Below are 72,089 nucleotides of genomic sequence, written 5' to 3' on the forward strand. Positions count from 1 at the left end.
GAAATTTGGAAAATGGATGTCAAGACAACCTTTTTGAATGGTCATCTTGATGAAAGTATTTATATGTAAACTTCGTTCCTGAGGTTTCCAACCTTTTTGAATGGTCATCTTGATGAAGAGGAAGAAGAAGAAAGGTGGATGCAGCAGTTACCAACCCTTTTGCTGGCACTTACTGCCTATCTTACCTGTTAAATCTTGCTCAAACCCTGAATACATACATAATAACTCATAACTTAACACATTTACATTATAGGGTTTCGCAACATTGTTTACACATAGATAATACAACCTAGTGAGCCCCATCAAGAATACTAGTCACTAGACAGACGCATGTGTACTAACTAATACAGGTCTTCAATTACACTTCCTTTAACCTGTGTCTTGAGTGGCAGAGCAGCAGCAGAAAAGTCTTTTAAGAATTGACCGCTACCTGAAAAGGAAAACATTTAAAAACGTGAGCTAGAAGCCCAATGAGTGACTTAATAAAAATATAAATCTCATGCTTTAAACCGAAAGCTTGAAAACATAATACTGAAACTAAAATATACCAAACAAACGTGTACATAAAACCTTTAAAACCACCATTTAAACATCAATGTTCCTTAGTTGAGAACGAGCATACATCGCTCTAGCTCCTAACGTCTATTACCAGCCAAGAGTCCCATAATTCGGCCTCCCTTTGCTGGTATATAGCCTAGGAGACCCATACTTCGACCTCTCTTTATCCTTAGTTGAGAGTGAACTACTAGATATAACCCTCAACGTCAACCTTAGTCAGGGAGAACCCTTTTGCTCAATCTCTCAATGTCAACCTTGGTCGAGGAGAACCCTTTTGCTCAATCCCTCAACGTCAATCTTAGTCCGGGAGAACCCTTTTGCTCAATCCCTCAATGTCAACTTTAGTCGGGGAGAACCCTTTTGCTCAATCCCTCAACGTCAACCTTAGTTGGGGAGACCCCTTTTGCTCAATCCCTCAACGTCGTATTACCAATGTGCACGTGATGTTTTCTATGTACCGTCAACACCTTCGGTACATTTATTCAGATACCTTCCTTAATTTCAGTATTCGGCTCACTTAAGCTATCAAGTTCTCGAAAAGCATTAAAAGAATAGTTTTCGAATATAGTATAGAAAACTCATTAGGATACCTTCCTTACCTTCAGTATCCCTTTTCATTTTGTTTAAGAATACCAACGCATGTACTTTGACAACCTTAGGTATTTAAAACATAGTACATCAAGCTTTATTCAACCTTAGCTTTAACCCTAACGCATGCTTCATACTTTGTGAAATAAGTTGGCTTAAAACATACTGAACTAACTTGTAAAAACCACTAGCATGCGTTAGACATGGAAAACATACTTGGAAAACCCATACACTAGTAAACATCAAGAAAAATGGAGTTAAGACATGCTGAAAGTATTTGGACAAGATAACATATTTAACTCACGTCAAATCCATGGAAAACATGCTTTACTTAGCATGAGAAACAGTTTCACAAATACTTACTTGGTACTTCATTTTAACACTTAACATGAGGAATATCTTCAAAGAAATCATAGTTTCTAACACTTGGCATGAGAAATAACTTCAAGGAAATCATAGTTCCTAAATCATTAAAACACTAAATCATCACATAGTCACTCACTGCTTGTTGGCCTCTAATGGGTTATACGCCCCTTCTAGCTTTTCTTGGCCTGAAAGGACATAATTCCCGGTTAACTACTTAGAGTTCTTAGCAAAATACCTCAAATAGTTCATTTACTAATGGAACTTTCATCATCAAAGACAGCTTTACTAGCGAGATCCTCCTCATGAGCGAGATCAAGCTTTTTCCTAGCAACCTTTCATTCTAGCAATACTAACCTTACCAACGATACTCAACCCAATTTCTAGAGAGATCTCCCTCTAGAGCGAGATCCTCATCACAAAATTAGCGAGATTTCCTTCATTAGAGAGATCATCATTCTTCATATGAGTTGTTTGCTTGTTCTTCCCAAGCAGCTGTCTGCTTATGCACAGCTTCTCTGTTACAATTTCAAAAATTCATAACTCAAAATCCAGCCCTCTTTTGAAGAAACTTTCTTCTACAAACATGTTTAGAATCGAGTTTAACTTTCTTACCATAAAATTTTAGCCAAAAATTCCTTATATTTTGGCCCAGAGCTTCTAATCTTCACCTCGGGTCCTGATTAACCCGAGATTCTGTCTCTTCTGTAATTTCATCACTTTCTGTTCTTCTTCTCCTGCAATCTTTCTCCGGCAAGACAACCTTGAAGATTCTCCCAGCTTTCAAATGACATTGATTTCACTAAATTTACTCATGTAGATTGCCGAAACCAAGCTTTCAAAGTTCCTCTTCCTTTTAATCTTCCGGCCGCCTCCCGAATTCAAGGATTAGCCGCCACGTGCCAAACCAATAAGTGAATTTCCTTATTTAATATGTTTCTCTTTTCCTTTCTCCACAACTTCTATAACTAACATGAATTTTCACTTATTAAATATTTAATATATCATTCCTTTTGGCTAAACATACTTGTTTAAGAACTTAGAATTCGGGGTTTATACTTAGCTACACAAGAGCTTATTTCTTCTTGCTTCCATCCTCTAACCCTCCTAAAACATGGCTTCATTTAACTCACTAGAAGACATCACATTACTTACTCTTACTTAAAGTAGTTAGGGTTCGGGTTTTACACTATAGACCATTTTGGTCATCACTTAAGACATGATCCACTTGTATGTCTCCACATACATGCTTAAGTTACAAACGATAACCAGGGATTTTAGTTTATTGGTTTGTGGTAAAGCAAATAAAACATCCAATGTTCAAAGACAATAAGTGAAGAAAATATCATATATTATACATCACAAGCGTTTGTTCAAAACTGTGTTTATAAATTACAGGACACGAGAGTTTAGGGCATCATCCACAACAAACACTATTTCAAAATCCCCGTTTACTACAGTATTTACTAGTTGCTATAGTTTTTACTTTTTTACATTCATCATTTTTTTATTCTTTACTATAATGTTTATCATTTTATTTTCAAACTAAAATAGTATACACTCAAACACATACTATTATAACCTAGACTAAAATAATCTATATCCCAAACACAAACTATTATAATCCAACTATAATAACCTAGGAATATAAAACCAACTCTTTACCCCAAATACCCCCTTAAATGTTCAAGATCGAGGTCGAGGCTCAACCTTACCGATGGAAAGTTGAGTTACTCAAAATCTAGAGATAGTCTAAGGTTGAGGTTAGGTCAAAAAACACCATTGAGACCAAAAGGTCAATTAGAACCTTGAAAGATGATGAGACTGAATGATGTGTGAACACCCGTGCAGAAGCGGATCGTGTTTTACTTTTTATACAGAAACGTAAAATTCAAAGGACATGAACAATTGATATGCATCTAAATTATTGCATGTTTATACAAGAACAACGAGAAGAGAAATAAGAGTTTGGAATTACTTACTCTTGAAGACTAGATTCTTCACGTAATTCCCCTTCGATCATGATCCCAATCTTCTCCTTGGAACACGAATAGGCAAGAAACACAATAACCCCAATAGACTCCACCACAATGAAACCTTGGTATTATTCTCTATAGGGTGAGAACCACGAGAGTGTGCAGGCTTCGAGATAATTTTGGTAGGGAGGGAGGGCAAAAATTTTAAAAGGAAAAATAATTCACATAACTTTTCTGTGTTTTAATGAGGAAAAAAAAACTTTAGAAGCAAGAAACTAGGAATCCTTTCTTATAGTTTATGATATTGCATATAATATACTTATAGTTTATTAATCACTCAAATAACCTATAGAATTAATATGAATCATATTCAAATTAATTTTAATCTATAGTTTTTTATATGAATCACATTCATATAATTAATATTTGAATCATATTCAAATATTTTTTTACTCTCAAATAAAACTTCATATTACAGTGTATCAAATAGATTATTAATTATATCATATATAATTAATTTCCTCAGTTAATTTGAATTATTCAAATTAATCTAAAATTAATTTGATTCTCATTAATTCCATTGAGCTAACGAGAGGACCTTATGAACCTATCGGTTGAAGCTTCAATGGTACTTGTTTAATTAATTAAACTCTTTAATTAAATTAGCCAACTTCCATTAATCGTTGGTCACTCTAGACTGACAACTGTACTCTTCGCACTATATATATATTTTTTGTGTTCATTGAATAAAACCAATCAACGGTGCGATGACCCTTCACAAATTACTCGTAAGTACAGTTGGGTCAAAAATATTGTGTTGCCCCTGTAGTTACATTTAACTCTTTAAGTACCACTAATCCTTCTAATGAACAATAAGTTATAGTCCAACTATGACCAAACCCTTCTCGAGCCAGGAGAGGTTGTGGCACTACATTGTTCAAGGTCCAAAAATAGCTCTTAAGGGAACAATTTCTCTACTTTCTCTAACAATAGGGAATGAGTGAATTCCTTCTTGTAAAGTTGGGTTCCCAGCTCCCCAGTCATATGGATCCCCAAAATGGAAGGCATATTGAGTCGGCAATACAAGCCACTCTCACCTATGTAAATCTAATGATCGCCTTTATAGGCAGGAGTTAACAACTTATGTAAGATTCAGGTCAAGTCACCTATGGTCATCGTGGTGAAATGTAAGTCCCTTCTATCAACAATGTTATATAGTGGGACTATTTATTTCATGGTCCGGTCTTATACAAACTCTTCGTATAGAACACCTCTACTCGCATGTCTCTACATGGATGATCAGAATCAGATCATTTATAGCACTTTACAACAATTGTAACAACTACAAAGCGGGTTGTATACATAGTGTCACCAAGATAAGGTACCCAACCTTATTAATTTACTACAGACTATTTAGGTTATCACTTAAACACGATCCATCTGTATGTCTTCATGTACATGTTTAAGTTACAGAAGATAACCTTGGATCTTAATTTATTGGTTTTGTGTGTTAATGCTACTAAATATCAAATAAAATGTTTTAGATTTTATTAGATAAATAAATTGTTTGTAGAGTACAATTACAAACTACAAGACCCACGAGATTTAGGGCATTAACCCTAACAGAGACAATCGAAGACACATATGTGAAGCTTAATTGAATAAAAGCCGCCATCCAAGGTTGATAGCTCGAATTGAGGCCGAGGCCAAGCCGACCAACCAAGTTTCAAGCCAAGCCCATCTTAGGAGAATTGTTTTCTTCAAGATATTGAAGTATCATACTCGATAAAAAAATTTCTTTAAGTAAAATGTTTCTTGAGTAAGGGGCTACAAATTGGATATGCTTCCCTATCAAATAAAAAGCAAACAGGAGATATGCTTCCCTATCAAACAAAAAGCAGATTTACAGGGGATATGCTTCCGTATCAAACAAAAAGAAAATTTACAAAGTATATGCTTCCCTATCAAACAAAAAGCAAGAGTCACAAGGAATATGCTTCCCTATTGAACAAGATATCCAAGTCTAGCATCAAATAATTTCATTAAACTTCAAATCCAACAAAAGTTGGGGGCTTCTAAGGCAAATAAGCTAAAGCCAATGCCATCCAAAGAATGATAAGTAGATGTAACGATAAGCCACTTGACCAATATATAGATAGTTAAGGTCAAGCTCAGTCGAGGTCAAGGCAAAGATTGATTCATCCTTTTTTAGAAGTTATACACACATCATGCATTCAAGTGTTTTGTTGTAGTCTGAAAGCTCATCCTTGACAAAGAATAACAAATCATGAGACAGACATTGAATTAAAGCCTAGGCACACATGTCGAGGCCAATTTTTTCTAGATTCTTCTATTGCTAGTATGCACCCACACATTTTCCCACGTTACATGATCATTGTGCATTCTCTTAATCAGGATCATTATGCCTTTTTCAGTCACAATCTAACACATGTTCAAGAGTATCCAGAAAAGTTACGCAAATTGTCAAACAGTTACAACTAGAGCAAATCCAAATAATCAATATTAGAAGATCTTTACAAACATTTCAAACAAAAAGCAGATTTACAGGGATATACTTCCCTATCAACAAAAAGTAGCTTTACAGGGGATATGCTTCTATATCAAACAAAATGTAGCTTTACAAGGGATATGCTTCCGTATAAAAAAATTAAAAAAAAAACAAAAACAAAAACAAAAAAATAGCTTTGTAGGAGATATACTTCCCTAGCAAACAAAAAGCAACTTTATAGGGGATATGTTTCCTTTAAACAAAAAGCATGTACAGGAAATATACTTCTCTATCAAGCTCTAGAGATAGCCATTTACTAACCACCTTACCTCTCAGAAATCGAGAAAGTCTCAAGCTCCAAAAATGATCATGTGTTGACCGCCTCACCACTCAAAAATTGTTATTTTATCTTTCTTGAGAAAGGTGCTCATAATCTTAAGGAAACCGATTTTCACCTTTCTGAAAAGATTCAATACAAGGCTAATTCCTCAAAAGAAGATTGGCTTCAAAATTATAGCACCTGGGGGAACCATAAATCTCAACCCTATTGACAAGGTGCCATGGCTCATCCCCAAAATAATCTAGGAACCACCCTGGAACACTGCCGAGGTAACTTCAGGGCTTAAAGCACTGTCCAATGAAGTACCTAATATCAATTTTAAAGGTTTGATAGGTCACTCTGTGAGCACCTCATTGGACACCCGTGAGAAGCTCAACCTTACTGAGAGCCAACTGATAGAGTCACAAAGTATTACAAGTTAGAATAAATTATACTCTTAAGTTAGGCCTAGAATGTGTAGCTCAAAACTGTAGGTAGACAAACCTCGAGATCCAACATGAGTGGGGGCTAATGTTATGGGTGATTTTGGACCGAAGGGTATAATTGCATTTAGGAATACCAGAGTCAAGAAGAAACATGGTATGGCTTGAAAGTGTCAACTAAAGACTAAAATTGTCTTAGAAAAATGGGGCTGGTTTGGCCCTGGCCTAAGCTAGTAACCTTGGCCTCGAGCTGAGACCGACCCTCTCTAAATACCTAATAGGGCATGTTTTACGTATGCCCTGATAAAAAAAAATAGCATTTTAGGTCCAAGATATAGTCTAAGGGAAATACTTGGCCTTGAGCCTGAGCCAAACATGAAACTGGATGCACTACTTGGCCCGATTAGTAATTATCATAACGCAATTGGAAACCCTAGATAACACCCTAGGTCAACTTCTCTATAAATACATCATTATAACTTCATATGAGGTAACTTGAGTCTGACTCTTAAACTTTGTAGTTTCCACATTTTTTCACTCTTTGACTTAAGCATTAGAGTGTCTGTGGCAAGCATCACATCGGTGTGTAGGTTTTCTCTTTTGCTGGCCACGTTCTTCTCCCCTTCAAACAAATTCACTGTTAGTGTTACATGAAGGTTAGATATGTTCACTCCTGTCCAAAATTTGGCATCAACAGATATAATTGTACTTTTGTGACTCATAATTTGTTTGGTATGCAATTTTAATTTTCTTTTCAACAAATATTTATTTGGAATTTTTTATTTTGAGAACTTTTGTTAGATTATGCATTTCAAATTGCAAAAAATCTGAAAAGAACATTTTAGATTTTATAATTTAATTATATTCAGATTTTAAATTCGAAATTTAAGAATATATATTTGCATTAGGGAAAAAAAAAACTAAAGTCTAATTTCAGATTAAGAACTTATCACACTTTTTCTTAAAATAAAAATAGGTAAAACATTATATATTATATATAATATTCTAAAAAAAATAACAGTACAAAGTTTTCATGTTTATAACATGAAAGATGTTTAATGCTTTAAGATCCAACCAAATATTTTAGTTACTAACTACAAGTACTTTTACTATTTTATAAGTATACTGTCAAAAACCTTATGGACAACTTTTAAAATTGAAATCTATCTTCAAATTTACTATTATACGCATTACTCAAAAACATTAAAAAAGAGAAACGAAAACAATTATGTTTTTTTTTTTTTTATTGAAATTTTATTTTCAAATCACTAACCAAAATGCAGCCTTCAGAGTTGTTGGCATGCTGCTCTCATCCAAGTTGTCCGTCTTAGGGCAAAACTCCTTCAATTTGAGAAATTTGTCTAACTTGCCCTACAAGAAAATTCGAATGAGTGTGTTGCTATGTTGGAATACACTCTAATATTTAAATTAGTATACGAAGTCTTTGGTTCGACTAAACATTTATAATATTGTCTAGCACTTGAGGTAAGGAAATGAGACAATTTATGGAGCCTGTTGTTGACATCCACTTGGGATATATGCAATGTTAACGATGTCAACATAGTTCTAGTCCCTAGATGTTAGAGGATTCTAGCCAGTGAGCTCGGTTAGATTATTATCCTCTTGGTGATATGAAGCGAATTCGACAAGACCGATCCAAAACTTGAGGATTTGACTCTCTTTTGGGATGCACTGACTCCCAAAGTATCTTGCCAAATTAGAAGAAATAGCAAAATTGGGGGGTGCCTTTTGATTTTTGTCAATGGAAATAATAAGATTTTTGACAAAAACGTGTCAGGCACATGACATATATTCTTTTAATCCCCAAATTGCCCATGGTATGTTGATTAACAATTTTACGAGTATTGTGTAATTGTTATACCGTGTATAAATTCTCAATAGAAATACAGTATAAATGGAATCATCTGTTATGAGACCTGTATCAATTTTCAATAGAAATACAATGTAAATGGAATCATCGGTTATGAGACTTCAACCTAACGGATTCAACAGATAAATATGTCGGATTTTTATCCCATTTTAAAATTTAAATTGGCGGTTTTATATCTGTTTGATTTGATTAACCACTTTTCAAAAATATCTGAATCTTTAATTTGTTTATCACCATTTTGATTTTAATTTATAATATATATTTAGATTTTCCATTATTTTATTCGTTTTTTTTATTATTTTAAGTTTGGATTAATTTTTTTTTATCCTAATTAGGATTTTACTTCATATTTTATACATATTATCATCTAATGAGCGGTATATTTCATTTAAATTTTATCATTTTTTTGTATTTTTTTAATTACCTTTTATTCCTTATCATCTTATTATATTAGTATACCATTAATTTGTTTTTTTTTACAAACAAAGTATTCACTTTTACCATCTTACTGTTTTTGTTATGTCTCTACAGCAATTTAGGCTTTTTTAGTAAGATTTATGGTCGATGGAGTTATAAATACGATGTAACTATTAAAGCTTGAATGAAAATAGAATTATGAATACCCTATAATTATAAATATTCGAGCTCCCTTCTTTATTTTTCTCCTCGAATTATATTTGAATTTATATTTTATTATCAAATTAGATTTTATCTAACTATTTATCGAATTAATCACAATAAACAAAAATTTCTTGATTTTTCTCTCCAATTTATATTTGAATTTATCTTTTATTATCAAATTTGATTTTATCTAACTAACTTTCTATTTGTTTAGATGTTTGTTACAAATTCAACTATCAAAATACTTTTTTCATTGTTTTATACATGTTGTTATCAAATTAATTTGATTTTTTTTTTTTCATATTTTCGATGTTTTCAATTTTTCATATAGAAACATATAAAAATGTCTTGTGCTTAAAAAGAAACATATAATTGGGAATTAAATGTTTGAAACATGTGCGTATATATATATACATACTTGTTCAGTCTCATCTTGTTCATCTCCTTCACTTAGTTGCCCCAAAATCTCTTTTTCTCCTGACTAATCTCATGTCTACGATTGTTGGTTCAGCAACTCATTCTTGAATTCCATCGTCTTGGCTAGCTTTTGATGACCACCCTCGCTAGGTCGCTGACCTTTTTCACTCGCACAAATGTTTCCAACTTTTATTTCTACTTTGAACATCTTTTTCAACAATGACGTTCTAGGATTGATATGTTTAAAGTTGGTTTTCAAGATCCTATGAACAAATAATGGTCACATGAAATGAAGATGATGAAACTCCCTACAACTGGTTTGGTGAAACGCAATTATATTTCCAGTAGTCACATTGTGTTGAAGTTGCAATTCCTTCAAATACTCACTTGCCAACGACAACTTTACTGGTACGATCAACTTTGCTCTTTCTCACCTTGAAAGAAGTCCATCGTTGTAGACATCCATATATTTCTAATGATCCCCACCGCCTGGTCATCATCTTCCCTTGCATACACGCATCCTATAGGCAGCTGGAAGCTTTAAGGATAAGTAGAGTGTATTTGTGGTGTTTGAGTTATTTTTGAAGTAGTGTATCTTTGCATTCTTGTTTGTACTTAATTTTGTTGTTTTAGGGTAATTTTGTGATTTACTCATTATATCTCCTATTATATAAATTCTTTTTGTTATTTTTATAATTTTGAAACCTTTCTGCCATTTTTCTAAATGAAACTTTAAAATTTATTATTTCTGAATTCAAATATCTTTGAGTTTGAGCTACTTGTGGGCCTAACCTTACATTTGACTTCCTTTAACCAGAGTAATCACCCCAAAGTGTCGTGTTGGCAAATTGAAGTTGATGTTGAAGAATAACATGAGTTTGATTTTTTTTTTTTTTTTTTTTTTTTTTTTTTTTTTTTTTGGTAAAACAATGACATTATTATTCCATTGGTAAGATGGCAAAGGACCATTAGTATTAAATTAATTGCTATAGCAATCCCACCAAATGAAGTAAGCCCATTGAAGAAGGGGAATGGAATCTTGGACTATAAATTGTAAGCATTTATTTGGTCATTAAAGACCAACCATTGTACCAACTAACCTAACATTCCACATCTTTCCCATCTCCGCACGCCAAGGGACTCAACAACTATGCCCTTCGACCCACACACATCTACACTTTTTTTCTTTTTGGTTGAACCCATGTGCATTTGTCTTCAAATCTCATGTGAGTATGCAAATGGAGATTGAGACTTCTTTTCTTTTTCTTTTTTGTGGAGATGGAAAGATAAGAACTTCTTCGACAATTGAAGATTTTCTTCTTCGTAATGAAGTTCATTAGTTCATATCATTATTTTTTCAAAACTATATCATATAAGTATTCCAATGAGAACAATTTTTGTGGGGGAACAAATTTTCTTCGAGGGTCAATGCATCGTAAGTCGTAACAGATCGGTTGTGTAAAGCCCCAGTTAAGAAGAGATACATAAATGAACCGAAATCACATCAGAATAAGAGAGATCCTGAAAATATGAAAGTTTGGCTAAGAAATGTATAAAAAAAATTGAAAGTTACTATCAATACGAACAAGATGCACCTTCTTTTTTTGGTGGCTCAATCATATGAACTCCAAAGTTAAGCATGCTTAGCCTAGGTTGAGTGATCTCTCAGGAAATTTCCTAGGAAACATGTGAGTGAAGATGAAGCAGGTTGAAAACACTCATGTTGGTTTATAGGGATAATTTTTACTCCTGAAAGCAGTTTAAAAAATAGATAGTGTGGCCAGATCGCATGGGATGTAGCAGAATGTCATACTTAAAACTTGTTTCTTACATGACTTGATCAAGTATACTAAAATTGATTTATGAGAATAACTTTTTTTAAGGTCTCTTACCATCTTTGTCCCTCTCATGTTAGTATTTCTACTAAACGTACTAATTTATCTGAGTGTTACATTTTTTCTCTTCTTCGCATTAGGCGTGTGTTTTAAGGCATACATCACTTGTATGTATAGGATATGAAGTTCAAAAAATCTCATAAAACAATCGTGAGGTGATACATGAGTCAACTTGAACATAACTTTGTTGGTTAAAATATTATATCATTGATCAACGGGATAGAAGTTCGAATTTCCATCTCCACGTATTAAACTCAAAGACAAAAATAATTGTGATGGGATACATCTATCTAATTTTTAGTATATTAAATTGTATTGAGTTGGTTGAATAATAACTAGTAGAATGAGATCGAACAACTTTAACAAATCTACACGGATAAACCTATTCATTTGCATATGGCTATCTTAGGCTTTAAATAGGTTTTCCCCCCTCTTTTTGTACCTTTAAATATGTTTTCTTGCCTTAAATATTTGTGTTGAAATTTTGTATAATGATTCATTTGTATAATATATTTTCATATTTCTATTTTTTGGTCTTTGATTTAATCTAAATTTTGAGTACTTGTCCCATAAACCAGTTCCCACAATTATCTGGTTTAAAACCGCCTTATTTATAATATTTATATTTATATAATAATGTAATTTCATTGTCAAGTCAGTAATAAGACAAAACTTGTAACTAGGCCCATCTAAAGATTTTCAAAGATCATAATAAATAACAAAATGTTATAATAGAATGATTAGTAATTATTATAATATAAGCATAGTTTAAGGTATAAAACTTGTATTATCAATCTCAAGATCCAAACTTATTTATGTAATCGAATAAATAAGTTTATTCGGATAACGTTATAAATTATTAGTTGAGTACATGCCCAATGTGTGGTAAAAAGATACATTTTACACCAATCATACAATTTTATAAATAAAAAAAAGAAGAAGTTAAATTTACAAATTTAGTCCTTAAACATTTAAATCTCTGTCTAATTAGTTCTCAAACTTTGAAAAATATATAATATAGTCAAGTACAATAGGTCATCCAACTCTTAATTTGTGTCCAATAAATAATTAACAAATTCAATATTTTTTTTAAAAAAAAATTATTCTATGACATAAATTAAATTTTGTGGATAACAAATTATTAAATTGCAACCTAGATTAATGATCTATAAGACATAAAATTTAAAATTTAGGCCTTATTCGATAACTATTTGGTATTTTATTTTTAGTTTTTAAAAATTAAGTCTATTAACATCAATAGGTTTTTATATTTTGAAAACTGAAAAAAAAAATTATAAACATGTTTTTTTAAAAAAATTGATTAAAAATTCAAATGTTTACATAATCAGGAGTAAAAAAATGTAAAAAATAAGTATAATTTTGAAAATTTGGACTAAACTTTATTTAACTAAAAATAATAATAATACAATTTAAAGTGCCATATGATTGTATTTATTTATGATTTATGGATGTGACATGTCGACCAATGTAGGTAGAGGGGCAATAACATGCTACTGGTTCCACTTTTCGTGCATGGGTTAGTAGTGAGATCGTGACCAATTTGAATTTAGCATTATATGTATCTTCTAAGCCTTTTGAGGATTTTTTTTATTACTATTATCATTATTTTGGTAACCACGCGATGGTAATAACGATTCAAACCTCTAATCTTTTAGTTTTGAATTGATCGAGATCATATATATTAATTAGTTTAGCTACATTGAAGTTGATATCTCTAAAAATTTTATGTGTATGTAATAAATGATTTCTTTATCTTATATGAGATATACATATACATCATAATCTTATATAGGTTAGAGGTAGGGGTATTCAAATGACTCGATATATAACTCGAACGACGACTGGACTATCCAACACAAACTATAAGATTACATTGGGTTAGTTTTGTTTTTTAGTTAGGTTAGGTTAAACTTTTTTTATTTTTGTCAGGTTGACTTGGATTTCGGATTGAATAAATTTTCTTTTCGAATTGACCCAACCCAAAGCCCAATTATATATATATATATACTGATAATTTGTGAATTTTTAACATTCTTCTTTTAGAAATGTTTGGCTTTCTTTAAAGTTTGTAATAGATAACATAAATATTTGATAATTAACATCTAAGTTTTATGAGATTTTAGTTATTAGACATGTGTTGTAAATAAATTTAAGTATTTTAAATTAATAAGAAAAAAGATAATAACTGATAACTAGCAGAAATTCCAGTTATTATAAGCCTTTTATTTAGAATTATGAGGGCTAACAGGTAGAAAACGCAGTGATAATACTTAGAATTTGTGAAAATTTGAGTTTTGCGTCGATAAGCACCTAAAACCTCACTGACCCAATATTATGCGTTATTTTGTGCCAAAGTGTCTATTTTTATAGCTATCGCAGGAATCAAACGCATGAGTTTGTAATAAGCAATCACAGACAAACGCATGCGCTGAAGCCAGGCGACCGTAAAAGACGAACGTAGACGGCAACCCTATGCGTCCAACGCATGGAGAATGCGGTGAACAAATAGAGATTGCGGCCACGGATTGACAACCATAATAGAAAATCGCAAGATGGGTAAAACGCGTTGATAACTTTAGCTAAATTCAGTTTCAGACGCATACCTTGGGAGTATCAACAAGATAAGGCAATGTGACAATGCCCATACCGTGACAAAAGCAACAGTGAGTCATACCTTCATCATTACAACTATCAGCGTCCTAATTCTATAAATAGCCCTTGAGACCTTCATTTTAAGACATCCGAGCTTATGCTTCAAGGCAGAAGTTTGTGATCACAGATGAGAGTTTGAAAGAGATTTCCAGTGAGAATTCTTCATCTCCACAACCCAGACCGAGTGACAATCGGAGCATTCGCCGGAGATAGAGCTCGAGAGAGACATCTCCACCATTCAACCCTGACACCACTGGCAGCCTTGACGTAGAGTCCTTCATCTCCCTTCTAATCTCTGTATTGTATTACATTTTAGCTTGTGATATTAAGATATTTTGTGATCAGTGCAAATATTAATTCCTTCATTACCGTCTTCTTCATCATCTTCATCTCTATCATAGTTTATCTTCAGCGTTTATTTATCAAAGTCAACGCATGCTTAATCGTGTAGCCTAGAGATAGAACACATGTAGCAACCCACCGAGAGGTGTGCGTTGTGCAAGTATAATGAGTTAATCCTCTTTGCTTGGTGAAAGGCTGTGGCACGCCTGTCTATGGGATGTTGCATTGTTTGTCTATAAGTTAAGTAGCCGCGTCTAACTGCCTAAGAAAGTACGGGATGGAACGCATTAAGCAAGGTTCATATTGTTCCTAGAGATAGGCACAATCTTATGCTCGACGCAACCATGCACTATAGATATATAGTCATGCAGCTGACCATCGAGAGGTGTGATGTGATGCATTAGTGCAACGAGCTGGGATTACTAGGGCGATTTAAGATAGTAAACATTACTTTGCGCTATTGGTTGTTGTGTCTCTACTTATTCTCATTGCAAGTCTTCTATTGTTGTTTAGTTAGGAGTAGGAGTAGTGTGTAAAACATTTAAATCTTCTTCGCTTTATTTTTATTCTTATTCATCGCCTCAAACGCATCACTTCACAAATATTATTGAGTGACAAGTCCCCGTGTTCGACCTCGGATTACCCGAGAAATTTGCGTTTGTGTTATACTTGGCACAAGCGTAAGAAAACTTGTGATAGGAACGTGTGATCATTGCATGCTAAGATTAACGCATCATCATTCGAACGCATGACCTCAGACGCATGGGAGCAAACACATCAGTTATGTCTAACGCATGATTTCATGTTCAAACCCATCCATCCTTAAATGATAAAAACAAAACAAAGCAAAACGCGTCCTTAAATTAAGACTCCGTTTTGGGTATTTCACATCGTCAATCTGACCAACCCAAATTTTTTAGTTAATTTAAAAAAAAAAAAAAAAAAAAAAAAAAAAAAAACCTTTCAATCCAATCTTTACTCAAATCACTTAGGGTACGGTCTTCTTGATATCTTATATTCATTAAGCTATAACTATAACTAGCTTGGTTTACATAACTTCATAATCTAACTTTGGATTTGTACTATTAGATATTTATATTTAGTGAGTGTTTGATGTGTTTTTTTTATAGTGTATATGAATGACTAGGCGTGCTTAGGAAAAAATAAATAAAATTTTAGAGAATGGTAAAAAGTATTTTAGAGCAATTAAAAATATTTATAAATTTCGAGAAAATATCAATACATACTTTTACCCTTTTAGAGTTGTGTCAATTAAACCCCAAACAAATAAATTATTTAAACTTTGAACTTTCAAATGTAAATCTATTTAGTCCTTCGTTAATGAATTTTAACTATTTTTATTAGTTTTCATTTAAAATTAACTACAAATTACGTTAATAAAAATATTAAATAATTAAAAAAATTTTGAGGTGAGAAAATGAAAAATCACTCATGTTAATGAAAAGTGTTACTCTCTTTATTTGATTATAACATTCCTCTCTAATATTTAATTGATCATTACATTTCAATAAATCTCTACTCGTTGGATAATGATGTATTAACAATTTTCAAATTAATCCTAAAAGTTTATCAAAATTTGCTCCCTTGTTAAGTATAGAGATTTAAATAGATACAATATATTAAGTTTTGGTTTTAGTTGATATAACTACGAATATTTGATCTTGGGTATAAATTTATTTTTTATTTTTACATTTTTCAATAACAAAAATAGTCAGGAAATTCAAGAAAAATTGTAGAAAATAACAAGGTATTTAAGTGGGTTTTATTGAGTTTTTGGAAAAATTAATGGCCCAATGGCATTATCGTAATTATTGAGCAGTGGCATTTTTGCAATTATCTTTTCTTCTACACTTAGGGCAGCAAAATCATGGGTCTCTTTTTTTGCTAAAAGTGAGCAGCCGCAAGGGAGAAGAAATGGTCGCCTGGGAACAAGGCGCGCGCGACCGACTTGAGAAAAGGGAACTACGCCTGAAGCCGTCTGTAAGTAGCCATCCTTGAAGAGTCGCTCGGCTGGATCTTGGATGGCGGTTCGGAGAAGAGCAGCGTTGATTCGAGCATCGGCAACGGTCCGGTCTGGGAAGCTCAAGGCGTGGGTGTGGGTTTCTGTCAGTGCCGGGTTCAGGCGGTCTGGTCTGGAGAGGTTCGGTTTGAGCAGCGATTCGTCTGGCAGTGGTTGTTAGCAAGAGATACCCGCGGGTCTGCACGTGGTTCGTCAGTCAGAGGCGGATAACACACTGTTTTGGGCTGTTTTGCAGCGGGTTGTTCTCAGTTTTCAAAGGCGACGTTGTGTGCGGATCTCGGTATCAGTGGATACTAAAAGTACAGATTGGTGATTTCGTTGATTATCTATAATTTGTAAAATTCCTTTATTGCTTATTAATAAATTAATTCAAACTGGTTCTCAAAGTGGATGTAGACCAAACTGGTCGAACCACTATATATCTTGGTGTTCTTTACTACTTTCGATTTATTTCTGTTGCTTGTTTGCGTTCTGTTTGGCCATCTAAGTTAGGTTTAGAAACTCTCACAAGTGGTATCAGAGCTCCAGTTGATCCAAAGAGGGTGTGTGGTAGTGTGTGCTGGTATATTTTTTGTTCAGGATTTTTGTTGGAATTAATTTGACAGATGTCTTCGATGTCTACACGGTTCGAAGTTGTTAAATTTGATGGGAAAGGTGATTTCGGGTTATGGAGGAAAAAGATTAAGGCTATTCTGGTACAATAAAAGGTAGCCAAAATCTTAGACGAAGATAACCTTCCACCAACAATTACAGAAGCTGAAAAAATGGATATGGATGAGATGGCCTATTCGACGATAATTTTGTATCTATGGAGTGCTTAGGCTAGTAGATGAGGTCACTACTACAGCGGAGTTGTGGAAGAAACTGGAAAGTCTTTATTTGACTAAGTCCTTGCCAAATAAATTATATCTAAAGGAGAAATTCTTTGGATATAAGATAGACTCAAGTAAAGGCTTAAAAGACAACCTAGATGAATTCCAGAAGATTATAATTGATCTCAATAACATCGGTGAGAAGATGTCGGATGAAAATCAAGTAGTTATTCTTCTGAATTCTTTGCCAGAATCGTATCGAGAAGTTAAGGCAGCTATTAAATATGGACAGAATTCACTGTCCATGGATATAGTGTTGGATGCCTTAAGAACGAGAAATCTCGAGATTAAAAAGAAACGCAAGAATGGAGAGTTACTCATGGCTAGAGGCAGAAATGAGAAAAAGAACGGAAAAGGAAAAGAATTGAGATCCAGGTCGAAATCAAAGGGGAAAAGCAAAAAGTGTTTTCTATGTCATAAAGAATGACACTTTAGAAAAAATTTCCCTTTGAATAAGAGCAAAGAAGCATCAAGTAGCAAGCATGCAGGGGATTCTAGTGCAACAAATATTACTGATGGGTATGATTCAATAGAGGTTTTGATAGTGTCCAGCAGGGACATTCAGAATGCTTGGATCATGGATTCAGGGTGCACGTTTCACATGACTCCTAATCGGGATTTCTTGATTGACTTTTAGGAAAATGATGGGGGATCAGTTCTACTTGGTGATAATGGTTCTTGTGATGTAAAAGAAATTGGGTCAGTTCAAATTGCAACACATGATGGTATGATTAGAATTCTTACAAATGTAAGGTATGTTCCAAAACTCAAACGAAATCTAATTTCTCTGGGCGAATTAGATAGAGCAGGTTATTCTTATAAATCTGAGAATGGAGTTCTGAAGGTTATCAAGGGTTCATTGGTTAAACTGAAGGGGACCTTGAGGAATGGTCTTTATGTGTTGGAGGGTACCGCAGTTTCAGGTAGTGCTGCTATTGCATCTGGGAAAGAAACAGATAAATCTATGTTATGGCATAACAGATTGACTCATGTGAGTGAAAGAGGTCTGCAAGCTCTTTCACAACAAGGTTTGATTGGAGGAGTTAAAGATATTGAACTCCCATGTTGTGAACATTACATAATAGGAAAGTCTACCAGAGTGAAGTTTGGGAAAGGGAAGCATTCTACCAAAGGAATTTTGGATTATGTTCATTCAGATTTATGGGGTCCTACACAGGTACCTTCTATGGGAGGTTCGAGATACTTTATGTCTATCATTGATGACTTTTCAAGAAAGGTATGGATGTATCCACTAAAACAGAAGGATGATGCTTTTGGGAAATTTCTTGAATGGAAAAAGCAGGTTGAGAACCAGACAGGCAGGAAGGTAAAGTATCTAAGGACAGACAATGTTTTGGAATTTGTGAATCACAAATTTGATCAATTTTGCAAATCTGAGGGAATTACGAGGCATTTCACGGTTAGTACACTCCACAGCTGAATGGTTTAGCTGAGAGGTTCAACAGAACAATTATGGAGCGTACAAGATGTCTTTTGACAAATGCTTCATTACCCTTGAAATTTTGAGGGGAAGTTGCCCAAACAGCCTATTATCTTATTAATAGGAGTTCGTCTTCCGCTTTAGGCCTAAAGACTCCTCAGAAGTTATGAACAAAAAAAACTCCAAGCTTGGATCATCTTAGAGTGTTTGGATGTTCAGCTTATGCTCATGTTAAGGAAGGGAAGCTAAATAAGAGGGCACTGAAATGTATGTTTATTGGCTATCCTCAAGGTGTTAAAGGATACAAACTTTGGTGCTTGGAAGAGGGCAGAAATAAATGCATTATCTGTAGAGATGTGACCTTTAATGAAATAGAGATGCCTTTTCATGTCAAAGAGCAGTAGAAACAACAGACAGTTGATCAGGTTGAGGCAGAGGTTAGAATTGATTCTAAAGCACAACCATCAGTTAGTTCAGGTGATTCCAGTGGTTAGTCATCCAGTTCTGATGATAGACAGCCTCAACTGCAGAGGACTTTGATTGATGAGGGAGCTTTTGGTGAAAAAAGCTCGAGTGGCAGTGACCTACAAAACTATCAGCTTACACGTGACAAGCCTCAGCGGGTGAGGCATGCTTCTACAAGGTATGGTTATGTTGATTTAGTTGCTTATGCTCTTACTTGTGCAGCTGGCAGTATTGAAGCAGAGCCTCTTACTTTTGAGGAGGCTATTGTATCTGATTCGAAGGAACAGTGGAAGAATGCTATGGAAGCAGAATTGTTCTCATTGCAGAAGAATCAGACATGGTCATTGGTTCCAAGACCTCCTAATCAGAAACTCAATCAGTCAAAGTGGATTTATAAAATCAAGCCAGGTACTGGAGGTGAAAGCAAACCTAGGTATAAGGCTAGACTGGTAGCCAAGAGCTACACTCAAAAGAAGGGAGTTGACTTTCATGATATTTTCTCTCCGGTGGTGAGGCATTCGTTCATTATATTAATTTTATCTATTGTTGTTCACTTTGATATGTTTGTTGAACAAATGGACGTCACCACAGCTTTCCTTCATGGTGAATTTGAGGAAATGATCTACATGGCTCAACCTAAGGGCTATGAGGTGAAAGGAAAGGAAGACATGGTTTTTCATCTTCACAGGTCCATCTATGGACTGAAGTAATCGTCGAGACAGTGGTATATCATGTTTGACACCTTTATTCTGAAGCAGGGGTTTCACAAGAGCTCATATGATGCCTGCGTGTACTGGAAACTATCTCAGAAAGGTATATATACTTATCTACTTCTGTATGTAGATGATATGATTCTGGTGTCTAAGGATTATTCTGAAATCTGTGATCTCAAGAAACGATTGAGTAGTGAATTTAGAAAGATTTAAGTGAACTGAAAAGGATCCTAGGCATGGATGTGAAAAGAGATAGGGAGAAAGGTTTGTTAACTATCTCGCAGGAGAGTTATGTGCATAAACTACTTGAGAAATATAATATGTCTGGTTGTAAGGCAGTTTCGACACCCTTAGCATCTCATTTTAGGCTTTCTTAATCTCAATGTCCTGTTACTGAACAAGAAAGGTTAGATATGGTTAATATTCTCTATTGTAATGTTGTTGGAAGTATTATGTATTTGATGATTTGTACTAGGCCTGACTTGGGTTATGCTATGAGTATGATAAGTAGGTTTATGTCAAATCCTGGGAAGGAGCATTGGAATACAATTAAATGGGTGCTTCGATATTTGAAAGGTAGTGCCAGTGTATCATTGTATTTTAGCAGGGATTGTGATAAATCATCACTGTTGGAAGGCTTCACAGATGCAGATTATGCTGCAGACCTTGACAAAAGAAGGTTTCTATCAGGTCACATTTTTCGTTTGTTTGGTAATGTGGTCAGTTGGAAAGTGCTCTTTAGTCAGTTGTTGCTTTGTCTACTACTAAGTCAGAGTATATTTTAGTGGGTGAAGCTGTGAAAGAGGCAGTGTGGTTGAAAAGGATAGTTGGTGAGATGTTGTCGTTGGAGTTCATTCCTATCGTCCGTTGTGATAGCCAGAGTGCTATTCATCTTGCAAAGAATCCATCTCATCACGAATGATCTAAGCATATCGATGTCAAATTTCATTTTATTAGAGAAGTTGTGGCCCAGAAAGATATTGAACTAGTCAAGGTTCATACAGTTGAGAATTTGTCAGATATGTTAACCAAGGTTCTTCCAGCCCATAGGTTCAAATACCTATTAGAGATATATTAACCAAGGTTCTTCCAGCCCATAAATTCAAATACCTATTAGATGGGCTGAATATTAAATGTGGATGATAGGAAGATTGGAGAATCAACTTGACACTTAAATATTCTTGTTATGAAGGAGATTTGTAGAAAATAACAAGGTATTTAAGTGGGTATCATTAGGTTTTTGGAAAAATTAAAGGCCCAATGGCATTATCGTAATTATTGAGCAATGCATTTTTGCAATTATCTTTTCTTCTACACTTAAGGCAGTAAAATCGTGGGTCTCTTTTTTTTTGCTAAAAGTGAGCAGTCGCAAGGGAGAAGAAATAGCCGCCTGGGAGCAAGGCGCGCGTGGCAGACTTGAAAGAAGGGAACTACACCTGAAGCCGCCTGTGAGTAGCCATCCTTGAAGAGTCGCTCGGCTGGATCTTGGGCGGCGGTTCGGAGAAGAGAGCACCGGTTCGAGCGTCGGCGGTGGTTCGGTCTGGGAAGCTCAAGGTGTGGGCGTGGGTTTCCATCAGTGCTGGGTTCGGGCGGTCCGGTCTGGAGAGGTTCAGTCTAAGCAACGATTTGTCTGGCAGCGGTTGTTAGCGAGAGATACGCGCGGGTCTGTGTGTGGTTCGCCAGTCAAAGGCAGGTAGCACACTGTTTTGTGCTGTTTTACAGCGGGTTGTTCTCAGTTTCAGATACGACGTCGTGTGCGGATCTCTCGGTATCAGTGGATACTAAAATTACAGATTGGTGATTTCGTTGATTATCTGTAATTTGTAAAATTCCTTTATTGCTCATTAATAAATTAATTCAAGCTAGTTCTCAAAGTGGATGTAGACCAAACTTGTCGAACCATTATTCTTTACTACTTTCAATTTATTTCTACTGATTGTTTGCGTTCTGTTTGGTCATCTAAGTTTGGTTCAGAAACTCTCGCAAAAATAAAAGATAAAAGATAAAAACACTCATGTGCTTTTAGATGGAACATCTTTTTAAACAAAATACTTCTTAAATGATTTCACCATTTTTTATTTTTATTTTTTTTTTGAGAAGCACACTTAAAGAAATACTATTTTAGAGTAGGGTTGGTATAACTTTCCAAATGGCTTGATTAAAAGTGCTTTTTTATGCGACTGTGGTAACAAATAGAAAAAGTTTTAAAAGATTCATATCGATTTAAAAACTCCTTTTGAAGCAATAACCAGTAGATAATTATCTACAAAGTAATTTAAAGTGATGGATTGAAAATTTTCCAAAAGTATATCGTATGAAAAAAAAACTTCATTAATATAACACTTTTGAATGTCTTGCAATCACAATTTCACTATTAAAATGAACATTTTAAATATATATATATATATATATATATATATATATAAATAAGAGTGTATTTATTTCCATATGTTTAATTTAAAAAATAAATCAATTTTAAAAGAAATCGAACTATTTGACAACTACTCAAATAGTTTTTCAATATATTTTATCTATTTTTATCGGGAGAGTTTGAATAAAAATAATTTTTTGGAAAAACATTTTTTCATAAGTCAATTCAAAAGGGTCCTAAATAAATACATTATTAAAAAAATCAGTAAAAAATTATTAAAATTGTCAACTTGAGTATAACCCAGACATAAAACTTATATTACCAATGTAAAGTTAGATATTTGATTTTTTCGCTCTCGTATTGTAAAATAATAATAATAAATTAAAAGGCATGTCAACTCATAGTATTTCATGAAAGAACATTAGGAAAACATATTAAAGACGTGTAATTGGTCAAATAGTTAATGTCTCGTTTGATGATCATTTAGTTCCCATTTGATTTTTTTTTGTTTTGAAATGTGTACTTCTTTCACACTAAACTTCCAAATGGTTTTCACCCATACAAACAATTAATTAAACATAAACTATTTTTTTAAAACTATTTTTTTAGTTTTCAAAACTTATTTTGATTTTTTAAAACGTTAATAAAAAATAAATTACATAACAAATAAAAAATACTATTTATAGACTTAATTTTCAAAAGTCAAATAATTATTGAACTAGCCCTTTTTTTTAATATTTACTTTCACCGCTAAATTTCTTGTTATACGTTGTCCACCTTTTATCAATGCTTCTAAAAATCAAATTCAATTTTGAAAAATAAATAATTTGGCCCCATTTATTAACCATTTGGTACTTGATTTTTTATTTTTTAAAATGAAGTCTACTTCATCTCAATTTCTTATAATAGTTTTCATCTATCTTAAGTAAAATAGTTAAATTTTAAACAAATTCTAAAAACAAAAACTATTTATTTATTTTTGTTTTTAAATTTTAGCTTAGCTTTTAAAAATATTTACGTAGAAAGTATATAACAATATACAAAATTTAGAAGTGAAATAAGTGTTCATGGATTCAATTTTTAAAAATTAAAATCAAATTATTAATAAATAGGACCCTAATTTTTAAATTTTAACTACAAATTTGAATGATTGTTTAGAATGAGTGGAAACTGAAATGAATAAATAGAAAGAAAATAAAGATAAATTTTAAAAAAAAATAAAAAAATAAAAACGAAGGGGTATAGTAGGTTGTTAGATTGGACAACCACCACCACACCTATTGTTTTCATTTTAAAAATCTCACCCTTTGACAATTATTGAAACCAGAACAGTAAATTTGAATAATTACGAAAAAGTTTTCCCTTAAAAAATAAATAATAATTACGGAAAAGTTTAAAAATAATTCCTTATTATTTCATTGATTGTAAAAGTAAACAACAAAGTTTTAATAATACACATCACCAAAAATTCATGATGGATGAGTTTTAAAATGATATTTAATATTTATCCCTAAATCCATGATATAAAAACTTATGAAGCAAACATACCTTAAATATTTATTACCGTGTGATGAGATATTTTGATTAGAAGTTTCAGGTTGACTCAAGAACAATTATGTGACTAGACAAATGTTGATTTGTTCTATCGATAAAGACTTGCATCGGTGTAGTATCGTATCCGATACATTTCGATGGTTAAGTCAACACTTAAGTCGAAATGATGTTGAGTTGAATTTAGGATAATTTACGTACCACATTAATGAGATAAGTCACATGTCCCTCTATTTATGCTTTTCTCTCCTATATGTGTGGTAAAGTGATACAGTGAGTCATTTAGAATGACAATGGGGGAAGGACATGTGCCTCGGCTTAATTATCACCTTAGCTCAATAGATCATGTTCTTCTTTTGATAGTCAGTCTCTCGAGGTAATTGAGAATACTTTTCTTTTTCGAGCTTTATAAGTTGAAGCATGATCTGACGAGCTTTAGCAATTTCTCTTATAACGATGATTATAATTATTATTTGATTATAACTTTAAGTATTTTATTTATTTACTTGAGTTCAACATCATGTGGATGAGGACTCAAACCTTTTGACCTTATTTGATGACCATTTGGGTCTTGGTTTTTAAAAATTGTGCTTCTTTATTACAACTTATTTGTTATGGTTTTCATCTATCATAACTAAACACCCGAATTCTTAGCCAAAATCTTAGATTTTTTTTTTTTAGTTTTCAAAACTTAGTTTGATTTTTGAAAACGCTCCTAAAAAATAGATAATATAACAAAAGAAATAATAGGTGGAAGTTGTGATTCTAAGCATAATTTTTAAAAACTGAAAATCAAAAACAAAAAACCAAACAATTATCAATTGAGGAATTAATCTCTTGATTGACTTATATCTTAACCAGTTCTCAACTATGTTAAAGATGTGTTTGGGATTGGTTTTTTAGGAGTTTAAAGTAGTTATGTGAAAATTTAACAATTTTTAGTGTTTGATGAAATTGACTATAGGATAATTTAAAGGAAATCACTTTTTCAAGTAGGTTTAGCTTTTGAGATTGACTTCTTAAAAAATCTCATACCCCTCTTATTAACCATTACAATTCCTATTTTATGTTCATTCTATAATACTTTTCACATTTAAATTTGAAATTTGCCAAACACTTATCTACTCTAATCATTCAATTTATAACTGACTTTTCAAGAAAGGTATAACTATTGGAGTTGTTTTAGACGTTGAGTTAAGGTATGATATTTGAAATTCATATGTTATGAAGTGTATATATTTCTGAAGTTTATATATTTGTAGAGTTCATATGTCTGTGTTTAGGGTATATAGTTATTTGATATGAGTCATATACTTATGTTTGGAATGCAGAATTGAGTTCATATGTATGGGGATTATTTTTATTTTGAAACTTTTTTATTTATAATTCTACTCATCTATGTGTTGAATAATATATGATTGTAATTTTTTCAATTAATTTTTAAAATTGTTCCTTTTTTATTTCTTTCTTTCTCTTTCTCTTTTGTTTTTTTGTTTTTTGTTTTTTTTGTAATGAACAATAATCAACCTACTATATTTCTCAAGAATAAAATTAAATAAAATGGGAAAACAAAGAGAAATCAAAACTTTTGATTCCTAATTTTTTTCTCCATGAATTTCATCATCACCTTCCTTTTTTTCATCTTCTTCTTGTTGCTTTGTATTTTACTATATCATGGTGAATTTTTTAATTGAATCTTCATCATCTTAATAACTAATAGAATGCTACCACATTCTTTCAACAATTTAACTTTCAATTCCTCGAAGTTTGGAGGATCATCAGAGAACAAATCTCCATTTTTTACTATTTCTAGCAAAAAAAATCTATATTTTATGATTTTTTGTTTTTTGTTATGTGTTACATACTATTCAACTACATACATACTTTTCCAAATATTATTAACACTCATTTTATATGTGAAATCAATATTGCACTTAATATAGACAAAATATTATCATTTATATAATCAACAATCCCACAGTGTATTTTAACCGTCATCAGTCTTATAATAGTCGAAAGTGGTTGTGGAAGTTGATTATTGAAGATGATTTTCGCTGGAGTTTGTAGTTGAAGGTGGTTTTCGGAGCATGAATTTGGTCTCATGAAGGTGGTATTGGAGTCGGTCGTCGGAGTTTGTCGGAGGAGGTGGTTTTTAGAGCTCAAAGTTTGGTCATCGAAGTTGATCGCGTGAAGGTGGTCGCTAAGTTTATCATCAAAGATGATTTTCATCAAAGTTTGTAATCGAGATGGTTGTCGGAACTCGAAATTTGTCGCATGAAGGTGGTATTAGAATTGATGTCGGAGTTTTGTCGTCGGAGGTGGTTGTCAAGCTCGGAGTTGGTCGTCGAAGTTGCTCACTCGAAAGTAGTCATCGAAGGCGATTTTCGTCGAAATTTGTTGTCGAAGGTGGTTGTCGGAGTTAGTCATCGGAGTTTGTTGTCGGAGCCTTAAATTAGTCATTGGAATTAGTCGCTCGAAGGTGGTCGTTGGAGTTGGATCACCAGAGTTGTCATCAAAGGTGGTTGTCGGAACCCGGAGTTGCTTTCTGAAGTGTGGTAGGGATAGTTGCTGACAGTGACTGATGTGTGGAGCCATTCAAAACATTGGAAGAAAAGAGAGTTGTGGTGAGTTGGTAAAGTATACCGACTCAACTCCATCAACATTTAAAATTGATGGGTCAAATATTAAATTAGTATATTATACCACTTCAACTTATGTTGGTGAGCCAAACACCCTCTTAATAATTATTTTAAAAGTTAACTCCATCCCAGATTGAGTCAAGTATTTTACTCCAAAGACCTTCTTTTGGTAAACCTTTTTCTCTCTCTTAGATATTTTTGTCAAGCATATTAAACAGATTTAATTGGCCCAAATAGTTTCTTAGTCCTAAAGTAGGGTTGTCAGATTTGCTATTCATAATTGTTTCCCATTTTTAAAATCTCACCTATTACAATTATAGAAATCAAAATAAGTAGATTGTAATAATTACGACAAAGTATAAAAAAGCATGACCAATTATCTCAATAATCCTGAAAGTAAGCAAACGCATTAAAAAAAATTAAATTATAAAAACGTCTTTTTGATTTTTTCCATTTATTTAAAAAGTATCTATATACTTTTAAAATTTATAACATTACTCTTGAGTATCCATAAACACTTAAAAAAATATAATTAAAATATTAAAAATTTGGACAAAAAATTGAAATATGATATGATGTAACGTAGTCTAACAATAAAATATAGAGCATCACATCATTTTAGGTCCTCACTACAAGTCTCAATTTCTTTGAAATTTTAGAGAAGTTCTATTTTTGTGAGTAGTTATGAAACAATTAGAAAAGTTGAGAGGTAAATTTATATTTTTTGAAAATATTAAATATTTTTTTAAAAAAGAATAAAGTTGAAGAGTATTTATAAAAAATAAAAAGCACCACCATACAAATCCTACAAAAATAAACAAATTTTCATGTAATTTCAATTTATATAAGGACTTGGACACAATTATGAGTTTGTAGAAAGTAGTTTTTTCAAAAAAACAAAAAAGTTGAATAGAAAAAAACAAAAAAAAAATTATAATATCGATTTTCAATTTTCAATTTACATCCCCCAATTTCAAAATTCAAAAACAGAGTAATAATAAAAAACTGAACCAATGGCCTACAAGCTTCCCCACTGGTCTTTGTCCTCACTCTAAATTGCTCATCAATGGTAGGTCTTGTAAGCAATAATACGACGCCGTTTCGACAAATACCGAGACCCTCTACACCCCAGTACGACGTCGTACGCAGCACAATCCAAGCCCAAAACTGCGATGAGTAACATGGAGTTGGGGCAGAGCGAGGGAAAGCAACCTTACAATTGCTTGAGTGTAAAGCTTTCTTCCTGCAATTTGGCAGTCCATTTCACCATTAATCAATCCAAAATCCAATACCCATAATTCAACTTTCTTCTCTTTTCGTTTTCTATATTTGTCCCATTTCATTTCGCTTTTGTTTCTCCTTCTCTCTCTTCTCCACCAGTTTCCTCTTCGTCTTCTTCGTCTTTCCCTGTTATTCCCTTCTTTCACTTAGCTGTTTTCACTGTTCATGTACGAGTAATGGGTCCATATCCATTTCCTCCTTTTGCTTCTTGTTGATTCAAGCAGACCCAGGTGACCCATTTGCCCCATTTCTCTGTTTCTTTTTGTATTGCATTATTTGCTATTTAGTTTGTTCTGCCATTGTAATAGTGCTTCACTTGTCACTAATATTCATTGGAAAAAGCTTATTCATCTTTCATTTTTGTAGCCCCATCAAACCCACTTTTCTTTGCTTTCCATAGAAACAAACAGAAACGGTCCCTTCTTGCCTTATCTTGACTTACTGTTCAATGGAGACTTGTGTTGTAGAGTGTAGTGTCATTTCGCCATTAAGATGGCCTACCCCTTTAGATTTTAAGTGGGGAAATGATATGAAGCCTCTTGAGAAAGCTTCCTCTTTGGTTGTTTGGCCAATGGCCACCATTTGTTTTGGAATTGATGGAAAAAGTTTCACTCATTGCTTAAAATATAGCTTGTTTGCTTTCTTTACTTTCTTTTATTTGCAAAAATACGTGAAGGGGAAAGCATTATCTGAGTTTTGTAAGAAAATAGAAGATATTAATACGTTTTGTTAACTTCTTCTTCCATCTTCTCGCTGCTATTGCTGTGTACTTGGAACTATTTGTCCATATGTATAAATTGATTTTAACTGGAGTCAGGGTTTCTTTTTCCCCTAAATAAATATTTTTTCTGATCTATCCTTAATCTAGTTTGCATTTTGTTTTACTTACCGATGGAATGTTTTTTAATGCTGAAAAAGTGTAGACCAAGATAAAGATTCTTTTTTTTGTTATTTTCTGATATGTGGGAAGACAATCTGTTTGTGCTTTCCTTTGTAAAAGTGGTTCCTTTCTGGGTTCTCCCTTTTTTAATCATCGAGAGCCATTGTTAATTATTCACCATGCCAATAGGGTCATCAACAAGACTAGTATCATGGGGAAAAGAACCGATTGGCATGAATCCGAGGAAGCTGTTCTTGGACCACATGTCCTTGAATTATTTTCATCTGGTAAGAAATCCTTAGAACTCAATGCTTCCGAATTCTGAATTGAACTTTTTGTTGATTTTCTTGGGTTTCAATAAATTTTTTCTTGTTTGTGACCTATGGATTTGAGTGAAACATTCATCCATAGATCTTATTTTGGGCTTCTCACCAGTGTACTATAACTATAGTTATGATTCTTTGTTTGCATACATGGAACTATTATTTGTATTGTGAAACATAGTTAAAACCCATTCTAATTTTTTTTTCCTTAATTAATGGTTTTAGATGTTACAAAAATATGGTATATCTGGGAATGAGAGTTCTTTCATCCATTCAAGAGATAAGTTTCATTTATTTGCATATATCTAGGGCCATAGCTCTTTGAAATATCAGTTACTCAACCCTTTTTTTCTCTTTTGTTATTCTCACTAGTTTGAAAAGAGAATTTCTCACTTCTTTCACTAATTCAAAACCTGGCATGAGACTTTCCTGCCTATTAATCTGGAAATTCTTGGCATATAAAAGCCAAAGATATTCTGCATTCATCTCCTTGCTGATGTTTTGTAACATTGCATCTCGTGTATCCCCTAAGACATGCCATTGATTTGAATTGAAATCGTCAAATGTTTTGGATCCAAAATGCTGAACATTTCCATTATTAATAAGCAGCTTAATTACAGGTACTAGGTAGTGTAGAACTTGGAGACATCAATTGCTTTAAATATTATGTGCGTTTGTTTTGATCATTATGCTGACCGATGGAACTGCTATCATAGATGGAGATTTTTTGAGAATTGTGATGGTCAAAATCCTTTCTCCCCCCCCCCTTTTTTTTTCAAGTTTTAGCCTAAGCTTTTAAGTTTATGAGGATACCTTTCTTTGGCTTTATTATCATAAATGATGAAATATGGCTGTCTTTGTTACATTATATTTTATCTATATGATGACGGTGGACCAGTTGTTGGATTATTTACTCTAGAGCTTTCTTGACAAAAATTTCAGGGCAATAGATTATGAAACAACCGCAGTTGGTCATACAAACGAGGGGTTTTTATAAAACAACACATAAATAAGACTTCTGCAATGGGAACAAAGCATATGCAGTCTAATTCTACCATGGTTGGAAGAGTCTCAAAAAGCCAAAAAATGCTGTGCAAAGCTGTTGGTAGACCGAGCAAAGAACTTCAACAGCCATCTCCTAAAAGTTTGGTGACTGCATCATCAAAGAAGCTAGATTCAACAGCATCAACAAGAGTAGCTTGCTGCAGAAGTCGAAGATTTTGTACTTGTAAAAGTTGTATGGAATATGGCCGACATAATGAGATTAGCCTAAAATTGGTTCAGAAGAATGAAGCGGCTGAGCCATTTTCAAGTAAAAAGTTTGTTGGTGTGGCAGATAAACAGTGTAAACAATTATTAGATGCATTGGGAATTTTCAATTCAAATAAGGAATTGTTTGTAAATTTACTACAAGACCCAAATTCTCTGTTAATTAAACGTATTGAAGACTCTACTGATTCAAGGAACAGAAAACAACAGATGATGACTTTCTTTGGTAGCAGGTTGTCTGAAAATAAGATAAGAGAAGTGGGGGAATATGAGGAGCCTGACTGCAGTCAAAACTTGAACCCCTGTGATAGATTACCCGCTGATGATAGTGATGATTCTCTATCTTTGGAAAGAATAGTAGTATTAAAGCCAAATCCAACTAGCTCACTACAGGCGGCTGTGGGAACCAATTATTGCACCTCTCTGAAATCTCATTCTAGTTTCATAAAGAATGGGCAGAGTGACAAGGGAACTCTTTTTTCTTTTAGACAAATAAAGGAGAAGATGAAGCAAGCAATGGGGGTACGGAAAAAAGAAAGTGAATGCCTATCAACTAATGGTGTGCCCAAGAAAACTTCACCAGTTTGTAGGGCCCCAAAAGATAATGGTAAACAGATGGTTATGGGGGCAACTGGAAGAAGTTCCTATAGTAATATTCAGACAGATGATAAAAGAATTTCTAGTTCATTTCAAGATTCCCTAGAAAGGGATCAACTAGATAAGGCATTTTACTCTAGAAATGGGGACAAGACGGCTTCAACCAGTGAAATTACTGACAAAAAGGTAGGCCAGTCGGCTGTGACAAGTAATCTCAAACGGCAGAAGTCTAAGAAGCATGAAGGGGACAGAGAGGTTTCAAGAAAAATGAAAGCAAAACCTTGGGGGTGGGTGATGTGCTTTTCTGATGATGACATATTGCCATCAAATAAACCTGGATGCCATACTGCAAGCCGTATGAGATATTCCTACCTTAGCAATAAGAAGTTTATTCACGAGAAGAAGTCAAAACCTCAGAATGACGAGGAGCAAAGTTGCAATACTTTACAAATGGTTAAAAAAGGAGCTTCGCTTGCAGGGGCAAGGAGAGATGATAACCAAGTGCATGCCTCAACTACAGAGTTGAATGTGTCACCCGTCATTTTTTCTGATGTCAAAGTAGATCAAGATCCAATTATTGAAGGTGTTAATATACTCTTGCTATATCTTATTTGGCTTGCAATTATCCCTTACTTAAACTAAGTGAGGTGAAACATATGCAGGGTCTGTGAAGATCATAAAAGACACTGCCACTATAGACCAGGAAAGAAATAATTTCTGTGAAGAGTCATCTAGATTTGATAACAATTGCAACGCTAGTTATTGTCAGAGAACCAACAAGATCAAGGGCTTAGGAGAGAAAGGAAATCCGGAGCTCTCTAAACTGGTGAGCTACACTCTTCCCCATGGAAGAACTATTAAGGAGCTATTATTCAAATTTGTTCTTGACTGTCCTAAATATGCAACATTTATTTGTTTGTTTCATTCAAGATTGTGTATTCCATATTTTGATGTTTAGCATCTGAAAGTACCCTCATCCATTTGTATTTGATACCCATCTTTGGATTGCTGCTTGATATTTCAGTTTACCATTTTTTTTGGCAATAGGGTATTTTTGGAAAACTCCTGAACTTTTCACTATGGCAATAGGGTATTTTTCGAATTTGTTCTTGACTGTCCTAAATATGCAACATTTATTTGTTTGTTTCGTTCAAGATTGTGTATTCCATATTTTGATTTTTAGCATCTGAAAGTACCCTCATCCATTTGTATTTGATACCCATCTTTGGATTGCTGCTTGATATTTCAGTTTACCATTTTTTATGGCAGTAGGGTATTTTTGGAAAACTCCTGAACTTTTCACTATGGCATTGTGTTTATGTGTCAATTTTTTAAACGCATGACTTTTCCATGTTTATCATGATATAACTTTGTTAAGCATTCTTTCTCAAGATTCTCATGTATGTCCAAATTTGCATAATTGTTTTTTAATCATTTCTTTCTCAAGCTTACTTTTAAAGTTTCTATTTGTGAAGTTACTTTCCTTGAATTCAACAGCCATACAGATGCTTTCTTTTCACTATTTAACGTTGTATTGTGCTAATAAATCCTGGCAACATGCAGAATTTTCCTTTGGAGGTTCAACCATTAGCTTTTTCAGTAAATACATTTCCATCCAGCTCATTACAATTTCAGACAGTGGAAGATCCTGATGGTTTGTGTGATAGAAAAGTGCAGCCTCTACCAGAAACTATTCATGGCCAACTTTTGGTAGATGCTACCTCTAGTAATCTTGCCTTCACTACAGGGACAGGTATAGTTAAATTACAAAGGCAGAGTTTCATTTTTCCTTTTCTTATCTATAAACCCATTCCCCAATCTTATACTAATGCAAGATAGTAAAACTTCACAGCTGAGCCATCTAGTGAAGCACTCCCCATTAATTTTGAAGAGGACCAGTGCACTGGTTTGGCAAGGTTGCAAGAGGTTCTCAATCCTGCCCTCGCTTCCTTTAATTGTTGTAGCTCCATCTCTCAGTTTGTACTTGAACTGCTGCAAGTCTCAAAACAGAATTGGAATGAATTGTCTTTGGATTGTCATTCTTCAACTTGGCTGCAGATATCATTTGTTGACAAAGTGAAGATGTTTAGTAGCCAGTTATGTGGTGATTGTGTGATTCTTTTTGACTATTTTAATGAGGTCCTTGAGGATGTTTTCCACTGTTATATTAGATGCTCCCCATGGTTATCATCTTATAAGGCACACATTCAAGCACCTGATAAAGAGAGTACTTTCTATCATGAGGTTATGCAACATGTGGATTGGTCACTTCTGCAGCAGCAGCCACCACAAACACTGGACCAACTTTGTTTAAGAGACTTGAGATCTAGAACATGGATCAATTATCCAACTGAAACTGAAGAGATTGTTACCATTATAGTGGAATCGGTTTTAAGAGAATTGATCGTTGAAAGTGTTGTTTACCTCGGTTTGTGAAGCTTCCCTTTACCATTGCACATCGTTCTGTGCAAATTCTGGGTAAACTTGTAATATCCAACATCAGGACCAGAATTCTAATGTAAAGTTCTGTTGTCCATTTGAATAGAATGTTAAAGCAGGCTTTTCACTTGCTTTTAGGGCAGGAAATTGTGTAATGTTTTGGCCTGATTCTATCATGCATTTTATTTGTATAGTTGAGTTTCAATTATATCGATGGACATCATCCAATTTTCTCTTACCTCATCTTGCATTAATCTTTGGTAAAAAAGAAATCCAATATTATATTTCCTCTTAGATTTTGATGTAAGAAGTATGGGGGCTAATTGGGTAAATAATAGGAGTGGAGGTAAAAAGAGAATCAACCTAGATTTTTACCCAATTACCCAATTAGCGTCGTTCTTCTTACATCAGATTTTCTCTCTCTCAGTGGCAAGTACTTGAAATTGTAGAAATAATTTAGCAGATACTTCTTCTGGATATTTATACTGTATATAGAAAAGAAAAAGAAAAAGAAAAAAGGATGAGAACTTAAGAACATCCAGGAAATCTACAGATATGGAAACCCGTTATTGTCATTAAAGAATGTAACAGAAACATTAGAATCTATGAACCAAACATTCCTGGAAACCTTGTTTGTCCAAAACTCAGTGAATCCTAAAAGGCAAGTTAGTTTTCTCAGACCACAACCAAGAATTCTTATGATTTTATCTCTAAAAACAAACATAATCCCACTTTTGGATTATCATTGAAATATCTGTTTTCTTGTGCTTTTACAATTGGTTGGTGAAGGTTTGAGAAAACTGAGGTTTCTAGTGCTTGTGGTGTCTGTTTCTGTTCTATGTGTAGATGATTTCAGAGAACCCCAAATGTTGTCTGAAAAAGAGCTGGAACTCAACACACAGCTCAAACAACTCAACAAACCTGCAATCAAGAGTTTCAAGGTAATTTTTCTTTTTATAAAAATAAAAACAAACAAACAAACATTTTTTGTACTTCACATATATAAATGGGGATGGAACTTTGGAAGTGTGATTTTAGTTCTCATTTTAGTCTTGCTGTCTAACAGTCCATTGGAAGGTCTAACTTTGTGTCAAGAACATACTTTTCAAAAGCAAACCAATTCCTTGAAGCTTTTGAGTCTTACATTGTATTAATACGGTATCAAAATAGGAGGCTTTGTGTCAACCCTGAAACCTAGTTGAATCCTTCTCGTGCAAGGTAAAAAACAACTAAGACCCCCTTTGATAACCAAAACCAAAATTTGAAGATGATAGTTTTTTAAAACTTGTTTTTAAATATTTTAAATAGCAAATACGAAAACCATGAGTAATAATTGGTGAGAAGACAAGCACAATTTTCAAACACTAAAAACTAAAAACTAAATGGTTACCAAACGGGTCCTCAGGTTTCGAATTTATTATGCTTCTATAGCGACCAAGAAGCAAGAGTTTGAACTCAACTAGCCATTGATAATCACTTTTCTGGTTCTTGTTCGAGACGAAAATTCAGTATGGTGTAAGGGATGTCATCCTTATAAATGAGTGGTTGCGTGTAGCTTATGTTGAGGAGATCCTTTTTTTTTTTTTAGCTACTTCTCTCCATATTCTTCCCCTTACACTCATGAATTTGTAGCTTTCTAACTTTGACATGTTTTTGGGGTCAATAGATATGAAATTTGTTTAACCAAATTTGTCATCCTTTTCTCCTCTTTCATTATGCAGACAGAGTTTGGTGATATTATAGATTGAATTGACATCTACAAACAACCTTCTCTTGATCATCCTTTGCTCAAAACCCATGCAACCCAAGTGAAGCTGACAACAATTCCGAAAGGGCTGATAGGCGATACATCGAAATTCGAGAGGCTGCTGCAGATCTTCCAAACGTTAACAGCTGCCCACCAGGATCAGTGCCAATCAGAAGGACTACAAGGGCAGATCTGATGGCAGCTTGAAGTTTCAAGCCTTTGTGGTCAGATCAAACAACAGATAATCTCCGGCCAAGCACTACGATTGACACTGCCGGTTATCATGTAACGAAAACTCTCACCTAGCAAACATCTCTGCCTTATTGACGACATCGAGCCTCAAGTTTTACTGACATTGGTTTTGATTTGCTGGTTTTTCTAGCTTGCAACACTCAACTATAGGGCCAAAGTCTATGGAGCAAAATCACAAATCAATGTATGGAACCCAATTCCATCAATGGATCAATTTAGTTCTGCTAAAAAGACCGTACAAGTTGGTTGGGGAGTATGCAACTGTTTCTCAACATCTTTGATTCTTCATCTTTCTCTTTTAATTGATAAAAGATTCAATACAAAAATTTATACAATCAAGAGACTAAATTTACAATTTAACCTACAAAGTGTTTGTCTCATTCTTCTTTGTTTCTAAATCTGTTAACCTTTCTCTTACTTGTTTTCAGGTCCAACCAAAAGTCTTTCAGAATGTTACTAGACTGAGCACCTATTGGACAGTAAGTCCATTTTACCTTTTACCATCACTGTCTTGCAGCTTACTGCCTGTTTTAAATGACTTCTAAGTGCTTATAATATATTTTTTCACTTAAAAAGCACATTAAAGTCATTCCAAACAGGTTCTTATATATATACTTTTTTCTAATGAAAAACAACCAAACTCACAGGCTGATGGTTACCAAAACACCGGATGCTACAACCATGTCAAGGTTTCATACAAATCGATTCCAGGATCAGACCCGGCATCCCTATAAGACCAATTTCTATTTACAACGGACCCCAATATGGTATTCCAGTCAGCGTTCACCAGGTTTGACTATAGCTCTACTTAAAAATAACTCTAGACACACTTGTGTTCACAAGTCATTGAGCACTTAAGATGCTGGATTTTTACAAAGCTAGAGGTCTTTCTAGGATCCTTGCAAAGTCTCACAACTAAGACTAACTTAATGATTGATTCCAACCAAGAACTTAGTTAAAAGGATAAATAATCTTTAGATCAAACTAAGAATCTACGCATACATTTTGAATTTGTATACATATTCTTAACACTCCTCCCCCAGCTAACGATCCGCTCATAGGATGCAAACACGGGGAACTGGTTGTTCATGTTTGGAGACAAATACATTGGCTACTGGCCAAAGGGACTGCTGCCAGGGTTGGAAAATGGAGCAGCTATTGCAGCATGGGGAGTGGAAATATACAGCCCAACAACAGAAGCAGGGCCAGCCATGGGGAGTGGTCATTTTCCTGAAGAGGGCTTCAGCAAAAGTGCTTTTGTGAATCAGATTCAAGTGGTGGAGGATAGTACTCAAGGAGCTTTGTTGATCCAGTGGGTTCACAGCTAAGTATTGTTTTGGACAAACCTGTCTGTTTTGGGCTCATTAATAAGTTTACTGAAGATGGGAACTCGGGATATCTTATCTTCTTTGGAGGGCCAAGGGGATGTAGGTGAAGAAAAACCGATTCTATATAGAAAAAAAAAAAATTCTCTTAATTTGTGTAATGTGTGTTTTTGTTTGATATGTATTTACATACATCAGTTTGTGGATGTAAGCAGCTTGCTTCGGCTCGATTTCTTAAAATTGTGAACGAATCTATTAAAAGAAGAAAAAAAACACCAATGCACGTACAATTTAATGAGTTGCCATCAATGATCAATATATTAGGAACCATATGAATTTATGTGGAAAACTTTAGAATTAGAGAGAATCCACGACCTACCAGAAGAAAATCTACTATGGTTCGATCAATTAACAAGAGAAAAGGAAAGATATACATAATCATCTCCTTGAATTTACCAATAACCAAAATGGTACAAATCTCATCTTACTAACATAGAAACAATTTGTCATTAAGGAGAAATTCAAAGGAAATAAGAATCATTTTGATGAAATAATTTCCCTTATTCTTGAAGGGGTGATGTTTTTCGTGTTTATTTCGACTTATACTTTTACGTTTCAAGAGAAAACAAAATTACATATATATGTAGGATAAAATGGGAAAGTAGATATATTTTTTTTAAGTACAACAATTGGAGATAAGGAAAATCGAATTACGGATCTCGTGATTACAAACATAATCATATGCTAATTAAGCTATGCTCCTCGCTTTGACAAGTAGAGATTTTTCTCTCATAGCCTTTTTAATATGATACACATATAGATATAGATTAAATAGAAGTCGGAGATATGATATACATATATTTAAAAATGAAACATTCTCATCTAATTTTTTTAAAAAAAAAACGAACCGAACCCACCCATTCAATTCAGGGCTGTAACTGAAGCAAGCACTTGGCTTAATCTGTTTTTCTGTAAAAAAAATAGAAATTATCTTTTTTTGATTGTTTAATTTCCTATACGCTATGTCTAAATTTAACTTAAAAAAATAAATAAATAAAGCACGCACACACCCTAATCTAAATTTTAAAAAAATAAATCCAATTTTTTCAATATTTTTTCTTGAAAATTCGTTTTACTAATTTTTTTCCTCAGCTTTTTCTTCAAAATTCGTTCTAAAAAAATATTTATTGATGGTTGAGAATTTTAATAAATAAATATTAAATTTTATTTTGAGATAAAAGTGAGTCCTCGTGCTTTCAAAAAAAGAAAAAAGAAAGAAAAAGAGAAGATTCATGCTTGGGTTGAACATAACACCAATTAGACTCATTGAAGCAGAATTTATTATTACATCTGACTTTGTACCGGGTACACGATTCCCTGACCACCTGGCACGTCCAGTCTGCCGTGGCAGTCATGCAGGTTTGACTGAGGGAATTGTGTACCGGGTACACGATTACCCTAAGTTGTGTATCGGGTACACGATTCCCTCGCATTAAAACCTCCGTCCAACCCTTCTTCTTCCTCACCTAAACGACCATTCTTATTCCCTACCGCCATTTTCCCTCACCGAAACCATCGTTGATTTTCCTCACCGAAATCTTCCAAAATTTCGATTTTGCTCGACTTTCAGTCCTCCATTTGATCTTCACCGAATCTAGCGGTCGTGTTGCTCGATTTTCCTACATTTTTTGCTGGCGAATTTTGCTTGGTATATTTCTTTCTCTAGTTAGGTTGATGTATTTATATGTATGTTTTTGGGTTAAATTTTGCTTGGTATATTCCTACATTTTTGTATAGTTTATGTATGTTTAGTTTATGTATGTATAAATAGTTATAGTTTATGTATGTATAGTTTATGAATGTATAATTTATGTATGTATAGTTTATGTATGTATAATTTATGTATGTATAGTTTATGTATGTATAATTTATGTATAGTTTATATATAGTGTATTATATAGTTTATGTTGTATAGTTTTGTGTATGATTTAGTTTATATATAGTTTGTGTATCATGGGATGTTCGAAATCACAAAACTTCAAGGAGAACACTCATGTTTATTTTCAAAGTTGACACAGGATCATTCACAACTGGATTCAAATTTCATGAGTATCGAAATTCAGAATTTGGTTAGAGCTGATCCTGAAGTACCTGTGGCCCTACTTCAAGAAGCCATTAAAAGACAATATGGCTATAATGTCAATTATAGACGGGTGTGGCAAGCCAAGAGAAAAGCATTAATTGTTGTGTTTTGCGAATGGGAGAAATCATATTTGGAGCTTCCGTATTGGCTGAGTGTTGTTGTTCATTACAACCCAGGAACACGAACGGACCGATTTTTCCTTCCATCTGATGTACCAGGTACGACTGTTTTTGGACGAGTTTTTTGGTCTTTTGGTCCAGCAAGAGAAGGGTTCTAACCATTGTAGGTCATTGATCCAGATTGATGAAACTCATCTATACGGAAAGTATAAGGAGAAATTATTGACAGCCTTATCTGTTGATGCAAACGGACATATATTTTCCCTTACTTTTGCTATCGTAGAAGATGAGAATTCATCTAGTTGGTCATGGTTTTTGTGGGCATTGCGTGAATATGTTACCCAAAGAGAGGGTTTTGCTTGATTTCTGACAGACATAAGGGCATTCTTGCTACAATTAACAATGAAGAAATTGGTTGGAGTGAACCCAGAGCATATCACCAATATTGTCTTCGCTATGTTGCCAGTAATTTCAATACAAAATACAAATCGAAGCAACTAAAAAATTTGGTATTTAAGGCCAGAAATCAACACCAAAGGCGTAAGTTCATTCGGTGCATGAAATAATTGAAACAATTGCACCCTGAATGTCTTGAATTTTTTTTCAGACATTGACTTAGAAAAATGGACATAGTCACATGATTGTGGGTACCGCTCTGGGTGGATGACCAGCAATGTAGCTGAATGCATGAACGGCGTTTTTAAAGGTGCTAGAATGTTACCCATTACTTCTTTGGTTAGGCTAACATTCTATCGTACAATATTGTATTTTGAACGCCAGAGACAAGAAATTAGTGAAGCACTCGATAGTGAGGATATATATACAGAATATGCCCTAAAGAAACTGAAGAGGTGGGAAAAACGAGCATCGGCACATACGGTGACATCTATTGACAGGGAAAGTCAAACTTTCAAAGTACAAACTTGCATAAGTATGATTTTTCCCTACAAAGGACAACACACCCAAGTTTTAAACTTGAAAGAAGGGACATGTTCTTGCAATAAGTAGCAATCATTCAAGATTCCATGCTCTCATGTAATTGCAGTTTATAATTACATGTGTGTGACATATCTACCACTTATTGATGAATGCTATAAATTATCCAATTTCAAGTGTTGTTACGAAGGCCGCTTCCATCCAATTCAACACCCAGATTATTGGCCAGAATTATAATTTACAGAAGTTCGTCCAAATGCGGACTTACTCAGAGAATAAGGTCGGCCAAAAAGTATGTGAATTCATAATAAAATGGATTGGAGAGAAGCAAGCCAAAAAGTGCGATGTACAATTTGTAAAAGAGAAGGACATAACAGACGCACTTGTCCACACCGTACACTGGGTGCTTCGTCATTTATGGGTCATTAGGATTTTTATTTTTATTTTTATAATTTATGTATTCTTTATGTATTTATAATTTTCATGTAATTGTATTCTTTATGTATTTATAATTTTCATGTAATTGTATATTTCATGTATTTGTATTCTTTATGTATTTATAATGAATTTATGTAATGAATTTATTTAATAAACTTATTTTATGTAATTGTATTTTCTTATGTACTTTTTATGTATCTTTTATGTTATCGATTCTATTATGTAATATAATTTAAACTTTTTAGGTAATGGAGTCTGTCCTTCTAATCCTGTCCAATTGTACCAAAAAAACACGCATCGTTCACAGGCAATATGGGATAGTTCGTCCACTATAGTGTTGAGTTGTCGAAGGAGGGAGGCGACTGCATAGAGTACTATCCCATTTGATCGTCGCATTATTCCATACGTTCAGGAGGCGGGTTTTCTTGGGGTTGCACAGATTGGTTTCATCCAGCTTGATTGGCACCCAATTACTGCTTTAGTTGAGCGCTGGAGACCAGAGACCCACACATTTTACCTGCCCTATGGGAAATGCACTATTACGTTGCAGGATGTTGTCGTACAATTTGGGTTAAGAGTGGACGGACAACCACTAACAGGCTCACTACAGTATGACTGGAAGAACGTCTGTGAAGAGCCCTTAGGCGTTCTACCAAAGGATTTGAAGGGATCAAGATTGAGTATCCCTTGGTTAGCGTCTCAGTTTCCCGAATTATCTCTCGATGCCGACGACATCAGCATACGTAGGTACGCACAAGCATACATCTTGTAGATTATTGGAGGATTTTTATTTATCGACAAGTCAAATACTCTGGTGCATCTCATGTTCCTCCCATTATTGTCTGATTTTGAGCACGCTGGTACGTACTCGTGGGGTGGTGCATGTCTTGTATTGTTGTACAGAGAACTTTGTCGGGCTTCCAATGCACAAGCGTTGGAAATAGCGGGGCCACTGATACTATTACAGTGTGGGCTTATGATCGATTTCTAATTGTAGCACCACAAGTCCAACTACAGGCCTCAGATCATCGGCCACTTAATGCCAGGTATTATTTTATTTATATATTTATTTTGTTACCATTTTATGTAAGAATATGAATTAATTATATTTTTTATAATTTTAGATGGAGTGGTGTATTAGCTGCCTCTGAACAGTCAGCAAATATGTTGCTCCTGTACAGAAAAACATTCGACATGCCGACACCCAATCAGGTAGTAAATATGTATATAAATGAATATTTAAAAAAATTTATATGTATACTTATTTTTATTTATTTTTTTTTTTCAGGTTATTTGGACGCTATACTCACAGATTTGGTCATCCTTACCTGAATATTGTCGTGATGGTGAAGACATCTAGTTGACTGTTAGCCCACTTATATGCTTCCATATAGTAGAGTGGCATCATCCAGATCGTGTGCTAAGACAGTTCGGGATGCGACAAACGATACCTTCGTTGTCCTATACACTCCCAGAACTACACCATATCGATTTAAGAGGTAAACACGACCAAGACTGGTGTCGAATCCATGCGAAGTATTTATCCTACTGGCATGGACGACATGATCATTATGCACAGGGAGAATTAACAGATGAGCCAACTATATCAGACGACTACTTTCCCTGGTACAATTCGATCACGAAGCGATTTATCTCACAGACGACGCTTATTATTACTACATGGTAAGAGATTTCAAATCAGACATTTTCCATATATATAATATGAACATTGTTTAATATTTTTTTTTATTCTTCAGAATAATTTTATCGGCGATGTTCAATAATATTCAGTGCAGAACAACTTACCAGAATTGGTTTCAATGTGTCAACAAACATTGATGAACATAGAAAGTATTATTCAACAAACAAGACGACTCAATGTTGCTGACACCGATCGAAGATGTATTCGTCGTAGACAACGGTGACAATGAGGTGAACCTAATTTAGAGGGACACGAAGACAACCCCCATGAGGAGTAAGGGCTGGGGAGGTCGTTTTTAAATCCCACATTGTATCAGTTTCTAATTGCAAATCTCAAAAGAACTAATTGTAAATATTATTTAATATCATGGTTTTTTTTTTTTTAATATGAGTGCAAGATGTTTTCATTGTAGATTAAATATATAATTAAGTTTAATAATGAAAGAATTAAGTTTAATAATTAAAAAAATATATACAAATTTGGCATCAACATAGTCAAAAGTACAAATTTTATGTCCGTTGAGTTATACTAATTTTAGCATTGTTTGTCCAACACATAAATTAGAATATTTGGATTATAAATTTTTCATTCATGAATTTTAGTTTTGTAATCCAAATATAATTTTGTATTTTACATAAACTAGTAATTTGAAATAATAGAAGTACAAAAGGATTCAAAACTCATCTCAAAGATTTTTACATTCGAATATTTACAAATTTCAAGCTTGTAAATTATGCAAACCTTCTAAAACTCATTCTTCTAAATAATACAAACATAAATCATAAGAATCTAAGGGCTTCCCAATTCCAAAGTAATTTTTAGACTTTAAACCAAAAAAATTTATAAGCGAACTCGTGTACCAGGTACACGAGTTCGCTTGACCGGTCAACCAGTCAGCTGACTGGATTAAATGGTACTCGTGTACCCGGTACACTAGTATGCCAAAACACCTATTTTTGAAAATACTTCACCCCAACCCTATTTTTGTCATTATTTATTAAAAACCATTATTTAAAAAAAAAAAAAAAAAAAAAAAAAAAAAAAAAAAAATAGAATTGACATCAGATATGTGTGATGATTCGACATTTTCATTATATTATATAGTGTTATTGAGAAAATATTAGGTAAAGTATTAATTTATTAAAGTTTTGTTTGGTAAACCATTTTGTTTTTTTTTTTTTATTTTTGAAAATTAAACTTATTTCATCCATATTTTTTACCGTAATTGCATATTTTTTAAGTACAATGATTAAATTCTTGGTCAAATTTCAAATTTCAAAAACACTTGAAAGTTATTTCTTTTTAGTTCTCACAATTTGGTTTCGGTTTTTAAACCATTGGTAAAAAATAGATAAAAAATGAATAATTTTAGAGATGAAAGTAGTATACATAGGTTGAATTTTTAAAAATAAAGACTAGAAACAAAATGATTACTAAATGATACCTAATTTAAACATTTTTCTATAATTGTGATTTAAAATAAAAATATATGCATATGTATATACAATTATGTTTGGGAAATTATTTCAAATGATAAAACTATTGAAAAATTTTACAAGACACCAATAGAAGTCTATTAGTGTCCATAAGCATCTATCATTAATAGTTTTAAAATTTTGTCATATTTTGTAAATATTTTGGTTTATTTTTCTACATTTAGAAACAACTCATTATGTTTTGCTAATGTACTTGTGAAAATGAAGAGTGTTCCACAAAGATAGATAAACATTGAGATGGTATAAAATCATGTTGGGTTGTCTTGGGGCCCAACATGAGATAGTATAACATGGGTTGATATATCATCTCAGTGTTTTAGGGTTTATTATCTTATCTCACTGATTTGAATTGTTTGTGGGCCCATTTTCCTTTCGTGTTTCATATCTCAATGTTTCATTTTCCTTCCACTTCACACGTATTGGTAGTCCTCTCTCTCACATCTCTCGCAACCATACTCGATCGTTCATACTTGATCATACCCGATCCATGCTCGATCATATTTGTTCATACTCGATCATATTTGTTCATACTCGATCATAGTAGAATTGAATTCGATGCTTTTTGTTCCTCGATTAAGATATATTTATACATCATATAATAATGTAAAAAGATCACAATGGGCATAACAGAAACTTCAATAACAGAATGGTATAACTAATATCTAACTAATCAGTTTTATATCTAATACCAGTCATGTTTACTTTTTCTAAACATGCAACCTATTGATGAGACTGTTTTGTTTCTTATTTTATTTTTAATATGGTGTCTTATTCTATGTATTTTTCTTCAAATATTTAACGATACTGTCATGTTTTGATTTTCCAGCCATGTTTAATTTCAATTTTTTTTTTATTTCATACCTTTTTTTAAAAAAAAAAATTCCAATCATGTTTAATTTCAATTTTTTCTAAAAAGGCAATCTATTGTTTCGTTTTTAATATTGTTATGTGTTGTTCTAATCCTAATGCCCCGATGAATCTTGAATTGCGTTAGTCCTATTTATTAATTTTTTGTACAGCATCATGCATTATTAGTTACTTCATTTATTAAATTGCCCACCAATTTCAGTAATGACTGTTCTGATTGTTTGCTGATTTTATTCTACATGCGTAGTTCCACTACCTATTCAACCACTTCATTAATGACTAAACTAATTTATTAATTGGATTTTAGTTCATTTGCCCATGATGGATGCAATTTTTTCTAAGCAAGTTGTAAAATGGTCATGTATAAGGTCATCAAGTTATGTAAGATCTCCCTATTCTAAAAAAAAAGTTATGTAAAATCTTTCGAGGGGAATGATTTTAATGTATTTCATATCTAGTATAAATTAACACTATTTTGTAAAATCATGTGCCTTTCTTTAGTGAGAAGTTTTGAATGAATAATATAAAGTTGAACTGTATACCATATATTGAGATTAGAAAGAATTAAAAAAAAAAATCAATGTTTTATTCCAAATAGGATAGATACAGTAATTGGATTATACGATTTTTTAAAAAAAATATATATAGTGTTCATACAGACAAATTATTATAGAATACAAAAACTGAACTAGATATCATTGTCCACTGACATATGAATTTTGCACACCCAAATACAGACATATAAACTTAGACATAAGACTTTGCACACTCAAACACATATATATGAACTCAAACATAAGAACTCTGCACACCCAAACGCAGATATCAGAACTCTCCGTATATCAAAACTTCTCATACATCAAAATTTCAGACATCCTATATCATTTCAGCATCCCAAACCATCCTTAAAATTTTTGGAACATGATCTATGCCTTGGCACGTGACAAATTGTCCCATGGATGCATGATGAAAGGTTGTTTTTTAAAGCACAAAGTCACATCATTGTTACATTCCTCATGCCTCCCACCTCTCATGTTCAAAGATTCGCATCATCTTCCTTTTTTTTTCCAAAAAAATAAAATAAAAATAATTAATATATATATATATATATATTTAAAAAACTTGAACTTAAAAAGGAAAAAAAAAATAGATTCACGCGTTTTTCTACATTATAAAAAAATTGAAAATTAAATCCTCTAAACTTAGAGGACGTGACTTAAAGCTTATCTTTGATTGAGCATGAATAATGCACTTTGTATATTTATTAGACTTTTGCTACATTGACTCGTTTCTTGTTTGGTAAGATTCTCCAATAACTCTACTAATTTCAACAATAAAAATAAATAATAAAAAAAAATTAATATGAAAGATGACCATTAGTTTTGTTTTTGAAAAATATCAATTCACATTCCAAGTATATCAATTTACCCCTTCTATGACGTTCTACTTGAGAAAACCTAATGGTGAAACTTATAATTGTATCAATCAAACCTCTAAACTTTCATAAATGGATCAACTTAGACTCTTAACCAGAATTTCCTTTGAAACGTTCATATTTTTACTCTAATTGTTCATTTTGTAAAACCAACATATGAGAAATAAGTCTACGCACGTTTGAGAATCAATGTATGGACAATTTTTAAAGGTAATCACAATGAAATGTCTAAATTAGTTTATTTATGAAAATTTAAGAGTTTTATTTACTCAAATCATAAATCTCATATTGGTTTGACGAATTTAGAGGAATGTGTAAATTGATACACTTACGAGAGTGTAGGGTTTTAATTGAAATGATTATTAGTTCAAGTTTTTTATTGATACAATCCTCAAATTATAGAGATGTAGAGTGATATTTACACTTTTTTTTAGAGTCGATGAATCTTAATTAATTTATTCCCTAAAAACTCATTAATTGAAATGAAATATCACCTGTTTGTTTTCTTCTAAAGTTTCATTAATTTACTTGAGGTTAAAGTAAATTCAAATTTGTGTACTTAATAAGCTCTTATCATATTTAGAAAGTTAAAATTATCATAGAAAAATTATCTTTTTAGTCTTTAAAATTTGAAAAATAAGTTCATTTAGTTCACGAGCTTTCAAAATATATATTTTTAGTCTTGAGTTCTGTATGATAGGTATATTGGTCCATAAATTTTCAAAATGTAAATTTTTACTCTAGAATTTTTAAGAATATTTTTAAAAGGTCCCTAAAGTAATTTTATTATTTTAAATAATTATATTACATTCTGAATTCAAAAAATAATTTTGAAGAGAATAGACCCTTTTTTAAAAATTATTTTTCTAATTTTAAAAAATATATTGTAAGAACTTTTCAATAGACCTATTTTTAAAATGCAAGGGATTAAAAATGTATATTCTGAAATTTTAGAAAAATGTACATTTTCTATATTTTAAAAACTCACGAACCAAACATAATGGAAAAAAATAATTTCTCTAATTATAAACTCAATATTAAAAAATTAGAGACTAATATTTTATATAATCTTAGTTTCAAATTTAAAAATATTAAACCCTTAAATCCCTCCCATTTAACATATAAATATAATTCCCAAATCCAACCATTCTACTTTATTATTATTATTATTATTTTATGAACATTTTATTTTGAATTAATACCATCCAAAAAATAAAATTCTCCACTTTTATTATTCTGGAGGGGAAATGACCTCCATTGAACAAATATAGGAAACCAAACCAAACCGCATTTTCCGGAAAAAATCAACAGATAAATAAATAATAATATTCCCATCCAAATTACCACATTGCCCTTCACCTCAACACTTTAACCAACAGTCATATTGGACCCCGCTTCCCGCCAAACCCAAACCCCATTAAACCCTAATTTTATTTTCCTCTGCTTTTCTTCAACCGTTAGCCTTTCGCTTCCTTCTCACAACTCTCTGCTACAGCAGCCACCACCTTCTTCAACCTCTCTGAATTCATCTCCCATCAATGGACCCCAAAGAAGTCAAGTCCGATTTGGTCTTGATTCTTGACTTTGGTTCACAATACACCCACCTTATCACTCGCCGGATTCGTAGCCTCTCTGTTTTTTCTCTTTGCATTTCGGGTACTTCCCCGCTTAAAGCCATCACTGATCTCAACCCACGAGTTGTTATTCTCTCCGGCGGGCCTCATTCTGTCCACGCTAGCGACTCGCCCAGTTTCGCTTCCGGGTTCGTCGAGTGGGCGGAGGCGAATGGGGTTTTTGTTTTGGGTATTTGTTATGGGCTTCAGTTGATTGTGCAGAGGTTGGGGGGTGTGGTGAAGGTTGGGGAGAAGCAGGAGTATGGGAGAATGGAGATTGAGGTGGAGAAGGTTAATGGGTTGTATGGGACTAAGAAGGTCCGGGACCGGCAAGTTGTTTGGATGAGCCATGGAGATGAGGTGGCGAAACTTCCTGAGGGTTTTGAAGTGGTGGCAAGGAGTCAACAAGGGTCAGTCGCGGCTGTGGAAAATCACTCCAAGAAGTTTTATGGGTTGCAGTATCATCCGGAGGTAATGGGGTTCATTTTTTTTAGAACTCTGTACTCTGTGTTTTGTTATTTGACTATTAGAATTCTGCTTTCTTTTTTTTGTGCGTTTTTTGTTTTGCTTTAATATTCATTTTTCAGGTTGAAGTTTGACCACGGGTTTGTTTTGATTCTGGAGAGTTCCACCTCGACTCTATTTGTGTTTTTTTTTTTTTTTTTTAACTTCGGCTTTTGTGCATGTGTGATAGCTTGTCCATAACAAAACTAGTTCGAGTATGAACCTGCGTTATGTTTATGAAATGGACGACCTGTTTGAGTTTCACCTAAAATATAAACTTCTTCCCGGAGCTACCCTTTCGAAACATTCTGATACGGGAGATTTTTGTGGCTTTTGTGGATTTGTAAACAGATTTCAAGTAATCATCTTGAACCCATGTTTTTGTTTCCTCAGTTTTTTGCAATTCCTGGGTGTGTGGTTGTGGCTTATGTAAAGTAATTCTGCTGGGCCAACATATCGCCGGTTTAAGAATAGTATTTTTTATGTATAATCATGTGTAGCACTTATTATTGTAGGCTTTAGACGCATAATGCAATGTTTGAATGGGAAAGGGGATTGGCAGAATCTAATATTGCTAAGTGATGAACTGATGGGGAATCATTTGTAGCGCGTAGTGATCAGATATTGTCAATATGAGAAGTTGAACTTGTTGTATCTTGTGTAGGTGACACATTCACCCGAAGGAATGGAGACGTTACGTTATTTTCTCTTTGATGTCTGTGGAATTACTGCTAACTGGAAGATGGAGAATATACTAGATGAAGAAATTAAAGTAATCAAAGAAACTGTGGGTCCAGACGATCATGTCATATGTGCATTATCAGGAGGTGTGGATTCAACAGTTGCTGCAACTCTTGTTCATAAGGCAATTGGGGATAGGCTTCACTGTGTTTTTGTCGACAATGGTTTATTGAGGTACAAAATTAGACGTTATGTCCTGAATGATGACTTTGGTTGACTTTTACTTATGACTTTACTTGAATAGGATTTGTTCTATAGGTTGTACAACTGTGTTCTTGAGTTCTAAGGTTGACTTTTACTTATATAGTTTTGCTATAATAAAAGTGGAAGATCTATCCTCTGTAGCTCTATAGAAGTAAAACTACATGATACATACTTTGGCCTGTTTTTAAACTCTGGGATGACCAGCCCAGTGGTCATTTCTCCATGAAGTTAAAGTCACTGGATCCCATGTTTCACTTATATAGTATAATCACTATAAGTAGCAACCTTGATTGCTGTGTTTTTTACTATTCCTTTGTGATTATGGGGCAGGTATAAAGAAAGAGAACGTGTTATGGAAACCTTTGAAAGAGATCTTCATCTGCCTGTTACTTGTGTTGATGCAGTCGACCAATTTCTTAGCAAGCTTAAAGGTGTAATAGATCCTGAGGTTAAAAGAAAAATAATTGGAAAGGAGTTCATTTCTATATTTGATGCATTTGGCCATGAGTTGGAGCTTAAAATTGGTAAGAAGCCATCATACTTGGTCCAAGGCACATTGTATCCTGATGTAATTGAATCTTGTCCACCACCTGGATCTGGAAGAACTCATTCCCACACAATCAAAAGTCATCATAACGTTGGAGGACTTCCCAAGGACATGAAACTGAAACTTATTGAGCCACTTAAACTCCTCTTTAAGGATGAGGTCATAATCTTGACCTTTGTACTGAAATGCTTATGTCTGGGTTATATCACATTTTGTATTTATTGATATTTAAATCATAAATCATATTTAAAGGTACGCCAACTTGGGAGAATATTGAATGTTCCTGAGGCGTTTCTAAAGCGTCATCCTTTTCCTGGGCCTGGTCTTGCTGTACGGGTGCTGGGCGATGTAACAGAAGGCAATGCATTGGAAGTTCTTCGCCAGGTAAGACACAACTTGGAGTTGTGCAGAGTCGGAACTGTTACTTTTCCTGTTTGTGAATAATATTTAGTTTCATGTAATTATCCTTGCAGGTTGATGAGATTTTTATTCAGTCAATCAAGGATGCTGGACTTTATGATTCGATATGGCAAGCATTTGCAGTGTTTTTACCTATAAAATCAGTTGGAGTTCAAGGTGATCAAAGGACGCATTCTCATGTTGTTGCTCTGAGAGCTGTTACAAGTCAAGATGGAATGACAGCAGATTGGTAAATCCTTGTCAACTTGCTCATTGTATGAAACTAAGTTGAATTCCTATATTTTGCTCCGAGTTTACTTCAAGTAGGGTTGCTAAGTTAAGACCCAAAAAATGACGAAATTAATGCAGCCATGTAGTTTCGGTGTGGTAGCTTTTGTTAGTTTCTTTTAGTTGGCTGTTTTGGTTTTTAACTTTTTACAGTAAGTTTGATTTTTATTATTTAAAAACTGAAAATGTTTATTTTTGGCCAAAAAATTGTTTGAACAGACAGGCTTACACTTTTATCGACTTTGAGCATTATCTGGTTTTGCTATGTGTTCGGTTGGCCTGTAGCCTAACATGAAATTAAAATAGTCATGCCATGTCCAACTATGTTGAAAAGGCATTACTATGATTAAAAACTAGGAAAATTAACTAAATTCTTTGCATTTTTATAATCATGGTGGTATTTTCATTTCTTGTGTTTCCTGTCCTGACTATGTTTCCACACTTGCTCAAAATATTTTAAGATTGTGTTCAACTCCATGGTATATATGAACTGGCCAGACCACCTTTAATCTTTTATGAATTTTATGGGATGTTGATCTTCAGGTTTAATTTTGAGCACCAATTCCTGGATAATGTGGCAAGAAAAATTTGCAACAGTGTTCGAGGCGTAAACCGGGTTGTTCAGGACATTACATCAAAGCCTCCATCAACAATCGAATGGGAATGAGTTCCTCTCAACTTGAAGTTTTGCTCTTGATCATGAATCACTCGATCGAATGTGATCGTTTAATTAATTGATTCTATGTTTGGTTGTCTTGTGGTAATGTAGCTGAATTCTGTCGATGTTATCATTTTACAGATAAATAAAAACGACCCTCTCTCTCTCTCTCATGCGGTGTCTATTGAACAGACCGACAAACAGATAGCAGGATTGAGCCACCATTAATCATCTAATACCGAACTGTTCAAAGAAAAACAGGACCAAGTTAAGGTTGCATTGCATGACTACATCTGTTGAAGTGAGGATCGATCTGTGAATGCAATTGTTTCTTGGTTGTAGCAGCTCTTTGCCACTGAATTTTGATGTGAGAAGTAATTTTAGTTATGATTCTGCTTACATAACCTTTGTTCATCAAGAGGATTTGTCGATTTGTTATTTTCATTATTATAACTATTTGATGTCGCTAATCTTAAACATAACCCACCTAAAAGTCAAAAGATTAAGACCTCTCACTTATCAATGTCATGTTGAGTTTATGTACGCTGCACCACAAAAATTTACCTTTTGTTAGCAAACATGTCACACTATCACTTATTTATTCATAGTTATGACAAATCATAGAAAATCACAATTTGTTAATTTGAACCCGTGTAGACAGGCCTAACCTTAAATCAAAGGTTTAAATCTCCGCTCCGACTGTGTTTGAATTTTGAACAGGAAAATTGCAATCCAAAATTTACAAATATGCCAAGTCAAAGAACTAGAATAGCCACCAACTTGAGTGAACAACAAATATAATTTTAACCGTCTTCTATCGCCAAAATCACAAATTTATTGAGTCAAAGTACAGCACTTCAAGTACTTCAAAATTTATGCCCAGTTTTTGTCTATTAAGTAGTGAGCTACAAATTAATTTGAGGTGGAACCATCCACAAGCCCTTTTTTATCATTCAATAGGAACTTCTCATTTGCTTGTTGCTCAAGAATTAACATGACATTTGGACCTTGACATATCTATCCTCATTCGAATTTAAATGCAGCTTAAAAATTTGTAGGTTGACCATAAAAGGGCAAAAATAAAACAAAATCCGTAATAATTTCACTGCTGAAATTGGTTGGAAGATGTTCCCATCCACAAATTGGGCAGGAGATAATGGGACCATTCTTCACCTAGTGACTCGGTAAGCCTGCATAACAGGATAGAAAGCCCCAAGTCAATTTTCATACATCTCGAGAAATAATTTATAAGGGCATTGGTGACCATGAGCATAATAATGCACCGTGATGATGCTCTCAAATTCTCGGTTATAAGAAAAATAAGTGGTTAAATTATTTATAAAGAAAAATATCCCTCAACTTTGCCCTTTAATTCTTCGAACCATTGCAATATTACCATTGACCTTTCAAACAAAAGGTATCTTTGTAGTGAAAATCCTTTAGAATGTTGGATGGAAATTGGAGCTTGAAATGATGACGGCGACCTAGAATAGTGACAATCCAAATTTCTATTCCAAGTCACATCCAAACCATTCCAATATCTAATTTTCATCCAAAATTCTAATGGATACATTTGTGAAACGAGGGTAATATTGCAACTTTTGAAAACAATCCAACAAAGGACAAAGTTCCAGGATGACTTCGTAATTTAGCCAAAATAATTCTGAGAGCCGTAAAGTCAAACACATACCTTGACCCTCTTCAATAAATCTTTGGCATTGCTATCATTTTTGAAGTGCTCTCGTACAGGCTGCAGGTGGATGGATACAGATCTTAGCTTTACAAGTAACATGGGTAGATAAAATCAAGCAAATATCCTAGCTTTATCATTATCCTTTCACTGAAAAACTGTTTGTATTTTCATGAAAAAAATGAAGCTTCTTAAGTAATGCTTAGATGTTTAATGTTCTATCACATGAAATTGCAAGAACATGAATAGATGCTAAAGAAAACGTACATGTCAGGATGAGAAGACGCAATGGCTAATTTAGTACTAGCCAGGCCAAGGTTAACAAGATGTTGGTCACTTTGTGTAAGTTTAAATAACTCTGGTTATTTATGGCTTTGTAGTTTCTAAATTCTACCAACGGCATCATGGACCAATTTGCATTTTGTAATTAGGTTTTCATGTTAATATAAGATAAGAAATTGGGATATATTTTCACATGCACCATAATAGTGAATTACTATAATCAAGAAGTACTTCATGGAATCAAATTCCCAGATCCGGGAGCCATAATGGAGTATTGGGAGATACAGTGCAGAAATGAAACATACCTCCAATATCTTATTCAAAGCCTTAGACAAAGCTGGTTTGAGATCACCCGGATGCAGTACTCCTGTTGCGTAGTCCGCAACCAGTTCTTCAAAGGTTGCGAATGTCCTGCAATATTTTAAAACAATAAATGAATAGGGGGGCATGATAAATATTATAACTAACATCTAGGATCATGACATAGGTGAAAGAAAAAAGAAGATTTATAACTATTAAAGTGAGCAACTAAATCTCCTCAGAAACTTACTTATTTCCACCATGATCTGCATTTCGTTCCACAGTGAACTCCTTGAACCAAGGGAAAATGAGATACTTTATGTACTCTAAGCATGGATTCCCTTCCACGATCAATGGAGGACAGTAGGCTTTCTTTATCTTTAAATTCACTTCCGCCTAATATAGACAGATGAACAAGTTAGACAACTGATCCAGAACATCACACATTCAGAAGTTAGCCCAGAATCGAACACTTCGGTCAAGACAACCTAAAACCATACACAAAACATGAAAATAATAAAGGCAATTTAATCCCCCTCCTCACATGAGAATCTTTATTATAGTTGTGAGACATGCACGCTAGCCATACTGCACACCACCACCCCAACTTCCTCCTCACATGGCATTCTTAATTTCCCCTATATGACGCCTTACCTCATCGTCTTCCATAAATATGGAGGATGATGGATCACTTTTAGACATCTTCTCCTGACCCTGCTGTAAGCCTGGCAACATGTCTGCAACCACCATTGACATCACATTAATTTGCTTATATTACAAGCATCGGCAAGATTAATAAGAACCGATGTCAACGCATTTAAGAGCATACGATGGGATAGGATGATAGGCTTGTTTTTCCTCTTGATGTCATCACAATACTCTCTTGCAAGTACATTTACTTTCCGTTGATCCATTCCCAGTTGACAGATGTCAGCCTGTTGCAATGGAATGGAACAACTAGTTAACAAAAAAAATCATTAAAATCTCTCCATACCTTCCAGCATATAACGAAATGGATAACCTATATCACCATGAAATTTTCATTGCCAGACAAATATATTATGCAGCACTCCTACCACATCTTTGTCTCCTTAATGAGAAAATGCATATCAACAAACTATAGGAAAGTCCAAAGAGAGAGAACCTTCAGGAAAAAAATGTCAGCACATTGCATGCATGGGTAGAGAATTTGGGCAGCAGTCAACTCATCCTGTTCATTTCTTCCCATAATTTGGCTACACCTGCAGGAGGGGGGTGGAGGGCAGGAAGCAAACCGGGAGTCAATATCGTTGCAGACTGCAGATTAAACATAAATACACTACGACACCTTTCACAAATATATACCTAATTATCCTTGGAAGCTTGTTTTTCCTAGCAATATCCATTACAAGGGGCCAGTATTCTGCTGCCCTAGAGTTAATTTCCTTTGACGACCACAAAAATTCAACCTTACCTCCTTCCAGATCCATCCCAACTGCTTTCCATATCTCAATTAAGTAGCGGCCAACAGTCTCAATTTTCTTCAGATCACCCCCCATTTTGTTGTTAAGCTGAGCAAACCAATCTGCAATCCATATTTTCACTCTGCACCCAGCCGATGTAAGCTTGTTGACATTTATTGTCTTCATCACTCCCTGTACAAGGGAACAAGAACGCAGAAATCAGCAATTCATGTTCATGGGACCCTTCGGTGGGGGAAACTCACTGGGGAATAGTTTAATTTGCATTACATTTTAGATTAACCTAACAATTACTTGGACTCCCATTTTTTTCCTGCTGAAATCCACATTGTAAACAGAATAGATTGACACGGAAAATTAAAACCCAATTCACTTACTTTAGAGCTTCCATTACGCCTTGAAATGCCAACACAATTCATCGAGGAAAGTAAACTACTATTTAAAAACTCAACTCAAAGATTCCTGTAAACTTCACCTGAGCAATGTGCATTCTCCCAGATGGTTCGAACCCATCATAGCAAACTGGTTCCGGCTTCTTATCAAGCAAGTTCCGCAGCTCATCTTCTTGGATACACTCTTCCCCAACACTTCTAACAATTTGATACTTCTCCTCCAAACTCAATCTACAGAAAAATACATTGCAAATCAAGTAAATTCCGATTCAGATGCAAATCAAGGGCGAAAAGGATACGAAAACAACAAGTATATCAAACCAAAAACTGTCATACTGATTTGAAAAGTTCGATGAACAAGCCGGCTCTTGAACTTTAGCGTCTGAGATTGAGAGGGACTGTAAATCCTCAGATAGAGCTTGTGAAGGTGCCTCCGTCGCCATTGAAGCCGTGTGAGAAAAAATGGATCAGAATTTCAAGCTTCCTACTTTACTCGGAACTACTTGATTTAAAAGAATTTCAAATCAAAATGAATTTGGAATATTATTTTGATCCAAAATACTTCCAAAGTCGGATTTGGGTGTGGCTGCCGCAGAGAGGGTGGCGATGTGCGGCTGCGATGGGAGAAGTAAAGAAACTTGGAAAGGGTGTAGAAGGAACGATTAACGAAAATGACAGGCCCTCTAGGGTTTTTTTTTTCTTTTTTTCTTTTTTTCTTTCTTTTCCTTTTTTCTTTAGTTTATATCTTATTTTGACCACTTAATTTTGAATCTCATTTTATCCCTAAACTTAAAAAAAAAAAAAAAAAAAAAAAAAAGTCTATTATAATTTTTAAACTTATTTTGATATCTGTCATTACGATTTTATTAACTTTTTAATGGGAGATTGAATTCGAATTAGAGGGTAAATTGGTTTTTTATGGATAACATGAACTTTATCTTTCATATTTTAGTCGTTCGTTAAGGTATTTTTCTCTCTTCATTTCAATCCCTTCTTCCTCATCTTTTTTAGTTATGTGATTCATTGAGGTAATATTTATTTGCAATTTCTTAGAGTTTATTTTTTACATAGGTTGTATTTACTTGCATTTTCTTAGTTTATTTTACCTTGTCATGGGATGTTTTATTCTTGAGTTTAAAAGTTCTCATAACAAGATAAAGTGGAGAAGAATACATGGAAAATAAAAATATTGATAATTGAGACAAAAAAAAAAAAAAAACTTTTACATGAAAAATGGACAGATCTTAAAAAAAAAAAACTTCTACAATAATATGACAGTTATAATTTGATTCTACTATATTTTCTTCTAATTTGCTTGGAGATTCCAATTAGAAAGAAAGAAAGAAAGGAAAAAAAAAAAAAAAAAAAAAAAAAAAAACATTAGGACTTGTAGCTTTTTTCTATGGGCATAAAAAACAGTGGGACTTAAATCATAATAGTTAAAAATATATATATGTAAAAATATTCATTTTTTTTACATAAAAAATTTATACAACTGGAAAATAAATGTAAGCTGCATTAACCTTCAGTTCAAAAGTTAATGAAACCTAACGGCAGATGTCGCAACGTCATCGTGACGCGGAGTCGCCGACGTTCTTCCCTAAGAGTCTCTTTCAAGGTGAAAGATTTTGAGTCGCCACCAATCATTTTAAGGTGTGATTGGTCACCCATTAAAAAATTTGAAAATGAAAACTGTCTACTTCTCCAAAGATAGGTTCGGGTCATTGAGCGTAGAGAAGGTAATAGCACCCTACGATACCCGTTTAAAAACATTTATTACGGCTATCCATTTTTAAAAAAAAAAAATGGTTCTTATTTGTAAAAACAAAAGTTTATTTTATTAAAAATGCTAATGAAATTAAACAAAATATAACTAATGAATAGTTCTCAAGTAAAGGTGTTCCCTTATTATCAACTTAAGTACCTCAATCTAGACATAACTCATTGCGTATAGTTGATTTTATTTAAAATTCATGATCGAATTTTGTATTATTTTAATAATCAAAATTAGAAGATGAGCATTTGATTAACACATAAATATCAAAAGTTAATTTGAATAGTATCTCACTAAATCAAAACACGGTGTCTATATTTTGACTAGCATATCAAACTTCATTTTGCGCAACTTCTGCCTCACTGGTTTACAGTCATGCCTGAGTGGAAAATGATGCACTACGATATCCATATCTAGACTTGGCATGTCTTGATATGACCAAGCGAAGACATCACCATACTCATGAAGTAAATCTATCAACTTTTGACAACTTTCAAATGACATATTAGCACCAATTTTAACTTCTTTTTTCACCACCTGGGACCCTAAATTAACTGTCTCTATTGGTTATGTTGGGATTGATGCCTTAAATCCCGTAGGGTTCTATAGTTTGCAAATATTATTAGACAAACTCATTGTTTATTTAATAAAATTTATGACATTTTATTCAAATTCATTGTCTATTTAATAAAATATGTGATATTTTAGTTGCATTAACTACAAACCAATAAACCAACATCCAAGGTTATCTTGTAACTTAAACATGTATGTAGAGATATACGGATGAATCATGTTTAAATGATAACCTAAATGATTTGTAGTAGATGGATAAGGTTGGGTACCTTGTCCTTGTGACACTACGAGTACGACCTACTTTGTAGGTATTACAATTGTTTTAAAGTGCTATAAATGATCTGATCATGATCATTCATGTATAGATATGTGAGGGGGAATATTCTGTACAAAGAATTTTGTATAAGACCAGACCACGAAATGTTTAGTCTCATTATATAACGCTATTCATAATAGAGACTTACATTTCACCAGGATGACCATAGGTAACATGACCTGAATCCTGAGTGAGTTGTGAACTCCTGCCTATAAGGACGATCCTTTGATTTGTATGGGTAAGAGTGGCCAGATCAACGAACAATATGGCACCACACCCTTTCCTGGTCCGATAGGGGTTTAGTCATAATTAGACTACGATCTATTGTTCATTAGAGGGATTAGTGGTACTTAAGGAGTTAGATGTAACTACGAGAGCAAAATGGTAATTTAGCCTAACTGTGTTTATGAGCAATTTGTGAAGGGTTATCATACTATTGATTGGTTATATCCAATGCACATAGAAATATATTTGAAGTATGGAGAGTGCAACTGTCGGTCTTTAGTGGAGTGCCCGACAATTAATGGATGGTGAACAATATAATTAAAGAGTTTAATTAATTATTTATGTACTGTTGGAACTTCAAGCTACAGGTCCATGAGGTCCCCTTGGTAACTAAATAGAATTAATTGAGAATCAGTTTTTGGATTAATTTGAATCGTTCAAATTAGTAGAGAGATTTAATTATATATGATATAATTAAGTTGTTTCAATTATATGTGATATAATTATTATAATGTATTTGATACATTATAGCTTAACGAGAAGAAATAAATATATGAATAAGATTCAAATGTAGATTCTATGAATTGGATTTATAGTTGTTAAATTTAATATAAATGTGATTTATATTAAATGTCATAAAAGAGAGAAAAGAAACAATAAGTTATATTGTATGTGATACAATATTAAATCCATAGGTTATATGTTATATTTGATATAACATATAATTATATATATATATACTATGATAAGTTAGTTATTATAATTATATTTATATTTATTAAATATCATTTTTATTTTATTTTAAATAAAAATGAGGGAGTTGTAACTCCCTCCCCCTCTTTTCTCTCCACCTAAAAATACCAAGGAAGCCTTTATGGTCGTGTTCGTTATTGTTCGAAGGTTTCTTGAAGAAAGTCTTCAAGGAGTTCGTATGCAGTTTGAGGGAACCTTGAAGAAAGGTCTTCGAAGGTAAAGTTTCTAAAACCTTTTGATAGCATGCTGTAATTTATATATAAATGCATATCTTGTTATTGTTTTGCTATAAAATTTACATTAAATGAAAAATAAAATTTGGGTCGATCTTGCATCCGCTTACGGTTCCCTTCAGTTTGGGTTTCTTCAAGTTTTTCATAAGGTCCTAACATTTTTTCATATTTTTCAATCATTTTTTATAACTCAAGGGAAAGTTCAAGATCTTCTTCATCATTACTTATTCCTTCACTAAATTCAACATCGTGTGCAAGAGAACCAAGTTCGTATCTAAGATCATTTTCACTTTCACTTTCAATATCAATGTTCAAAATGATGATTATTTGGTGTAATGAACAGGAAAATAAAGAAATAATATAACCAAAAAGAAGATGGGAAAGAAACAACGACTTTTATTGAGAGGAGAAATGAATAATAAATAACATAAAATATTCAAATAATAACAAAAGCAAATAATTACTTTGATAAATCGTTAACAATTGATGGTAGTTCCAATACAGTCTAATTATTTAATTCAAAGTTCTTCGGGCATAAGTAGACTAGAGGATCTTCTTCATTTTTATCTTCTATTACTGCCATCACTTTAAATTTTTTACTTTCTGGATGAATTGTGCCAGCGAACTTGAATGATTCATAAAGGTGGAAAATGTTGTTTAACTGCCTTCGAGGCTCATGATGCTCGAATTTCGCCATTCAATTTTCCCTTTCTCATTTTCGTGCTCTAATCATCTCTTCCTTGCTTGGTTTATATACCAAACCAAACTTTTTCATGGTTTTCAACACCCTCAACAAATCATCTAAACTCTTGCCATTTCACTCTAAAGGTAACTTTGCAAACCGTAACTTCTTTCTTCCTATCCTTCCATACAAAGTGGTGGTATTTGCAACCTTGAAATATTGAAACAAGGATTCAAAAGCCTCTTCTGCTGCTTCTATGTATGACATTGAGGAAGACCTTGACACAAAAATGTCTTCTTGTCCAGATACAATTACCAGCTTGCAAACGATTACAAATTTAAGTTGTTGGTGCAATGATGAAAAGACTACTCCAATTGAATAAATCCATGGATGCCCTAACAAAAAACTGTAAGTCGAGTTGATATTCATGACTTGAAAAGTTATGTCAAAGGTAGATGGGCCTATTTGAATAGGGATTTCTATGTGCTCCATCAAAAGCTCTTACTATCATGGTGCTTGGTTTGAGGTGTGGCATATCGACATGTAACTTTTTCAATGTGGACATAGGCATTATGTTCAATGAATAGCCATTATCAACCAAAACTTTTGCCACGACAAATTTCTTACACTTTACTGTGATGTGCAAGGCCTTCGTGTGACCTGTGACTTCAGGAGGTATCTCATCATCGATGAAAGTTATAGAACTTTATGTTGTTATGCTTTCAACAATGTTGTCTAGATGAACTATTGTAATATCTCATGGAATATAAGTCTGGTTTAGGATATCCATTAGAGTTTTGCAATGTAGGTCTGAGGTTAATAATAAGACCAAGATGGAAATTCTAGCATGTGTTTTGCCCAACTGCTTAACCATTTTATAATCGTTCTGCTTTACAAGTATTAAAAACTATTGGATATCATCTTCAGATGCTAGCTCTTTTGCTTCTGAACTTCTTACCACTACAAGTTCCTCTACCTTATAATCAATAGCATTGTTGATCTTGGTTTTTCCCTTATCCTTGTGCTTCAATAGTTCTTCTGGTGTATAACACCTTCCACTACGTGTTATACCTCCAATTTCATCAACATTGTCAATAGGGACTGGTCTAGATTCAACAAGTACTCTGTACTCATAATTTCATGGTATTGCTTTTGAACTTTATACTCGAAGGGAGACAGAACCTGTATGGTAATTGGTTTTGGATTGGAATAGGTGGTATTAGACTTCTCTCGGTAGAAGATTGTTTATGGTTTTTTAAGGATCTCATTGAAGAGAACCTCGAGCGGAAGCGGGACCATCCCAATTTCTATTTTTAGAGAAAGTGATTTTTACAAAAAAGAAAGAACAAATTATGCATTTACATAAATTATAACATGCTTAATTAAAAGGAAACTTAGGGTTTTAAAAACCCTTAACTTTGAAGAACTTCTTCAAGAATTCCTCGATCGAGAAACGGATACTACCACGAAGGTGACCTTGGTATTCTCAGGCAAGAAAACCAGGCTGACTACTTTGGAATGAGGGAATGATTGAGAGTATAGAGTAGGATGAGGAATCGTGATTGGTCTCCTAGAACAACAGCTCTCATAGAACGTTTCTGTCTCTCTACTTTGTCATAATGATTAAGGAGACTCTCTTCTATCCAAAAATAAAATAACACTATCCATCCACATAAACTATTGTTTTAATATCGTATCATATACAATATAACCTATACTTTATTTTCTCTCTCATATGACATTTAATATAAATCACATTTATATCAAATTTAACAATTATGAATCCAATTCATATAATAAATATTTGAATCTTGTTCAAATATTTATTTCCTCTCATAATGTATAAAATACATTATACCAATTATATCATATATAATTAAAATAACTTAATTATATCATATGTAATTAAATCCCTTTATTAATTTGAACAATTCAAATTAATCCAAAAACTGATTTTCATTTAATCCTATCGAGTTACCAAGGGGACCTCATGGACCTGTAGCTTGAAGCTCCAACGGTACATGAATAATTAATCAAATTATTTAACTAAATTATTCACCATTCGTTAACTGTCGGGCACTCTACTAAAGACCGACAGTTGCATTCTTTATACCACATATATATTTTTGTGTCTGTTGGATATAACCAATCAACATTAAAATGACTCTCCACAAATTTCTCGTAAGTACAACTGGAGAATTACCATTTTACCCATGTAGTTACATCTTACTCCTTAAATACCACTGATCTCTCTAATAAACAATAGATCATAGTCCAACTATGACTAAACCCCTATCGGGCCAGGAGAGGGTATTGCGCCACATTATTCAAGCACCAGAATCAGCCCTTAAGGGAGCAAATTATCTACTTACCCCGACCTCGGGGAAGGAGTGAATTCCTTATTGTGTAGCTGTGTTCCCAGCTCCCCAATCAGACAAATCCTTAAAATCGTAGGCTTATTAAGTCGGTTGTTTGACCACTCTCACATATACAAATTAAAGGACTAGCCTCATAGGTAGGAGTTCACAACTTATTCAGGATTTAGGTCATGTAACCTATGGTTATCCTGGTGAAATTTAAGTCTCTATTATGAACGACAATATATAATGAGATTAAACATTTCGTGGTCCGGTCTTATACAAACTCTTATGTATAGAATATCCCCGCTCACATGTCTATACATGAATGATCAAGATCAGATCATTTGTAGCACTTTATAATAACTGTAACACCTACAACATCGACCATACTCGTAATGTCACCAGGATAAGGTACCAAGCCTTATCCATGTACTGTGGACCGTTTAGGTTATCACTTATGAAGGAACTCTGAAAACAGAGAACCAATGAGTGGAAGCAGATCGTTCCAAACCCCATTGTGAAAGAACAACAACATTTATAATCTAACACAGGACAGTTATGCATCAAGTAAATTACAGCATACTTCAAGGATTAAAAACAAAGGGATCGAGTGAATCATACATTTGAAGAACTTTTTCTTCTCATACTTCCTCGATCCAACAGCAACGTTCAACATGACGAACGTAACGCCTCTGGAATATCCTCGAATACAATCGAGTAACACTCGATCCTTGACCCTCGAACAACAAACTTGACACTACCAAGAGGCTACCTTGGTATTCTCGATGTGAGAATTCAAGAGTTGTGGGCTCTGTATGGATTTTGCATAGGGAAAGAGGAATTAAACGATCAAGTAAGTGGGAGAAGGGAGAACGTCTATCGTATAGACTTGGATACTCGATCGTTGAGTGGCGAGGAGCTATCTTCTGGCAAACTCGATGCTTGATCGTTTTCTCTCTCAAAGCTATCGTATAGCTTTTTCTCTTTTCGCAATTAGAATGCGTTGGTTTTTGAAAAAAAAAAATGAAAACCATTTTCATTTTATCCATCGGTTATCAAAACTGAATAAATCTCCCACTCACTCCGTTAATAGAAAAAAATAACCAACAACAATTATCTCATAATTATTTTGTTATAAATAAATATAATAACTAATTTATCATATTATATTTATAACCTATGGTTTTAATATCACCTCTCATGCAATATATAAACCACAGTTCTTTTTCTTATTTATGGAATTTAATATAAATCATATTTATATTAATTCCTCCAAATAATGTATCTAATACATCAAACCAATTATATCACATATAATTGAATCGATTTAATTATATTATATATAATCAAATTCCCTCTCGTTAATTTGAACACTTCAAACTAACCCAAAAACTTATTATCAACATGAATCCATTGAGCTACCAAGGGGACCTTATAAACTTTTAACTTGAAGCTTCAACGGTACGTGAATAACTGACTAAATTTTTTAATCACAATATCCACCATCCGTTAACTGTCGAACATTCCACTAAAGACCGACAGTTACACTGTTCGTACTACAAATATATTTCTGTATCCATTGGATATAACCAATCAATAGTACGATGACCCTTCACAAATCGCTCGTAAGCACAGTTGGACCATTTTACCGTTTTGCCCCTGTAGTTACATCTAACTCCTTAAGTACCATTGATTCCTCTAATGAACAATACATCATAGTCCCACTATGAGTAAATACTCCTCGAGCCATGAGAAGGTGTGGCGTCACATTGTTCAAGCCCCGGAATTAGCTCTTAAGGGAGCAATTTATCTAATTACCCTTGCTTTGGGGAAGGAGTGAATTCCATCTTGTGTAGCTGAGTACCCAGCTCCTCAATCAGACGAATTCTTAAAGTGGTAAGTTTGAGTCGGCGATCTGGCCACTCATACCCATATAAATCCAAGGACCGTTCTCATAGGCAGAAGTTCACAATTCACTCTGGATTAAGGTCATGTTATCTATGGTCATCATAGTGAAATGAAAGTCTCTGTCATGAACGACGTTATATAACAGGACTAAACATTTCGTGGTCTGGTCTTATACAAACTCTTTTGTATAGGATACCCTCGATTGCATGTCTCCACATGAATGACCAAGATCAGATCATTTGTAGCACTTTACAACACTTGTAACATTTATAAAACAGGTTGTATCTGTAGTGTCACCAAGATAAGGTTTCCCTCATTTATCCATATACTACAGACTATTTCGGTTATCACTTAAAGCACAATTCACTTGTATGTCTCCACATACATGCTTAAGTTACAACGATAACCAAAGATCTTAGTTTATTGGTTTGTGATTAACGCAAATAAAATAACTCATATTTCATAGACAAAAGTGAATAAAATATCTCATATTATTACATCACAAAGAGTTTGTTCATACATGTGTTTACAAACTATAGGACCCTACGAGATTTAGGGTATCAACCCTAACAACTTAAACATGATCCACCCGTATGTCTCTACATACATGTTTAATATATAAGATAACCTTGGATGTTAGTTTATTAGATTGTGGTTAGTGCAACTAAAATATGTAATAAAATATCATATATTTTATTAAATAAACAATAAGTTTGTTCAAAACATTTATAAACTATAAGACCCTGCGAGATTTAGGACATTAATCCCAACAGTTTTTACTTTAGAGAAATCTTCGAGCATTCACCTGCTGAGATGCGTCTATTTAATGAAGAAAATCGGAAATGAGATTTCCATGAGCAGTGGAAGCAAGACCATTCCAAATTATAATCATGAATCAACAAATCATTTACAGTCGACTTCAATACAAGTGGTTATATAATTTACAGAGAAATTATAACATGAAACAATAAATGTACTAAGGGAAATACTGTACTAACGTATGCAGAAACGTCTCCACGCTCCGATGCGCGACTCTGATCGAACAACTGCACTCACGAGCGCTCGATCTACACGATTGCAACAACGCACGAACACAACACGAACACTTCGCGCTCATCCTCAACGATCTCCTCCGCAACAACGAACGACCTATGCAGCACCACGAACGGCCTCCAAAAAACCTCGATGGTGTCGAGTTGAGTCTAACACCACCAACAAGCGACCTTGTTATTCTCGGTGTGAGAATCCAGAGGGCGGGCTCTGTTCAAACTTGGTGTAAGGCAGACAAGCGAAGGAAACAACGATCGCGTACACGACTGGGCAAGTGGGAAAAGTCGGAGACCTATCGTATAGGTCGATGTCTAATCGTTTAGATAAAACTATGCGATCGTCTAGTAAAAGCTATGCGATCGTTTAACTCTAACGTTTAGCTCGGTCAATTCTACACGATCGTTTACCTTGGGCCAGTGATCATTTAGCAAAGCTATGCGATTGTTTAGTAAACACTGCACAATCGTTTAGCTAGCACCTGCGCGATCGTTTAGCTCGCTCAACCATCGTTTAATAAATCTGTATTTACTTGACGACTTCTGTGAGTTTCTTTTCGCCGGAGAGAAAACTCAAATTCTTTTCAAACTTTTTTTTTTTGTGAAAATTCTGAAAAAACTCTTTTTCAAAATAGGAAACCGATTTTCTTTTAAACTCACGGTTACCATGATCAATAACCACCCACTACTTTGGTTATTTAAAAGAAAAAGTAATAATTATCTAATAATTAATATTATTGTATACATAAATGATAACCAACTTATCATACTATATTTATAACCTATAGTTTTAATATTTCATCTCATGAAACATATAAACTATAGTTCTTTTCCTATTCCATGGTACTTAATGTAAATCTCATTTACATCAATCATCCACTAGATGTATCTCATACATCATACCGATTATATCACATATAATCAAAATACCTCTTGTCAATTTGAACATGTCAAATCAACACCAAGAACTGATCTTTCAACATGAATCCAAGCTACCAAGGGGACCTCATGGACCTGTAAATCCAAAGCTCCAACGGTACGTGAATAACTGATTAAACTCTTTAGTCACCGGATCCACCATCTGTTAACTGTCAGGACTCCAATAAAGACCGACAACTAAACTCTCCACACTATAGATATATTATGTGTCCATCTTAACCAATGAGCAGTGCGACAACCCTTCACAGATCGCTCGTAAGTACAACTAGGCCAATAACCGTTATGCCCCCGTAGTTACATCTGTCTCCTTAAGTACCACTGATCTCTCTAATGAACATAAATCATAGTTCTACTATGAATGAGTTTTATCTTCCAAAGAGAAGTTGTGGCTACTATGTTCAAGCCCCGAAATCAGCCCTTAAGGGAGCAATCTCTCTATTTATCCCTGCTTCGGGAAAGAAGTGAATCCCATATTGTGGATTGAGTTCCTAGCTTCCAGATCAGACAAGTCCACAAAAAGGTAAGCATATTGAGTTGACAATCTGGCCACTCTCACTCATACTAATCAAAGGATCGCCCTCAAAGGCAGGAGTTCACAAAACACTCAGGATTGAGGTCGTGTCACCTATGGTCGTTTAGGTGAAATGTAAGTCTCCAGTATCAACAATGTTATATACATAGTCTAGTCATCTCGTGGTTCAGGTCTTATACAAACTCTTTGTATAGGACACCCCCGCTCCACGTCTCCACACGAATGGTCAAGATCTACCATTTGTAGTAGTTTACAACACTTGCAAACCTCTACAAAGTGGGCCGTATCTGTAGTGTCACTAGGATCAGGTATCTCACCTTAATTCTTATACTACAGACCGATTTAGGTTATCACTTAAAGCATGATCCACTTGTATATCACATATACATGCTTGAGTTCACATAAGATAACCAAGGAGCTTTGTTTATTGGATATGAGTAAATGTTAGAATTAAATAACGATTATTTTATTCATTGAACAATATGTATCTTTACAAAACAACGAGACTCCGGGAGAATTAGGACACCAATCCCAACACTTAATACTCACCTTCTTGTTGTTTGGATGTCTTTTGAGATACTGATAAGAAACGAGAATCTAATAACTCGTTCACCTTTTGGCGGAAATGGGGGCAATGATCACTAGAGTGGACTTTTACCCCAACATGATACAAACATATCAAACTATCATTATGTTCGTTACTAGGGACATCAACTTGTAAATTCTCTTTTTTTATCTCAATTCATTGCTAAACAAGATTTGAAAAAGCTCTTCTTTGGATGAAATCATGCTCTCGACATCTTTTGAACCAACCTCCTGCACATCTACAACATTGACTTACGGATTCTGGTGGTTTGGAGGGTTATTATTTATGTTAGACCCGTTGTCTTTCTTAAAATTCAACCATCCCACCTTGATCAATGCTTGTACCCTGTACTTAAGTGTGGTCAAATTCTCATTTGAATGCCCAAGTGCTCTTGCATGGTAATCCCAATGAGCGTTTGGATGATACCACTTTGGGTAAAGATGTTGCAACGAATCACTTAGTACGGGTGCTAGTTGATTATTCCGAAGTAGTTGTGATAGAAACTTAGTGTCATTGGGATCAGATAAAACTGTATTTGATTTCGGCCTCCTTTTTTGTTCTCTTGTCCTCGAGCATAAGAATTTTTTGGCCTCAAGGTTGGTATCCCTAATTTACATAAAGACGTGGATTCTGAGAAGTTGGAAGATAACATTGTACCATCAAATGATTAATATACGATTGATAGTATGGGTTAGGTGGTGCATAATAGCTATTGGGGTAATAGGGAATTCCGGGATTTAGGTACGATGATTGTCCCACAGTGCTATGATTAACCCTATTTACCATATGTATCTCTCCTTCTTTTTTCTTTGAAAAATTAACTTTCTTTGTATTATAAGTTGAAGTCCCCATAACATTAGTTATTTTGCCATGCTTAATTCCATACTCAATCCTTTCTCCAATTGTCATTATATCATAGAAGTTATTTGATGTCCTCTCAATCATTCTGTCATAAAAGGGATTTTATAGAGTATTAATGTACATAGCAGATAACTCCTTGTCTATTAGAGGAGTTTGTACTTATGCAACAGTGTCCCTTTATCTTTGTACATACTCTTTGAAACTTTCTGTACTTTTTTTCTCCATCCTCTACAAAAATCTAGACGGTCTAGAGCCATGTCTATATTATGCTTGTATTGTTTTAGGAAGGAATCTGCCAAGTTCTTCCATGTGCTAATATAAGCCTCATCCAGTTGCATATACCATCGAGAAACTGGCCCTATTAAGTTATCTTGGAAACAGTGTATGAGTAACTTGTCACTATGGACATACACTGTCATCTTCCTACAATACATAATAATATGACTTTTTAGGCACGAGGATCCATCAAACTTTTCAAATTCTGAAACTTTAAATTTTGCTGGAAGAACAACATCTGGCACCAAGCACAACTGAGTAGCATCTATGTTGTCGAAGACGTTTGTTCTTTCTATGTCTCTCAATCTTTCTTTTAGATTTTTATACTTTCCACTATAAGAAGTTTTAGGCTCTTCCTTTTTCAAATTTCTTCTCATCTCGGGATCATCTAGGTTAGGAATTGTGATCATAACTTTTAATGGATCCTCGTTGACAGATTGAAAACCTGCTTAGTTAGCCAAAAGAGTTGGTTCACTCTTGGTTGAGAAGGGAAAAGGCAACTGCTCAATAGGAACATTGTAAAGAGGATTATATGCTGTGTACTTTGGGATAAATCCTTCAGTTAGTGGATGAGGTGGCAAATTTGCCCCAGTCATATTACTAGGTTGAGATACATCGACTGTGAATTTGCCTTTCTCCAACATATGAAGATTAGTTTCCATCTTCTTCTTTTAATTCCTCGATATTTTTCCTGGTTTTTTCCATCTTCTTCTTTTGTTCCTCCATTTATCTTAATCAGTACTGAGTAATGTAAATGCGATTGGTTCATGGTGATCAAGCTATCTTATCATTTTGTTTTTTTATTTAGGAAAAGAAAAAATAAATTAATTTAATGACATGACTGACAAATTTTGAAAGCAATGTAGGAAAACATTCAATTTAATAAACAAATAAAATGAATTACAAAAAGAAAGAGAAAAAAATAGCCAATTAAAGAAAAAGGTCAATAAAATCGCCCCCAATGTTCTAATATAGTACGCAACTTTTCCCAAGAATTTGAGCATGTTTTTTTCGTTTGGTTGTGTGGGTGCAATGATCAATGTCATGACATGTGCTTCTTCTGCCAAGTCGTTTGATTTCTTTGTAACTTTCTGATATCTATAAGCATATATTCCATCATGTCGTGCAAAGTCGCATTATCACGCCTCAAAAGCTCGTAATCTTCTCTTAGTTCATCATATTGTCCTTTTAAATGCGTATGATCTCGCATTAACCCTTCAGCAACATCTTGATATTTGATAAATCGAATGTTGAGGGATTGGATGGATTTCCTCAAGGTCATGTTTTCCTTGTTAATTTCACATAGTTGTCATTCTCTTATATCAATTGTTTGGTGCAATGCCTTGTTCTTCTCTTCTAACTCTAAAATTTCTTTGTATTTTAGATCAACTCATTTCTCTAATTCTTTTACTAATTCATGGAGCAAGGATATATCAGAATGTAGTTTTGAAATTTGATTATCTTGAGACTTTAGAGTTGTTTGTGTGGCCTCCTTATCCTTCCTTAATTGGTGCATTTTTCTATTCAAATCACAACCTTCTGTATTAAATGCCGACAACTATCTTTCTAAATTCCTTTACTTTTTTACACTATCCTTTGACTCGTGTAGTTCTTTTTCAAGTGTAGTGTTATGTAACAAGCATTGATTCACTTCAACCTTTAATCGTTTGTTTTCCTGAACTAATGATGCATTCATCCTCTTTAATTCCTCCTCGCGCAATCCATATTTTGTCGCTTGATTAGGAATCACTACTTCTTCCTGAGGATGTATTTTAATGCTGGTAGATGGAAATGCATTCATAATCTTCACTTTATTCAAATGTCATGTCTTGTAATCTTTTGTGGTGTCATCATGGAATCTACTGCTTTGAATTTTACTAATTTTTTCCACCTTTACAATCTGTTGATCTTGTCTTCGCATAATTATTTATTGTAGGAAAATTTCGAATTATTGAGCTCATGTGTTGCAGGGATGAATCGACATATCCACATTTGACATAACACCATCAAAGGAGCGTAGAATGTACATCCCCATGGGCCCAAGAGAGGTAAATTCTGGAACTCGCCACATTTGTACATCATTGGCGTGATGGACATCCACGAAGCCTTTCATACCGCATCCTCTATTTTCAACTCAGCAAAGAAAGCTTTTCAAACATTTTCTTCTGAAAATGTTGAGATCCAACTTTATTGTACAAAATCCAAAATAGGATTTTGGAGTTTGTTCTATGATTTTGAAAACCTGACTTGAGGACATTTAAATTCCGATGGGCACTTCACATGACTTAGAATCCAAACATACAGCAATGGAGCGCAACCGATAAACTTTTCAGCCTATTCTGTCCTGCAATGTTTCAATCACCAGAATGTCTCAACCAATATCGGTATGATAGGTTCTACTCCTTCTTCTATCTTAAAAAACAATTTGAACACTCGTTTTTTGACATATCCTTCTACCTTTGGGAATAAAATTGCGTTGAAGACACCTAAAGCCAACAATGATAATCCCTTGTCCTCATTTGCACATCTCTGTTGAAGGGAAAGTATGTATTCTATAGGCAAGCACACACTATCCCTTTCGTCTTTACATGTTTTTCAATTCCATTTGTACGAACTTTGCCTAAGAATGCTGACAACGCCCTTTTCATAGTAAGTGAGCCAGTGTAGGAATATACTTCTACTTTCTACTATGATGATGTTCTTAGAAGGGACTGGTATTCTTCAATAGTTGGAGTCACATCTATTGACTTAAATGTTAAGCATCGATAGGTTGAATCCTAATGTTGTATTAAAGCTTTTAACACAAAAATATTAATTTGCACATAGAGTAGTTGGGCTATCTGGCCATATTTGTTGATGAATCTTTCCTTCCTGGCTACGGTTAAACTTTCCCATGTTAGCTTCAAAGCATCCAACTGATTTTCAGAGAAACTAACATCTCTAACCTTTGTTGTTTCGCTAGATGATAAACAAACCCCATGAGCTCTCTGTAGATTTTCTGACCACTGACATACTATAGACTGATATTCTATGCTCAATTCTCGTGGGGTTGGTACTAAAGGTGGCATTTTTATTGAACTCATTCTTTAATATACGACCAAATTTTAAGGGTTGTCAGATCACTTATTTTGAAAAATAAAGACCCCTCTTAAAATCAAATTTGAAACAAATATGAGGTTGATTTTTTAACAAAACCTAAAGAAAATTTGGTTCCCAAATCTTCCAACTGTTTTCACAGCATGGCTGACTTGAGTGGATATTTTCATGCGCCAGCATGGGAACTAGGTTCTACGAAGGTCACACTACTCAGCCTTCGAATCTAATCCTAAAAGGTATTAGCCTAAGTGAGGCTTGTGAATGTGTGTGGTATGCATGATAATACTAGAAAGAAAAAAATACATTTTAACTAATAGGACCACAAATATAAACAAAGTATAAAGAAAATATAAAGGAAACTCAAACTTAAAACAACCAAAATAATATCTCGATTAAATTCATGAACAAGCCAAATTCCTAAATGTATGCATCAATGTGGGGTTAAATTCCATCACACCTAAGGAAAATACAATCCCCAGGTCTTCCAACTAGTTCATAGCATAGTTGGTTTGAGTGGAGATTTTCATGTGCCTACACGAGAAGTAGGTTCCATGAAGGTCGCACTACTCAACCTCCAAATATAATCCTAAAAGGTATAGCCTAGGCAGGAGGCTTGTGAAAGTGTGTGAAACGCATGATAATATATAAGATGATTACGAAAACCATGCATTTATGGAAAATAAATAAATAAAAACAATCAATAGTTAGCAAGCAATAAAAGAAAAAAAAAGCACGAACAAAATAATTTTACTAAGTAAATAAATAATGATAATCCATTGAAAATAATTAGCCAAGAAAAATATTTGAAAAGAAACTAAACAAATAGCTAAATAAAATAAAAGATAATAGAAATAAAAGTGCAGCGGCTTTAACCCTCTAACGTCCCCAGTGGAGTAGCTAAGCTATAGCAATGT

At 33.8% G+C, this 72,089-nt stretch overlaps 3 protein-coding genes and 1 long non-coding RNA gene across 4 annotated transcripts; 3 read left to right on the forward strand and 1 right to left on the reverse strand.

The window, feature by feature from the left end:
• The first annotated feature begins 27,676 nt into the window (after positions 1-27,676).
• Positions 27,677-33,715, forward strand: TRM12 (uncharacterized). The gene is made up of 6 exons (XM_039018801.2): positions 27,677-28,199; positions 29,039-29,136; positions 30,115-31,621; positions 31,701-31,864; positions 32,602-32,791; positions 32,891-33,715. Exons 3-6 carry the CDS (start codon positions 30,196-30,198, stop codon positions 33,472-33,474), a joined length of 2,364 nt encoding a protein of 787 aa, XP_038874729.1. The 5' UTR covers positions 27,677-28,199; positions 29,039-29,136; positions 30,115-30,195; the 3' UTR covers positions 33,475-33,715.
• A 1,209-nt stretch (positions 33,716-34,924) lies between these two features.
• On the forward strand, positions 34,925-37,108 carry LOC120067374 (uncharacterized). Its single transcript, XR_016525363.1, has 5 exons — positions 34,925-35,509; positions 35,607-35,729; positions 35,905-35,955; positions 36,124-36,266; positions 36,538-37,108. It is a non-coding gene; the product is annotated as an uncharacterized LOC120067374 (long non-coding RNA).
• A 10,231-nt stretch (positions 37,109-47,339) lies between these two features.
• LOC120068221 (GMP synthase (glutamine-hydrolyzing), putative / glutamine amidotransferase) lies at positions 47,340-51,062 on the forward strand. The gene is made up of 6 exons (XM_039019928.2): positions 47,340-48,021; positions 48,719-48,969; positions 49,330-49,705; positions 49,799-49,930; positions 50,020-50,195; positions 50,777-51,062. Exons 1-6 carry the CDS (start codon positions 47,476-47,478, stop codon positions 50,898-50,900), a joined length of 1,605 nt encoding a protein of 534 aa, XP_038875856.1. The 5' UTR covers positions 47,340-47,475; the 3' UTR covers positions 50,901-51,062.
• Positions 51,063-51,689: 627 nt separating this feature from the next.
• On the reverse strand, positions 51,690-55,800 carry LOC120092433 (Tyrosyl-tRNA synthetase, class Ib, bacterial/mitochondrial). Its single transcript, XM_039050520.2, has 10 exons — positions 55,352-55,800; positions 55,099-55,246; positions 54,508-54,797; positions 54,308-54,404; positions 53,993-54,098; positions 53,818-53,900; positions 53,414-53,559; positions 53,169-53,274; positions 52,582-52,641; positions 51,690-52,081 (listed from the first exon to the last, which is right to left on the reverse strand). The coding sequence occupies exons 1-10, from the start codon at positions 55,456-55,458 to the stop codon at positions 52,061-52,063; spliced, it is 1,164 nt and encodes a 387-aa protein (XP_038906448.1). The 5' UTR covers positions 55,459-55,800; the 3' UTR covers positions 51,690-52,060.
• Between the last annotated feature and the right edge of the window lie 16,289 nt (positions 55,801-72,089).

Source organism: Benincasa hispida, chromosome 12 (genome assembly GCF_027475165.1).
Source record: "Benincasa hispida cultivar pf3 chromosome 12, pf3_genome.v1.1, whole genome shotgun sequence".
In the NCBI taxonomy this organism is placed as follows: Eukaryota; Viridiplantae; Streptophyta; class Magnoliopsida; order Cucurbitales; family Cucurbitaceae; genus Benincasa; species Benincasa hispida.

Excerpts from the sequence above, each read along its gene's own strand:
- LOC120068221 (XM_039019928.2), top strand. The coding sequence starts at position 47,476 with ATGGACCCCAAAGAAGTCAAGTCCGATTTGGTCTTGATTCTTGACTTT. Across the intron at positions 48,022-48,718 it reads GGTTGCAGTATCATCCGGAG|GTGACACATTCACCCGAAGG; the intron begins GTAATGGGGTTC and ends TATCTTGTGTAG. Across the intron at positions 50,196-50,776 it reads GATGGAATGACAGCAGATTG|GTTTAATTTTGAGCACCAAT; the intron begins GTAAATCCTTGT and ends GTTGATCTTCAG.
- TRM12 (XM_039018801.2), top strand. The coding sequence starts at position 30,196 with ATGGGAACAAAGCATATGCAGTCTAATTCTACCATGGTTGGAAGAGTC. Across the intron at positions 31,865-32,601 it reads ATCCGGAGCTCTCTAAACTG|AATTTTCCTTTGGAGGTTCA; the intron begins GTGAGCTACACT and ends GGCAACATGCAG. Across the intron at positions 32,792-32,890 it reads TGCCTTCACTACAGGGACAG|CTGAGCCATCTAGTGAAGCA; the intron begins GTATAGTTAAAT and ends AAAACTTCACAG.
- LOC120092433 (XM_039050520.2), bottom strand. The coding sequence starts at position 55,458 with ATGGCGACGGAGGCACCTTCACAAGCTCTATCTGAGGATTTACAGTCC. Across the intron at positions 55,247-55,351 it reads TCATCGAACTTTTCAAATCA|ATTGAGTTTGGAGGAGAAGT; the intron begins GTATGACAGTTT and ends ATTTTTCTGTAG. Across the intron at positions 52,642-53,168 it reads CTTTGAATAAGATATTGGAG|CCTGTACGAGAGCACTTCAA; the intron begins GTATGTTTCATT and ends ATCCACCTGCAG.